Source organism: Corvus cornix, chromosome 1 (assembly GCF_000738735.6).
Source record: "Corvus cornix cornix isolate S_Up_H32 chromosome 1, ASM73873v5, whole genome shotgun sequence".
Classification (NCBI taxonomy): Eukaryota; Metazoa; Chordata; class Aves; order Passeriformes; family Corvidae; genus Corvus; species Corvus cornix.
Window position 1 is genome coordinate 57,101,609 of NC_046332.1, and position 60,948 is coordinate 57,162,556.

At 39.1% G+C, this 60,948-nt stretch overlaps 1 protein-coding gene across 4 annotated transcripts; it reads right to left on the minus strand.

Annotated features, from left to right (window-relative positions):
• Window positions 1-15,201: 15,201 nt before the first annotated feature.
• On the minus strand, window positions 15,202-60,095 carry AKAP11 (A-kinase anchoring protein 11). 4 transcript variants are annotated; one of them, XM_039568101.1, is made up of 12 exons: window positions 60,055-60,095; window positions 50,819-50,926; window positions 45,064-45,180; window positions 41,506-41,553; window positions 39,970-40,104; window positions 38,879-39,143; window positions 33,782-38,429; window positions 31,281-31,436; window positions 27,407-27,490; window positions 26,655-26,701; window positions 24,079-24,239; window positions 15,202-19,573 (listed from the first exon to the last, which is right to left on the minus strand). In XM_039568101.1, exons 2-12 carry the CDS (start codon window positions 50,876-50,878, stop codon window positions 19,427-19,429), a joined length of 5,868 nt encoding a protein of 1,955 aa, XP_039424035.1. In that variant the 5' UTR covers window positions 50,879-50,926; window positions 60,055-60,095; the 3' UTR covers window positions 15,202-19,426. The 4 variants fall into 4 exon arrangements, with proteins under 4 accessions (XP_039424035.1, XP_039424029.1, XP_039424042.1 ...); XM_039568095.1 differs by having other exon boundaries at window positions 27,407-27,520; XM_039568108.1 differs by lacking the exon at window positions 27,407-27,490.
• Between the last annotated feature and the right edge of the window lie 853 nt (window positions 60,096-60,948).

The window sequence follows — 60,948 nt, forward strand, 5'->3', positions numbered from 1 at the left end:
ACCAATGGAAGTATGGGAATGCATATGCGCCAAGGCTTCCATAGCCAGCACCTTCCACCTAATAAGCTGAGCAACCTCTTCATTATCTCCTTGTTTAGAGTCTAAAAATCATGTTACATTTAGCCCTGGGATTAACAGGTGCCTGGTTGCATCAGAGGTTAAATTTGTTGGAGTAAAAATACACTAATAAGTAACAGACATTCATTCTTCATGCCTCAAGGAAACAGGGTTTGTTCTTGTTTACAGAGCACCCTTATATAGCTGAAATAACTCACCCGAGCAGAGAGGAGATGACCTGCTGGCGACTGCCTGTCCCCCTGACAGAGAGCCAGGACTGACTGTGCAGCACAGGGCGGAAAACGTAACAGGAGACACGGGGAGGATGTCCTGTACCGCAGACAGGGCACAGGGCTTTTAGTGGTTAAGATGACAACAAATGCGCACCTCTGTCATCAATCCCTAGTAGAAAGCCATATCCATGGAGAAATTTAGAGAAACCAAAAAGGTCCTCAAAAACAAGTGAGGTTTTGTTTTTGAATAATGATAATGTACTGAGGAAAGCCATTATCCTATTTATGGTTTGTTGTTCAGACTCCCAGCCAACAGTGCACCATACTCCGTGAATATATACATTCTAATGATATGATGGGGCAGGACACAGATGTTACGGGTTTGTCACACAGTCCTGCCTGGTTTGGCTTAACCAGCATGTAATTGCCAAGCATAAGAAGCACTTGCAATTTATAATGATTGCCAGGCCAGTGTCTACTAATTGCTGTAACATGATTGCACATGACAACAAGAGAGAAGGGGGAATAAGAAGGAAGTTCAGGGGACCAGTCCAAAGAACAACAAAACTGATTTCAAAACAATTCATGTTGAAACTGTGTAGCAATTTTGTTATGGTGAAGCAGAACTCCAACTAATTTAATTGACTAAAAAATGAAAGGAGAGTCTGATCTCAAATACTGTCAAAGACCACTTGCTGCTCTTCTTTAGGGATGGCCAGGCAATAGAAAACCCAACAGATTAGGATTATGCATCACTTTGTCTCTTCTCAACAGAACCACTGGGGTGGAACTGTGTTTCCGAATCACCATTCTCATCCTCCTTTGCTTGAGTGTTTTTGTAGCCCAAGTCTTCCAAGATTTTAAAAATCTGGGCATTTTAAATATAGGTGCCTTCCCACTCATGCCCATCTAACATGTTACTTCCCAAGCAAAGCTTTTAAAGGTAAGAACTATTTGCAATTCCCTTTGACTTTGATTGCAGATTCATTTAAATTCTTGGTCTCTAGTCAATCCTTCAAATATCTGAGGCACTGAAAATGAGAGGCCATTGTTGTCAGATTAGTTTTTCATTAATAGTCTAGATCTACCCATCATGTCAAATTAGACAAATGTTCAGAAAAATTTGATTAGAAGGAAACTGAATTGTTGATCCAGCACAAATAGGGCTTTACTCGTATGTGGGGCTGGTTTTTCAAAGAGCATTGATTTTTGCAACATTTCAGTGTTAGATTTCTATATCTTCTGTACAATTTGGTGTCTTTAAGAGATAAATGAAGGAAGGCAAATGCCTGAACTGGGATCTGAGGTCCAGATGGGTCTTTGTCCTCACCGCACAAATCTAACCCCCTCTTTATAGCAGGTTTGCCCCGGAGACAACCTCTGAGGGATGTCTGAAACCATGAGAGAGCAAGCCAGCTCTTCAGCACTGTGGATAACTGGGGCTCACTTCCCAACTCTTTTTTATTTGGCAATGTAGACATACCCTTAGAATCCTTCCACTGTCTCTGCAACTGGACAAGTACATACAGAAGCCAATTCAAACTTGGGAGAGCTGCCTTATCTTCTTTTGGATATGCCTCTATCCCTCCGTTGGGTATAGTGAGAGCCAAGGCAATTTGGTGACTAAATCTTCTTGTAAATCTAGCCATTTACAAAAGAGATAAACAAACTGAGATTCTTGTGGGATTTTTTTTTTCTAAAATATTTGAAGATTATTGAGGAATACATTCAATCCAGGTAGCTGTGTGAAGATCCAGTGGGAGCTGCAGGTTGAGCTCTGGGTGGTAGGAGCTGGGGCAAGAGGCCATGGACTGCTGATCCCTTGCATAACAAAGGACACAGGGACCTGTGGCACCAGTCAGGTGACCAATCACTCAGACACGTGGCAGGAGACAAGGACTCAGCTGGAAGAACCCAGAATTTTGGGCACATCGACACTATGTGTATAAAAACACAGGGTTTCCTTTTCAAGGTCCCTCCTCAAAGGCATCTGCTTGAGTTGCTGCTGCACCATGATAAAATTTCTAAAAAGAACCAGAGGCTTGAGACTCTGCTGTGGGAAATATGGGTTAGAACTGTTGAGGAAACCTGGTCTGACTGTGTGAGTGGGGTGTATGGGGAGCCAAGGGGGTCATATCAGTCACTGGAGCCACCCACTGTGAAGGGGCTTCGGTCCCAGCAGTGGCAGCCTCTTGTCTTGGAATGTGACTGCCAGTGCCTTCCAGATGCTCAGTGGGAAGTTTCCTTAACAAAAAGCCATCACATGTTTATGAAGATGTTAAAAAGTCAAGTACATTTCAAGCACTTTGGAACACATTAGCTTATCTGAAATTTCATCCAGAAATACATTATTTGCTTTAATTATTATCTGTTTGTAATCAGAAAAAAAAAAAAAAAAGCAGCATTTTGTATAACAGAACTATATTGTGAGGAGGCAAAATGAACCTTTTCTCAACAATCTACATGCAGAAATGCTTTTATGCAAACAACTTCAATAATACCTATGAACATAGCTAATCAAAAAGAGGAATTTCTGTCTAATGAGAAAACTGAGTATGTCCAAATCTCATCACACTTCCTAATATGGGAAGAAACACGAATTCTGTATTTTAGGGAGGTTATAGCTCAGGCAACTATCTAGGCTATCAGGTCAGATCATACCTCCATGCTGTATGACAGCCACAGATATCTGTGATGCATCTCATACAGAAGACAAATAGTATGTCAAAAGCCTGGAATGGCAACTGGAAAGCTCTACTCTTTGAAAAAAAACAAGGCCCTAGAACCCAAAAAAGAATCCATTAGCACTTCAGAGGACATGGGTTAATATTAATACTAAATTAATCCTTTTTTTTTTTTTCATTTTGATTTTATCAAGCAACTCACCAAGCACCCTGGATCCTCCCAACTTGAAGCAACAAATGTTACATGTTGATGGAAACTTGTCAGAAAAAAAATGTTAAACCATCTTCCTGTGGTAAATTTTGATTTTTATGAGAACCACATTTTCCATTTTTAAGATAGAATTTCCAAGCAACTCTTAAGTATGGCTAAAAAACATATCCACAGCCATCAGGAATCACTGGTTAGCAAATGGAAAGAAAGCTCAGGTTCAAAATAAACAATGTGGGTCTGCAACCTTTTGTGGTTTCATTGTAGGTATCACGATAACCAGCCCTTTTACCCCTAACACCCAACAGCAAGAATTTGTTCACTGTCCCACATCTCACAAAGAAAACAAAAATGTAAGCCCTGAATGCTCAACCACCAGCAAGAAAATAAAAACAACACAAAACACATTCTTTGTACATCTCTCAGTTTTGACTGGTTAGGGTCCTGACTCATGAGTGTTGAAAGTTTGGGGTTGCCAAAACTGCTTTTGTTTGTCACTAATAATCACTCATCCCAAGGAACATGTGGTTTACTGTCTCATGCCAGGCCTCCAATGCTAGGGGCTGGGGTTCCTTGGTGAGACAGCCTCTCCCAGGTCCAAGACATGTTCTTCCGCATTATCGGAATATTTTATATTTTTAAGCATCAACTGTAAAACAAATAGGTCTTTTCCTTGATAGACATTATGATTTTTATTTTTTTTAAGATTAACTTTGTTAGCCACAGAACTTCTGCAATGTTTCAAGACCACTGATAACTGAGCAGGATGGAAAAGAACACAAGTACATGCAGCCTGCTGTTTGTTTTGTTTTAATTATTTTCTCTGCTATGGCTAGAGACTTCTGGAATTATCCTCTTGGTGGAAATAAAGTCAGGCAGTTGGGCTTTTCTATCAAAATACTTAGCTGAGTCATAAGGGTTGGGGAAAAAGTAACACAGGATGAGTTTAGAGTTGTATTGAGTTGTCTGGTAAACAAAGGTACATTCTTCAGAAGTGCCCAGGTAAATTGCATTTTCTAATGTGTTTTAATTCTCTACGGTCTTCCTGATAGAACAGTCTCAAGATTAGTAACTTGGTTTTCTGTATTGCCTCGTACAGGCAGATTCAGGCAGTGCACAAATACCACCTGACCCAGAGAAGGCAATGCAGAGTCCTTCTATGGCAGCCATTGTAGGAAGAAGTTCCCATAAGAAAATACTCCAGTCCACTTTCTGCTTGGCAGCATCTCTGCCCGAACAAACAAGTCCACTTCAAGCACTGACTACAACTGGTGTCCATTCCCTCCTCCCAGCTTCTTCCAGGAATATGGTAATCTCAGAACTACTCAAAAAACAGTCCTACAAGCAGGTAATATAGACAGAAATTTAGTACAAATATCTTATGGGACTGAGCAGTTAAGCCAAAGGGCCAGATGCCCAGAGTGGGACTCAACTCTGCTAAGAGCAAACAGCTACTATATAATCATCCCAATACAATAAAGAAAAATTTTACAGTGAGTGTAGTCACTCACTGGAACAACCTCCACAGGGGCATGGAGGTGTTCCCATCACTGGAGATTTTCCAGTTATGACTGGACAGAGTGCTAGATAACCTCATTAAGGCTCCCTTTCCCCCAAAATATTGAACCAGATGATCTTTCAAGTTCCCTTTCAACCTGGACTATTCTGTGATTCTGATACATATCAACACATTAACTAGTAATCCAAATTCCTTTACGGTTTTTAAGCTGGTGAAAGGACTAGAAAACAAGTTTTATGAGGAGTGACTGAGGGAGTTGGGGCTGTTTAGCCTGAAGAAAAGGAGGTTCAAGGGAGACCTTATCACTCTCTACAACCACCTGAAAGGAGGCCATATGAAGGTGGGAGTCAGTCTCTTCTTCCAGGTAACAAGCAACAGGACAAGAGTAAATGGCCCCAAGTTGTGCCTGGAAAGGTTTAGACAGGATATGAGGATAAGTTTCTTCACTGGAAGGATGGTCAAGCATTGCCCAGGGAAGTGGTGGAATCTCCATCCCCAGAAGCATTCAAAAATGTGTGGATCTGGCACTTAGGGACATCGTTTAGTGATGGACTTGACAGTAGTGGGTTAATGTTTGGACTCTGTGATCTTAGAGGTCTTTTTCAACCTTAACAATTCTATGATTTTCTGCTTCTGTAATTGTTAAAAGAAATAGAGACATTTACTCTGTTTTCAAATGTCTACATGAAATGAGACAAATCATGCTACAGAAGGAGGTTTTGTTTCCTGTGAGTCCTACAGGGAACTTAGAGCAGCTGATTCCCACATAAGTGCAGTCCCCCAGCAAGATGAATCACCTTATGTGCATACATTTCTCATAAACGACATTTCAGCTCTGATATGAAGCAGGAGTCTTCTATTACATTGCCGGTTTTATGGTTGCGGTCTCAGCTATACCCCAAATCTCTGCTGCAATGCCAGACTGGAGAGGGAAGGGAGCTAGTATCATTCTGCTCAAGCAATGTCTGAAGGATATGGACTCACAGGAAATCCCTAGACAACTGGGACACCTCTTGTTGTTCATATACTTGCTCAGTAGGAACATTGCTCCCAGAAAGGATACACCTGCTACTGTGCCTGTCTCTTCTGAGGGGGGTTTAAACCACCAAGGCACTTGCACTCCAAGAGCTGCTCATCACTGCTACACTCAACAGCAAAATTTTACTTTACAGTTCTAACCAAGCCTTGCTGCAAAATACCCTGTGAATGTCAGAGAGAACAATAGAAATAAGAGGAGCATTCTGACTGTAATGCTATAAATTGGCTTCTTCCCTAAATACAGGAGATGTCTTGTCCTCTCTTCTAGGCCTACTTACGCATTTTACGCATCTCATTTAAGCTGCTTTGGAGAAAAGGCATAAAGAGTTGTATTAGAGCTGCCAAAAGGGGGTCTCAGGCCCATTCCTGCTATTAAGCCTTAAATGCTTTGGAAAATGTCTTTCCATGTCCTCCTTAGCATACAAATCTTGGCCTGACTATTCATTGGCTGGAGCTTTATGCTGTCGGCCATGCCAAAAGGAATGGAGATGTCATTAGAAAATAAAGCTATCTAGCAGCAGATCAGGTATTTCATCCTCTCAGCCCTTCAGAAGTTCGCTGCAGAGGTTTGCAGTGGGCACACATCTGAACAGGACTCATGGTATGTCCTCAGCCTGTCCATCAATGGTGTCAAGCTGACTTCATACTTGAGGACAGACAAACCAACAGAGGTAGTCAGCAGTGGGCTTTGGGCTGAGAGACATCTGTATTCCTCTAATGGGCTGATAAGATCATTTTCAGCACGAAGCAGTACGTGCTACTATATTGTCAAATACTGATTTTTATACACAGGCCAAGGACATTGTCCTGCATGTTTCTGGGAAGTAAATGTTAAGTGCTGTAAAATTAGCCCCTAACAGAAGAAATAGATTTTGTCTACATAAATACACTGCTTTTAAATTCCAACAGTAATTTTTCGGTCTCATAAAATAAATCTAATGACACCACTGTGTATTTATTTCTGACTCTGAAACCTCAAAAAAGCCAATAACCCAGTAAGGAGTCCTATCTATTTATTCTCCTCTTGATTCTTAGGCATTAGGGTATCAAAGTGGCAATTTTCCAAACAGGCATTCATTTTGACAAATGCATTTTACTGACCCCTTTTATAGAGGCCAGACCCTGGAGGATATGTAGAAGTTTCTGAAGAAAATTACCTCACTGTTAAGAGTAAGGATGCCGGATGTCTCCATCTCAGCCATCCATAAGTCATCTTGATTAGTCAGATGCACTGGCTTTTTTAAAAGCTCAAGGTAAGAATAGCCATAGGAATAACAAGCTTCATTCTGTGTTTCTAGCAACAGTCAATAGCAAAGGTGTCATCTTCCCATATGACTCTTTTACTTCCAAAAATCTTCCTGTATTTACATAATGCCATCAGTCTTAAAAGATTTTCCAATAACTATGAATTACAGTTTAAATAATTGCCTAACTGGAAATTAGGACCAGGATTTTCAGCATTAAAATCCTTAGACTGCAGCCATCTGTGATGTCTACACAAATGAATCTCTCCAAGTAACTCAAAAGCTTTGTGAAACTGCAAACTTGAGAACAGTTTATCATCCTTCTCTCTCCATCTAAAAAATCCTGCCAAAAGCTGGGATTGGTGACACTGCACACATTCTGTGAAGAGCTAAAAACTGCGGACTGCTGAGCTTCCAACAGCAGAGTCCATATCCTAGAGGTAGATACGCAGAACTGTGTTTATACCATGTACACAACTTCAGCTGGGCTTAAACCTGGGTATTCCACATTCATAGCAGTTCAGGTGTTCAGCTAAATGTGAGCCTCTGCTTATAGCCAGTTTGAGGAACAAGCAGACAGGCATAATGTAGACAATGCCAAATTTGATGACTACGAGTAAGCACACCCATCTTTGAAAATCTGTAACTACTATTGGACTTCACTCAGCCTGTAGTTTTACCTCTGTCTGGACTTTTATTTCTAGTTCTGCAAAGTGTGATGTTTTCTTCTTTGGTTGCACGCTGGCTGGAGGTGCACATACACAAGATAAGAGATCCATGCCTTTCTCCATAGATTTATTATCGAGTACTCACCTTAGAGCAAAGTTGTCTGGTTTAATTTTTCGCATTAAAACTCCAACACATTATGTTGCCTATTTTTGTTGCTACTTAGAATTCCCCAGCTCCAACACCTCTTTGTTTTTCCAGTAATCTCTGCCTTTTCGCTGACCCATATACCCACAGTTCAGTAACTGAGCCATATTGGGTGCACCACTGGTCCCTGTGGGTAACCTCATTCACCTCTTGGCCAACTGCTCTTCTCACTCTCTTGCAACACTTATCAAATGGGAAAATCCCCTTTGCAGAAACCCACCTCTGTCATCTTCACAGCTGGGTAAATCTGCATTTTCTTTGACTCCAGCACTGAAATCACAAAACCGTAACAAATTTCCTATAATCTGGAATTGCCACTCCTACTATGGTGAGGAGAAAGGTGACAGGGTTTTAAAGCAAAGCAAAGATTTTTTTAAAGTTAATTCAGTTAAATTTATGAGCCAGGTTTTACTGTAATTTCCAGAGCAAAGTTATTAAAAGGAGATGCAGAAAAATGTAAAGAACTAAAAATGGGCCAACATCCTCTAAATGGTCCCAGAACATTAATTATGGGATATTGCTGATGCTGAGTCTCTCTGACAGTGGTTTTGGTCAAGTGAGGGTGGGAGGCAGGTGGAAGATGTGGAAGATCACTTAAGGCTACTGAAAATAAAGATGCATCTATCTCACAGATACAGTTCACATGTAAGGACCTGATAGGACAGATTTATTTCATAAGATGCCAAAACCCACAACAGTACCTTAAGCTTCCAGGGCTTGTATGCTCATCCTTAGTGTAAGAGAATGAGCATTTTAAACTTTTTCTTTTTACCTACTAAGAGAATATATCTCCAAAAAAAAAAAAAAAACCCAAGATCTGAGTATAGACAATTTTCTATAGCATTTAAAAGTCTTATTATTGTGTCATTCTTTTCCTTAAAAGGCTGTTGAAACTGTCAGTGATTAGTACAAAGATTAAAGCTGAGCAGAAGAACTGGTATAAAACTATGTGTAAGCTAGAGAGGTACAGAAGAAGGGAGTAATATAAAACAGCAATAAAAACTGGACCGGATACACTCACTCATCACTAGACATGTTACATGATTAATCCCTTGTCCTCATTGTAACAACGAAGCCAGGAAATCCACAAAACCTCAGTATGTATGTAATAGTGCATTTCTAGCTAACAAATTACAGCTATCAAGCTACAGAGAGAAGCATGCACTACATTTACTATAATTTAACATACTGGCCTTGCCTGGAAACCCGTCAAGGTTTGCTACCATACAAGCCCATAGCATCAAAGCCCTGTATTTCTGTGAGGGTGAAAATTCAAGTATTTAGCATTTACATGAGATTCAGCCAGAAAGACCACAACTGGGGCAATTTGTGTAAAGTAGTGCATTGTGAAGGTGCTTCTGACAGTCCAGCCTGGCCAAAACATCCATCGCTAACCATAAACAGAGCAAACATTCTAAACAGGTTGTGGTGGCATTACCTGGAGTCAGAGCACAAGCCTGGCTGCATTTTATGTTAAACCACTGCTGCCACTTGGAAGGTATGGCTGACATCTGACTGCGGGCCGCCCATGAGGTTCACCAAACCACCAGCAGGAGAGTGGTTATGCTGCTTTCTTCAAAACATTTTTGTGGCTCTCTTGAGAACGCGGTGTTTGTCAGGTGAGTAGCACAACCAGGATGGTTTTATTGCCTTGTTGCCATTACATGTGCTTCAGTACCCTCCCAGAGACCTCTCTTCTGCTCAGCTGTAACTAGAGTGTATGAAGAACTATTCTCTGGAAGGGCTGCAGGCATCAGAACACATTTTAAGGCTAACAAGGAGTATTTTCAGTCTGAACTCCCATACACCAAGAGGAAATACCCAGTTACTTATGTAACTCTAAAGTACTTTTTATTTCTTTCAAACATAATTCAAAGAACATTTTTACCTTTTAAGCTGCAATTTTCAATCATGTCAGTCCATGACTAGTACTTTCTCAATGGGAGAAGACTGCAATTCTGAAATGGTGACTTTAGATCTTCTCAAGGGGTAGTTAATTAGCTGTTGAATTAGCTCTCTGCACCTAAATTAATACATGACCACCTAACATGCCTGTTAACATCCATCTGCCATACATAATCCTCTGCTACTGACCTCTTTCCCTGGAGCCTCATCAATCAAATTCAGCTTGGCAGGAGACTTCTTGTTCATGTAGAGGAGAAAGGGAGACAATTCCCACCATCTCCCTGTGCAAAGGGCAGGAAGCATCAGTCAGCTTCAGAAAATGAGAAACAAAGAAGAGTAAGACAGGAGACCTACCCAAAAGAACCTCCAGAATCCCCATGTCAGAGTTGAGCAGAGAATTTCCTTATTCCAGGCAATCACAGTGTTACAAACATCATGCATCTTAATGCAGTCTTTGCTGTTGTGGCTTTTATTACAAAGTCATGCCCTTGGAAAAACAAAACAAAGAGGGATAATATCATGTGGAACATTAGATCCTTGCATTTCTAGTGTTATCTTTGGGAATTCCTAGACTTTCACATAGCCATCGGTTTGCTACTGCCTTGAAGGTGAGTCATCATCTAGAACAGGGAGAGACGTTTCATCCTTTTGACTCCCCATGGAAAGGTCAAAAAAACAGTCAGGTACTTAGAATGATAAGATGGTTTGGGTTTCAAGGGACCTTAAAACTCATGCAGTTTCAACCCCTCTGCCGTGGGTAGAAACACCTTCCACTAGACCAGGTTGCTCAGCTTGGCCTTGAACAATTCCAGGGATGGGGCATCCACAAATTCTCTGGGCAACCTGTTCCACTGTCACAGTGAAAAATTTCTTCTGAATATCTGATTCAATCTCTCCTCTTTTCAGTTTAAAGCCATTCCCCTTTTTCCTATCACTACGTGTCCTTGTAAAAAGCCCCCCTCCCAGCTCTCTTATTTAGGAAGGTGCTGTAAGGCCTCCCCAGAGCCTCCTCTTCTCCAGGCTGAACAGCTACAGCTCTCTCAGTCTGTCTTCACAGGAGAGGTGCTCCAGCCATCTGATCATGTTAGTGGCCCCCTCTGCACCTACTCCAGCAGGTCCATGGTCTTATGTTGGCGGCCCCAGAGCTGAACTTACAAAGTGATTAACTTCCAAATTATGAGGATTTTTCTACATGCAACCAGTTTGGGACAGTCCCTGCGTGATTTCCAGATTTGCCTGAAAAGGCCCACAGTTTTCAAGCTTTATTACATGAATGTATCTGAAATTGTAAAATATTTGTTTGATCATATTTGGGAGAGTAATAATAACGGTAACTACTGTGGGATTTGGCAAATACAAGGAGTCATTGTTAATGTCCAAAACTCTTCAGAAGAGCCCAGGATCATTGTTCTGTTTTACAGACTGACTCCTTCGAACAGACTTCACCTTCTTTGAGGGTATCAAACCTTCTTCAGGGTCAATGACATGTCTGCAGCACAGGACTTGAGGTTGGTAGACCTTTTAGGAGCAGAGAGTAGTATTGAAATCAAGTCAGGGAAGCAAAATTCCATGGACTAGGTGCCAAGGATGCTATGTGGGGTCAATACAATCCACAGCCCCTGCTAAAAGTTACTGGACTGAGAAGGTGGACTAGTTAAAACATCCCACCCAGTAAGGACACTACAACCAAAAAGAAAGAAAACCTTTGGAACCATTGCTCCTCTCAACATCGCAAGACTGTAGAAACTCCACATTTAAAAACAGATATTGAATTTAGGACACAAATGTGTTTGAACATTTGAGTTGCAAAGAAAAGACGGTAGGAAATTAATTTCAGTTCAAATTAAGTGAGCTCCAGGGTCAAGACTGTGTTATGACCACAGTTCATTATCTTTCATTTTCTCCTTTTTAATTAGATACAATTTCATGAGCTTTAGCTTTACTGCACTTCCAATCTAATTACTGAAAAATGTTTACTTTTTAAGAAAGAAAATTGAAAATGAACAACGGAAACAACTAACCTTCTCATTGCTGCCATGCATTCAGATTAATGGTTATTTCCCTAATTAATCTAAATCACTCATCCAGTGTAATTTGGATGGCAGCAGGAAGGATGATTTTTTCGTGTACTTAAATTTTTTCTTAACAGTGGTGGCAAGATAATACATGAGAAAAAGTCTGTCAAATTTTAAACACGCAGACTACAAGCTGGGCATATTCCATAAGCCATGCCATTGCAACACTTGCAGAGGATGAAAAAAATCTCACAATATAATTTTGAACAAAAATTACCAAATTCACTGAAACCATCTCTAGGAACCTTTGAAAAGCACTTCGATCATACTGATGAGGACTCCTTGGGGAATTTCCAACACCCACCTCTTTATTTTCTCAGGCAGTCAAAGGAAAAGAGGTTTTGTTGAAGATGCCAGCATATACTAGGCTTGTCAAGATGTTTCAGGCTTAACCTTTTGAAGACTCTGATTACCCTGAAGATACAATATTCACATCATGGTTTACAGCAATAAATTAAGACGCAAGTCAAATTCTGAACCTCCTAAGCTAAAAGAATGAAAAACGTGTATGATCTGTTGCCACAGAAATATTAAGCATCTCACTGTCCTGCAGCAGCTAGCTTGGATGCTCTCCTATTCCCAGTGCCTTTTAACTCCAATGGATTTAGCTGTGAACTCTAACTCTCTGCATAACATAATGTAAAGAGTTCAACAGGACACCTCAGTATTGTCATTTCTCTTAACATAATTTCTCTGCTTTTACAACTTGGTTTCCACTGAGCCATATTTTTATTTCCCACAGAAACATCATGCATCTCCTCTGAACTACAACTTCCAGCAGAAGCAGATGGTTCTTTGCTGTATTTCTGTCCATATTGTTAGCATTTTTGTAGCATTATGTCTGATTTTGTGTGGTTAATCAATCCAGTTGCAGCATCTGTTCACAGCAGCATATTACGGGGCAATAATACGAAAACACACCTTCCTAGGTCTTGACTATTTGCTGTTAAAGGTTACTATCTATCTAAATTGAGACCTGATGCAACTGGGTGAGACAACTGGGGTTTTGCCAGCTTTCAAATGGACTGAGTTCTTCCCTGTGTCTGAAGCCAACCAGCAGCATGCTGCACATACAGCAGCATGAATTATGGAGTATGTCAGAGTTACATTATACTTCAGTATCAGCTTAAAAGTTACTTTTAGATCAGCATAAAATTCAAGGGTTTTGCAAGCAGTAAATTGGGTTCCAAACCAAAGCAACCACAGATTACTTTCCTACAGGAGTGAAAAACTCAGCCAAAAGCAAGTTTAGCTCTTCTTCACTGCTTGATGATTTCTGGTAGGCAAGCCTTATTCCACAGCCTCACAGCTAAGACTCCCCTTGCTGGTTTTTAACCACTTCCACCAGACAAGAATGAGAAAGCCAGAAGTCACATCAGGACAACAGAGCAGAGTCAAAAGAGAAGCTGAAGATGACAGCTGCACTACAAGGCTTGACAAAGGACAGGAAAAAGGTAGAAACCAGCAACAGCCACAAGGAAAGTGTAGGAAGAGCCTCTGATTCAACTTAGAAGTCAAATGAGGTGGCGGCTGTACAAAATAAGGGATTGGCATTAAGTGGGCTACAGGGCAAATAGCAGAAGAGTACCACATTATCACACCCTTTCTTTTCTCAATATTCATCTTATTCCTGGTTGAAGCACTGGAATTTCAAAAAACTAAGTCAAATGAGTTGCACAAGTGCTCTCTTTTGCCTTTTCTTAATTAAAAACACACAAACCACCCCAAGTAAATGTATGCAAAGCTCCCTCACAGTCCCACAAGCAGAAGCAATTTTCCGAGGGATAAAGGCAATGCAGACTCTATGTTCTGACTACATAAAGGTCCTGATTTCAATTTTTGTAATTTCTGTGGAAAGGTGTTGTGTGGTCATGGACTAGACAGCCAGTACCCTGACCACGGACATGCCCTCATGCTTGTCACTGTTGGTTCCCTTGCCCCAAGCAGTCACACGCTTCATGGTTTGCCTCAACAGCAGTGGAAGGAAACAGCATTTGATTAATATGGTGCTCAATAACCAGTAAGGTCAGTGATCTGGGTACATTTCTGCAGCCTTGGCATGACTCACTTTCCGTAGCCACCTTCCAATTGGAGGCTCAAAGCAATAGCCAGCATGGAATTCAGTCACACCGGAAGCTCAGGTTAGGGACTGAGAGAAAGGTCTGACCAACAGCAGCAAGAGATGGAGTAGCACACATGTTGGGCGAAGACTATGGACTAGCTGGAGACTTAACTCTCAATTTAATACACCAAGGTTAAACAAAGTGCATGGATAGTGTTTTGTGGTTGAATAAAGCCAGCCAGAACCAGACTGCTGAATGAAAGAAAAATAAAGTCCGAGGCAGGAACAAAAAAACTCAGATTTATCTTCCACATGAATGTCTTCTTTCCCTTCATGAAAACCTTTTCTTTGTTTCCAACTCACTACTTGTCTTTTTTTTGGACATACAATATTTGAAGAGTAAGTTATTTACTTGCTTCAGTTAACATATATTTTCCATGTAATTGACCATGAGGCATTACCCAAACAAAAAATCTTTGAAACAGACACGGTAATGAAACAAAGGAATGCTCCTTTTGGAAGCAATCTCAAAATACTAAAGAAACCTCCTTTAAACAACCATTGCAAAAATAATCAAGGAGAGTTACTCATGCTCACTGGTTTTAAAGTAACTTTAGCAAAAATTTCCTAATCCTTGAAATGAAACCCAGCTGCAATTAGTAGATTCACAGCTTATACAGCAAAAGACATTAGGACAGCTATGTGCAACAGCAGTACCTCTAAATCTTAGAAATGGTACATCGTTTCTGCTCAGCATTACTATTTTGCAGTACTTGACAATAAGCTGGTTGGTGAATTTCACAGGACACCAAAACACTTGAGGATTTTGAAGAAGCCTGTGAAATGTCCTGTTTCATACATTTTCATGAGCATTCTTGGATTTGTCCAGAAGACTAAAGCTGAGTTCTAAGCTAGTTTCCCAAATACTAGACAAAGTGCCAAAGTCCAACCTCAGTCCACACGGAAATATCAAGGCATATTACTAACCCAGCTTCCAGGCAAGATGAAGCTGACTGGTTCTTGCATCCCACCTGTGCTGTGAGTAGAGTCCATGTGAAACTTTACTGCATGTCAGTGGAACTGCAGGTTTACCTTTCAACCCAAAGACAGTAAAGCAGCATCCTCACACCTTGCAGGACTCCAATTTAACTCTGTAGGAAGTATGCCATCTACTGATGCACTGTTTACTATACCCTTCCTCAAGTTCCTTCACACAGCCGCTGACAAGAACCAGTCTTAGCTGTGTTTGCTGAAAAGGAAAATAATATTCCATGAATTTACAAGAAATAACAGCACTCTCGAAGCCAGTGAAATGTGTTTTATTTTAAGCCACTGCTAAAACAAGGACAAATTTAGTGCAACCTGGAGTTCGTAATCTGAAAACTGAATATAGTTAAATTACTAAAATGGCAAAACTTGTCACCATGAACAGTACAAGACCTTCATATTCACTGAGTACAGTTACATAAACATTTAGTTATTCAAACTGCTTTTGGTATACAATTGCATCACTAACTGGGCTGTGAATTACTGTAACACTGCACAAATAAGCAGCAGTTCCAGCAAATTATAATAAATTTTAGTATTAAATACTATTCAGACATTAGAATAAAGGCCCTCTAGAACTACAACACCAGCTATACAACAGGAATGTACAAAGATGGTACAAAATAAAGTGACTACAGTGGCTGGGCTCTGTACCTGCCTCTTCAGAGCTCAAGTACAGTAAACGCTTGACAGTGGTGGCTCTTGATGAAAAGCCAGAATTCTTACAATAAAAATCATTCCTGAATCTTGTATTTCTCTTTGCAAATCAACTGTCTAGAACTACAGGGGTTTGCGCTGGTGTTTACTACTCACTGTGCTCCCATCTCCATCAATATGTTGCTCTTCATAGAAAAGGTCCCAGACAAAGTTACATTAGAAAATGTAACATTTAAAATATGACACCATTTTTGAGAGACCTAATTTGTCTCGGAATGTGGGTTGCCGGGTTTTGGGGTTTTGGTTGGCTTTTTTCTAAAAAGCTTATGCAATCTTTGAAAACTCAAGAACAAATATACTGCAGAAATTGCATTCATGTCTATCGCCTGGGCCACCTTTTCACATCCTTGTTTTGAGACAGAAAATCCTCCTTGATTTTAGAGTATGGGTTTGAGTTTGGTTTGGTTTTTATTTTAAGGCTTTATGCATACTTTATATTATTTATGCACCCGTTCTGAATGTTTAAACTAGTTTTAAATATGGCCAGTTCTAACTCTTGCTTTATAGAGGGTCTATTTCTCAAAAGTGCTTTTTCTACAGAATCTTACAAAACATCACAACGCTTCAATTTTTTAGAACACCAAATGTATTTATGAAGTGTTTGGGTGATTTCTGAAACAATAACATCCTAGGATATATTTTTCTCTACATAAAAATTAAATTCTTTTCAGGGTTTCCCATCCAGAAAAAATGCAAGGTGAAACAAACTCCACCTTATTATGTTTATTTATAAAGCAGAGTTGTCTGCTTTAAAGGGACCAGAATGTGGCCCTTCGTGTTTTTACAGTTTTCACTTACATTTCTGTATTTGTGGTCAGGAGTTTTAAACAAACTCAGTACAAGTGTAATTTAAGACTTGCATTAGCAAAGAACAGTTTTTTCACTAATATGGCAGACAGTACCAGTTAGATATAGTCAGAGTAAGGTTTTCAAAGATTATTCCAACTATTAAATTGTAACAATTTTGCCAGGCTAGTTTAATGCTTTCCTAATTCCATACAGAAAGAGAAAAGTCAAGTCATTCAGAACAAATTTAAAACAATTTGTGTAGAAAACTGGTTTGATTTTGTTGCTTGTTTTCAGTAAAAATGAAGTATTTTATAACACTTTTCTCACAAAAATTTTGAAACTATGCTACTTTCCTCAAAGGCTAATAAAACAATCTCTTCCTTAATATAACACCAATCAATAGCTACACAACATATTTGATCCAGTCTGAAAACAAGATTCCGTTTATAAAAATAATTTTCAGTGCAACTCTTATCTACCTAAATTTCTGAATAATTGTAAGCTTTGTGAATGGTGCAATCTTCTGCCTTTCTCCACAAAAGTAAATGAAAAGAAAAAGCACTTCACCAACTTTATAAAATCCAACATTCTGAATAAATCAGTTAAAAAATGGCTGTTCCTGCGGTGGTTTTTGCTAGTTATGTTGTAGGTTTTTTTAAATGTACAGTTTTGTACATTTACAATACCTTCAATATCTTTCTCAATGTACAGAAACACTTTACTATACTCTATCCTCATGCCCTGACATTCCTCTTGGTAAGCAAAATTTAGTCATGAGGCTCTGCTTTTAGCATTTTATTTCTTTGACATTTCAATTTTATAGGTAAATTTGTCCAAGTATATTTTTGCTGTGTTAAGGGGAAGGTGCTACACCCAGAGAACTGTTTCAAATTTTTGCCTAAAACAATGTTGAAAATCAACCTTAAAAAAAAAAAAAAAAAAAAGAAAAAGGAGGAATATGGGGATTGGGAGAGGAAAAAAAAATCCAGACAGTTTTAATACAATTCTTTAAAAATATTTGCTACTAGGCCCGTCTTCCAAATACAGGTATTAAGATAACTTCCCCTGACATGCTTTGGGCTCTGGAGAAAAATCATTCCTGATGCCTGGACTATATTACCTATAACGATACAAAAAACCTTGAAAAGACTTTTGGTCTTTTTGTCACATACATAGATTTTTCAATCAGTGAAATGATACATGAAGTGAGGAAATAAACGGAGCATAACAGAATTTTAATTTAGTGGTGGAAGTCTGCACTAGGAGTTCACATTGGTGAGATCTCATACACAGATAAACATACATATCTCTGTGTGTATTCACATGTGTGAACACATGTACGTGCACATATAAAAACATGAAAAATCTTTGGCTCTGTGAGAGAGGTGAACTTTGTGAGATCCAAGGCAGAAATCCAGATGACAAAAGAGGACTAAAACCAACCAGGTCTCTGCAAAAAGGCCAGTGGAATGCTTTCCTGAAACACAAAGACACTGCAAGAACAGCGCTCTTGAGTTTACCACTGTGACACTTCATAGTAATTCCTGGGATAGGGGAAATCAGAACTGTATATATGCCATTAAAACTCAGGAATAGATCTGGAGACCATATATCTCCTTGTTTGGGATCACAAACTTGTACACCATATCAACAGTATATTTTTCTCTGAAAAAGCTATTAAGATTTTTTTGTTCATCCAAAATCAGTAATGCTCTATGACTATTTGCCAAGTTTTAGGTGTCAACCTGGTAATGACCAGCACGTGCCTTTTTCTCTCAAAGGATATATAAATAACAAATCCCAAAAACCACTTTGAAACCACAGGGTCAGTAAAGGTCCAGATTTCCCTTCAGACAGAAAGGCAAATCAGCAGCATTGGTGAGAAACCTGACAAGACTGCTAAAAATATTCAATTAAAAGTGCCTTTAAAAAAATTCAGTGAAGGTATTTAACAAAAATGAAAAATCAATTTGCAAGAAATTTCCCCTTTACATTTTTATTAGCTTTCTTTGCTAAACACATGCTTGATGAGGAACAAAGTTGTCTATATTACTGAAAAGAAAATTCATGTGTGGCTGCTTTGAAATAAAGAATTAAAACTAGTCAAAAAGATGGCAAAAATCCTCAGAAACTTCTCTCTTCTACTTTTAATGCATCTGTGTGAGAGACTGATGTACAAATTCTTTGACATGGAACTAGTGTCATAGAAGTATCTGCATACAAAAAGCCTCAGTAAAAAATGTAGCCATTTAAATTTGATTGGCAAGCTTCGGGAAACCTTACTGAAGAATTACATACGAAATTATGCTCAACTTCCCACTCTGCCCTTCTACCAGAAGTTACCAGGTCTACAGGAGTCAACAAAGGGGAACATGCATTTGCACCTCAGCAATTTCAGAGCAGACTCTCCCATCTTCACATAAAGTTAAAACTGATAAAGGTGGCTATGAAGACTGTATTAAGTGGGTAGGTCACCATTTTCTTCCTGGCAATGCTGTTCTTGGGCACATAATACCTGGCCAAGATGGATAATTTTTTCCATTATCTGCAGCAAGGTACTCCAGAGCAGATTCTTGCTGAAATCAGTGCTCTTAGTCCTGCTGTGAATGTAGCACACATAGGAGTGGGAGAAAAAGCTATCCTAGCACAATGGGAATCCTGAATATCATATCTGAGACTGTCTCCTGTGGACTACTATCATAGACAAGGGCTGCTCATAAATATCTCAGTGGTATGAACACAGCAGTAAATACAAGTTATGCGTGGGTGGACAACACCGATTATGGACTGAATAAACATACCATGTGCACAGTATCACGAAGCACAGCACAGCTATTTTGACTTTCACCTCAAAGTCTTTTAATGCTGACTATTACTTAGACATTCACTAGTTGAATTTTACTTTACACATCTGTGTTCTTTCTGTCTCCTTTCAGAAGAGGAATGAAGTGAAGAGTGTTGCATCTTTGGATTTTTCAGACATTTTCCAGAAGCCAATTGACCAAAGATTTACTTAGAGCTTGATCTCCATCAGATGCTTTCTCTATCATTTCACAATATTTCAGCACTGCTTGCAAGAGATCTCCAACTTTCCAGTCTCTTTCTCTCAGTCTTCTGGAAAGCTAAGGGGGAGACAGGAGAACACAAAACAAAATATTTTGACTGGGACATCCTGATTAAGTACAGAAGTTATTCTCAAAACATTAGGTCATAAGAGATCAGTTGTAATGAGTTAATCATTATTCCCACATCTATAAAAACAAAAACTTCCTCAAGAATCAAGCACTTTACTTTAGGGCAGTCTTTACAAAACTTTCTTCTGGAGGGAGCACCATTTTCAAATTACGTGGTGCCACAGGTATGAGGGCTGTGGTTCATCAAGATTGCAGAAAACAGGAAATTCTGAACACAAGATTAAGACATTTGCCACCCCTCCCATGCCAATAATGCATGTATAAAAAGACAAAACTCTGTCTTAATAAAAGGATGTGGATTTTCCTTTCACAACATATAGTGTGGTTGGGGTGGGACAGACACTACCCTCAATGAAAACAGTGTCTTCAGAGTTGGGAAATTATAACATCTTGGGGAAGAGGAAAAGGTGATGATTAAGTTAAACTACCACTCAGGAGCAGAGATCAGTGTAGCTGAAAACATTTCTTTTCCACCAGGATCCAAATAAAAAAATCTTCCACTGCTGATGTGTCAAGCTCAGCTATATGTGTAAGAAAGCCTACCCTAAGGGAAGAATGAATTTGACAGCTTGCCCAGGAGTAAAAAACCTAACAACTTTGAGTTTGAATAAATAAATAAATAAATAAGCATCTAAAACACCCACACAAACAAACCTTATTCTCTGTAGTTTTCTGGACACCTGTCAATGCTGCATTTAGTAAACACAGTTTAGACACCCTCCTTATTCTTTGGAGCTGTAGATTTTTATTCCCTTTTATAGTCCCTACCAAGACATTCCATATATTAAAAAAGTCATGCACAGTGTTCAGGGAAATATTTTTCACAGCTACAAAATTAAAAATTCATATCGTTTCTACTATGAGATCTGTCAGATTGCAATACAAAGTTTTATAAAAAATAAAAAGGAAGACAATCTTTCCCTGCTTCTTTACCTAGCTGATGTTCCAACTGCAGCACGGCGGGTGATAGAACTGACAGAAAGAACATGGGCATAAAAACATGTATCAAACAATTAACTTCTTGAGAAAACCATTAATTTGAACAAGCAAAAAAAATCCTCTCTAATCCTGAGTACAATTTATTCTGAACACTGGAAACTTTTCTCAGTGGAAAAAAAAAACAACCATCTTTTCTATATAAGAGGGGACCAAAATCTGTAGCTATTTCTGTGAATTTTAAAGCAGAGCACAGGAAGTAGGAGTTTTATAGTCTACAACATGCAATTTTGTAAATGATGTTTGTTGGTTTATAAAAGAATGGTCATTTTTCTTTCCTCTGCCAGAGGAAAGTGTGGCTAATGTCCAAATACCTACTTCAGCAAATACAGTATAAAACTGTCCAAAGAAGTTTTCCACCACGGTAAAACTACAGAGCTGGCACCTAAAGTTTAATTTTAGGTTTAATCTCACTATTTCTTTAGATGACCAATCCGTTTCTTACTGCCAGACAAGTGAAATACTAGCATTTATTCAAAATAGGAATCTTAAAACAGCTAGGTAAGGTCTGATTAAAAACCGAATACATAAGATCTTTTAATCCAGGCACTTGCATATCCACATGGTCAGGCATCTCAAAGAAGTCAAGAATGACCTATTCTAATTTACTGGTTTCTTGTTATCCCTCCTAACAAATATATTTTGTTTCAAACACAGGTATTTAACTTCTTTCTGCCTTGCTGAGGATAACATGTACCCTTAAGTAAGAGCATACCCAGCTGCAGCAAGTAATAAATACCCTGCCCTGATACATGCTAGCAGTACTTTTGCCTTTTATGCAGCCACATCCCATGGGTGCCTCACTACCCTGCTGCGATCAGCTAACACAAGCCTTTCCTCCCTTCCAGAACTCACCACCTGCTCATATAGGAACCATCTGTTTGCGATGTGCCCTGACCCCGGGCCGGTTCCCCAGGAAGCCGAGGTAACGCCCGAGGGTACCCAAGAGATGCCCCAAACCCGCGGCTGCCGAGGGACCAGGACACCGCCGATGGTTTCCTGCTGGGCTGCAGCGCCCTCTGGAGGGGCTCGCGCAGCTTTACAAGAGACAGACCCGGGCACCGCTAGTTCCAATTTAATTCGGTCTGGGTCAGAGATCATTCCAATTGGAAGTGCAACGGAATAAAAAGCAGGTAATCATTCTCTGCCTCCGGGGAGGGAAACAAAATTTCAATTTATTTTAACATAACTGCATCTGCAGAACTAAAAATAATCTATAAAACTAAGTGAAACAATTAACTACTGTAGCATTTTCAGGACCGCCTGACTACTGCCTGCCTAAAGGTCTTACCTTCAGGTGTAAACTCACTATCAATTTATGACTGAAGCGTCAAGTAGAAAAATATTACCATTTTTAAGGAGGGCACACATAACAGACACTGCTATTTTCCAGAGTGCTCTTTGCGGTATGTCCTCTTATTAAGGTAGCTGGAGTCATGCTCAGATACCCAGCCAGCTAGTAACATCTTTCCTGTGTGTCCTGCAGCATTGGCTCAAACCTCAGCACCACAACTTTGCAGTCTCTTAACTCAGAGCTGGCTGAAAGAACGAGACACTAAAGCAAAAATTAAAAAAAGAGGCACCTGCCATTGTTTTCTCTTACATATGATATTGCAATGGAAGATACCGCTGTCTCACATACACAAAAAATAAATTATTATCAACACTTGTGGGTCCTACCACTATCCTACCTGAGTATTTGCAGTAAGCACGAAACAGATGAACAGATCTTCAAAAGAAAGCAAAAAACCTCATGAAGTCAGAATTACTGAATTACCTAATTACCTAACCCCAACTCATTCACATGAAAAAACCTTCAGAGAATGCTCAGCCAAGCATGAGAGAACAGAAAAAGCGATTTATTTTCTTCTTTGTGTTAAGGCACTTATAATCTGTAACCAAGAAAAAACATACGAATATAAGGATTAAAACCAACAATTTCAAATAGCACAGAAGTATTCTCAAACTGCCTTCCAGCTTACAAAAGCACAAAGTCCACTCTGTCAGAGCTAATGTACAACAAAACATATTCCTGAAATAATTCTAAATCAAACATACCAAGCTCCAGAAAAAGAGAAGAGGACACATATTTCTATATGCCCAAAACACATTTCCAAACTTTCTGGGAGCTTTCAAATAAGAATGCAAAACTTCCTACTCTCGAAATCAAATACACATTCCACAGTTAGGCAGAAAACCACCCCAAAGTTATCATTCTCTTTGAGTGGTAGGAAGGGAGGAGCCTCTCTTAGGAAAATTCACAGCAGGTACAATCTGGACTGGCCTCCAGGTACCTTTCAGATTCTTACCGCAAGTCTCCAGTAACTAAGCACCATAGGTGCACACATCCATCCAACTCTGGGAGTCTGTTTTGTCATACTGACCTTTACCTCCCAGTAACTCCCCTTTTCTCCTGAAATTATGATGCAAGCTTTGGAAAGCCCCAAGCTGAAGAGTCAATATTAAATTTCAGAACTGAGAGCAAGCTTTTTCTTCCTAAATATACTGGTAAGTACATTAAGTCGTTTTTGCCAAGATCTTAATTGTTAAAATCATAATAATGGCATCACATTAATGCTTTTTCACATTACCAGGTCACAAAATATAAATATTTGATAATTATCATTCCTATGAGCCTCATCATTAGACACAATGCCTATATATCTATTAAGGTAGCCTTTCAATAACCAGGTAATGATAAAGTAATTTCTTGGTTGATTAAAAAAATACAGCTTTAATGTAAGAAGTTCCAGATTATCATGTGTAGTTTGGTGTGCAGCCATGAAATAGTTTTTATGATTTTATAGGAATAAAAAGTTTCTCTTACATGTTTCTGATGGAAATACTCAGGATAGCATGCATACCAAAATACTGAGCCTTTCCAAAGAGATACAAATTGCTAAAGCCCAGTGCTTTGTAAGTTTGATCTATAAAACCAAAATAAAGGCACCTAAGAATAAAACAATCTTATTGAGACTGCTTTTTAATAGCTTTGGTTTCACTTGCTGATGGAATAAAGACATAATATTTACTTATAAACTAAACTTCTTTCTAACAACAAAATGTGAAAAAAAAACCCCCTAGACAGAACATGTTAAGTTAGAAAAAAATTGCATGACCAAGTTCTCAGAAAGATTCAATTTATAGAGAATTAAATACTTAGTAAAAAATGCTTGAAAAAATATAATTTTCACCAAGAAAAAAATGTTGTAATTGCGTCCTTTTTGGAGTAAAAGAAATGAAACAAACAGCTTTGATGAATACTGGTTTATGTATAGTATTAAACAGGCTGTTCCACTTTGACCTCTCAGGATTTAGATGATGATTTTCCTCAGCACTGAACAGCAAATAAAGTAATAGCAGCTGGTACATCACAGCAAATGGAAGTCAAAGAAATCCTTCCCCTTTCCCACCATCCATCAAACCCAAGTACTTACAAAGACAAATTCCCTTGCAGCAGTGTCACGAAAGTGAAGATCAGACACCTCTGTTTCAGAAGCTGCCAACCACTGGAGTGCTGCTCTGAGCTGGGGGTCCACTAGATTTGGTTCCAGATCAATATTCATTATTGATAAAGTCTTTCGGATTTGCTCCAAACCTAACATTAAATATAAAATCGTCAAATCTATAGCTTCAAATTGTTTCAAAATAATCTCTGTAGTTCCCTGTTCATAGACTATGTTATCTTAGAAAAACTCAATTTAGTATACACAGATAATATGAAAGGAAAAAATTACACTGGTCTCAAGTGTTTCAGCACTTTCCTATTAGGAAGGGCCGTCTATCCCATTTACAACAGTGTGCAAACATAGCTGAGTATTAAAAGATACCTAAACTACATTGTATATTCCAAATGACAAGGAATTTAGCACAGACTTTCATAAACTGAACAGCAATGGCTCTCACATGGTCCATCAGTTACTTCTGTTTCCAGCTGCTATTTTTTGCTATGCCTTCATCTAGTGATTTTAAAAAGTGTGTATTTCTGAATTCTTTCCTGCCTCTTGAACTTCTCCAAAATATATTGCTGGTTTTACCAAGGCATATCCAGTTTTTCAACACTTCTTTTAAGAGAAGTTCCAAAAATTAGTATTGGAAGAGCAGCTGTGTTAATAACACTTAGGAACTACAGTATTATCACCTTCTGTTCCCAAGCTGAGTTTCTGTATCCAGCTACCACGGTGATCCTTTGTCACACTCCCAGAAACAACTAGGAACATACACAGTGCTCTCCAAGTTGAAGTCACTACTTCCAGACTACTGAACTTGACTCTAGAAACATGGAATGTATTTGCAACAAAAACATATATCCATGTTGAGTTTACCTCAATCTCACTACTCCTCCAACTAAGATTATGAAAACCGAGGTACATAAGGTATTCATTCCTAACTGGCAAAGTCAAGCAAGTTGAAACAGATTCCCCCAGGAAGTAAAAGAAAGAGAAAATTAACTAGTAAAACTGTCCAACAAAACTGTGCTTTTAATGGATAACTGAGTATTTGTCTAGGAGCCCCAAAATTTAACTTACTAATAGGGGAAAGAACAATTTTTAAAAAATTATGACAGTGGGTGGAAAGTATTGTGGTAACATTGCTGGGAAATTTTGGTACATTTTTTTAGTCTTATAAAATAGATGTACATTTGACAATAAGGCTTTGATTCAAATTCTTTGGTGAACAAGGCACAGTCAGCTTAGAAAAAGCCAGACACTTTCAGGTATGACATGAACAGAACTTCCAAATGTGCAAGACCAGGTACAAAGGTTTTCTACCTAGCAACAGTCCTACAATGACAAACAGAAAGAGCCTTTTCAAAACAATAGTGAGAAGGTGAGGAACTTATACAGGAAAAATTTCACTAGAAAATCCTTAATACAGTATAAAGCAGCCTGTTGCACTACAGACAGCAGGTGACATCTAAACTGTGTAAAGAAAAAATCCAATCACTATTCTAGTTGAGCAATTTGAATATTTTAGATGCCAGAACTTTTTTAAGTTGAGACCAAAAGAAAGCAATGACATACTGATAAAGCAGATGAAACCTACAGAGCAGAAAATATTTTAATTGTAATTATTCTGAGGAAAAAATACTCAATAATTTAGTTTTCTTTTCTTATATCCTTACAGTCACATCTGATTTAATAAAATTAAGAGATGTTGGTCATTTACATACATTTTCCAGGAGTTTAAAAGGAGAGGAAAAAAACCCAAACAAACCAAAAAACCCTAAACCCACACTTTTTCTGCTTACATCAAAACTACTTGAAGATGCGCAACAAGGCTGAATAACCTCTGTAAGGAAGTAGCAGAGGTTTCTGGAAATGCTTACTTATCTTCAAAATATACCCAACACAAAGAAGAGCTCTGTTACAACTTGTTCTAACGTTAGCTCATCTTAAAACCATCTTCACGCACTGTGTATTCAGGCTTTTTTCAGTTAACAACCTCTGGCACATCAATCAGACTGGAACCAAAGCACAGAAAACTTCTACAAACCACAAAGTCGTACCAAGGTTCTGGACAGACCACATGTCACACTTCACTAAGAAGAAAGAGAATAGCAAATGCATCGAATCCAAGATTTTTATTGTTTTTCATTACTCTCTCCCACGATCAATGTGTCCAGTTTGAGTAACTTCTTCAGCATGTTGAACGCAGCCTCGCGGATGCATTGCCATGGCTCCTTATCAAATATTGTTAAAAAAAGTTAAGCTGTGCATATAAATTCCCACTTTCAACAAGCTGATCAAAGTTCCCTACCTTATATTCATTAATGCATATGAGCATCAGTAACTAGCACTTCCCAAAGGCTGTAAATTTCAGTGCATTAAGAGGATTATGTAGGGCATTAATCTAAGTATACATTCTGACACTTGACTAACATTCATTATGATGAATAGGGATAATAGAGTTGTCATCTTGTTTTGCAGACTACAAAGGCAAAGAATTAACAAAATAACTAATGGAGCGTGCAGAGGACAAGAACAGAAGTATATGCTGGAACTGACATTACCTTCTACAGGATCCTTGGAATCTTCATCTTTATCTTCTGTTCCATCACTGTATTTTAATTAAGAAAACAAAAATATGAATCCAATATATGTACTAAAGGTAGTAAATCCTAAGACTGTAATGAAGGTTAAACAACAGGAAGATCATAAAAGAATTAAGGAGTGATCATGAAAAGCAGCTTTGCTTCTCACACCATTTCATGTTGTAAACAGACTTATCATCAACTTCACAAGATTTGCTCTTAGGAAAAGAAGGGAGAAGAGAGAAACAAGAGAAAGGTGTTAAAGGTGTTACTTATTGATTTTAATAGTTTTGCTTCACATGTGAAAAGGTTGAGCCATCTTATGTCCCAGATATGAACAGCTATAGGTAAGCCATAAGTGGTCTATAAAAACTAATTATTAAGCAATTTTGAAAGTTTACACAAGCTAAGGGAAAAAACCAAGAAATCCTGTAGGAAGCAAGCTCTAGTTTGCATGAAAAAAGTAAATCTAAAGACTTGTAAAACTGCAGGCAAAAACATGCAAAAAAGGGACCTTTTTGCAAGCAAAACACATTCATCAGTTCTAGCACAGCAAAATTTAATCATTCAGCGTGGATTAATTAATGAAAAAATCATATTGTGATTAAGTGAGAAGAGTGTGAATAATGTATCAGCATAAAAAATGCACTGTATTTTTATTTTCAAAAATGATGATTTCATGCATTAATTATGAGGAACCCATCTGGTTTATATTTCTCAACTCAACCAACCTGTCTGATGTTGGAAAGGATAAATTCTCCTCATACATATCCCCTTCTAAACCAAGACTGCTCCAGCTACTGCTGTTACCATTACTGCCAGGAGAAGAAGAAAAGACAGCTGAACTAGAAAAGAACAATAGCTCAAACTAGAACCTTCATTTTCCTTACAACTTTTTTGTCAAGACATTTAATGCAAGAGCACTGAAACTTTCTAGATAGGTTTGCTGGAACAAACATGACTCCCAGTGCTATCCAGAGCAGCAATGTGCACAATAATACAAAACTAGCAGGTTTCAGCACACAGGTTAAACTATTAATTTGTACTCATTAATTTTCCAGATCAATGCTAGCAGGAATTCTGTCCTCAGGTCTAAGCACATTGCTCATTATTTACAAAAGCTCAACAATTTCAAAAGGATTACTCATAGGAATATGGATTACATCTGTATTATTTACTTAAGGAACAGCTAAGAGTTAATAAAATTATGTATTGTGAAGACAACTTCACATACCAAATCCTTTCATCTCATGCCAAAAAATCCAGTAACAATCTCCAACAGCCTGATGAGAAGGAATTCCTACAGTAAATATATATTTTTTTTAAATTTTGAATATTGTTTTGCAAGTTGATCTTTTTAAAAAAAAGGAGGTTGAAAGCAATACTGAAAGGATTATTTTACTCCCCATTACAAAAATACTGCATTTATTCTATGACTACATTCAACCCAATGCAAAGAACTGGAAAAACTGAGCATGATCCTACACTCGTTAATTTTAGTCATTATAAATAACAGTTTGTTAAGCCTGTCAATACGTACAAGACTGAGCAACTCATGTGATCAAATCTCTGTTCTTCAACTTCATACCTCCCCCAGAGCATGTCTGGAAGCCTTCCAAGAACAGGACTTCCAAATATCTAGCATTCTCCAAGAAAGTACACTGTCTGCTAGAGATGGCACGAGAAGCCATGGAATAACTGCAGAGAACAACTGCTGCAAGAAAATGTTTTCTTCACCTAAGTTTTATGTGACTGTTAAAGCTCTTTTCCGCTCATACCACACAAGGCAAACAGCAAAATGGTGGAAGAAAATATTTCAAGAGGCAGACACTAATCTCTTCCAAGTGTTTGCCAGTAACATTATCACCTATCAGCATCCCTTGCTCTCCAGAATGCCTGCTTGGATCCTAATTTCAAAACAGTGAAGTAACAGCAGGTTAGCAATCCTGCAATATAAACACACCCAAATAACATGAAAAAAAGTCTAAGAAGATGCAAGTGCTTCACTCAGTACACTGTTGCTTATTTAGACTACATGTCCAAAGAAAATTCAGAGTTCTCTTGTTACACAAACAAGAAAAAAGAAAATCAAAGAGCAGAAGCTTTGAAGAAACCAACTTGCAGAAAATGAAAATCTGGTCTAAACATTTCTCAAGCTACTGTGTGAGACTTTCACACTCAATATGAAGTATCGAATTTGGCTTAAAATGGTTAAATTACAGGTATAAAAAAATTTAATATAGCCTACTGATATCAATACTTTGCACTCACACAGCCACTTTCACTGAAAGTTACAGATGCAGAACATAAATAGAAGTAAAAGCTGCCCTGGTTCTCAGACTAAAAGATAAAGAATTTGCAATCTAACAGAGTAACCTCTGCACACTACTGTTCTGATTAGGTAAGAGACTTAATACACTTTACAGAGATCAGTCTTGGTCTGAAATAATCATATATATTGAACCATATGATTACAATGAGGTATGAGAAAGGGATGAGACCTTTTTGTAATTAACAGTCTTTAAAATAAACTCCTGTAACCACAAAACAAGCAATGAGCATACAAAGGCATTATAATGCCTCTGTAATGGTTCATGCAGCTCTTCAATGAGCCAGCAGAAGAATAACAAGAAAAGCAAGAGGCTTCTGCTCTGACTTATAACCCAAACTGGATGGTGGATGAAAAGCCTATGTCCACACCTATGCTTACACCTACACAAGAGAGAAAGCTTAAGACCTTTTTAATTCTAAATTTAAGTCACTAGATTTAGGCATGAAAAGCAGAAGACACAAGCACTTTCCTACATAACTAACTACCAAGTTCTCTAAATAACTTTCATCTTGATGGAGCTGCCCACAGGAAGCAGTGAATTAATTTCTTGTTTTGCTTTGCTTGTGCATGGCTTTTGCTTTACCTGTTAAACTGTCTTTATCTCAAACCATGAGTGTTCTCACTTTTCCAATTCTCTTCCACATCACACCTTGGGAGGAGTGACTGACTGGCTGGGTGGGGCTTAGTTGTCAGCTGGGGTTAAACCAAACCAGGGCGTTATTACCGAATATCGTCTTGTTACAGATCTCCCCCTGGGTATCATTTTTTACTCAGGGCAAATCCTGAGATCCTTCCTTCCACCTGATAAACCTCAGCAACACAAATGAACACAGGTGGTGTTACCAATTTTACCACAATTAGTTCTTTAAAACCACCTGATCAATTTGCACATGCCTGTTTCCTCCACCAATACCCTGCTATCCAAATTATGGCCTCCCTTCTATGAGTAACATGTTAATTCCGGTCACTCCTCCTCTAATGAGCCACAGATTTTCTTCCACGTTATATAAATTACCTTCTTTCATTTACATCTGTTTTGGGAATGATAAACAAATAATAAATAAACACAACATAGGCACTACTGGTCCAGAAATTTTTTTATACTTTTTCCCATTATCAACTAACCTATATTTTATTGTGTATTTGTGACTGCCAATATAGAGAATATTCTTCCTTATACTTGGATTTTCATCATCATTTTCACTTGTTCAAGAGATAATGTTTTACTAAAATAACTCTAAGTTAATGTATTCTTTTACAAAATTATTAAGCTGTATGAGTGATAAATTATAGTAGTGGTTAGATTAAATTATTTAGTTAAGCAAAACATGACAAATATTGCAGACATTTATTTGAGTAGTTTCACATTGGAACCAAATAACCTATTTGTACATTACTTAAGCAAGCATGTCTCCCATACTTTCTTTAATCTCAGCAATGCTGGAAGTACAAAGTAAAGAAAAAATCTGTCTCCCATTTCTGCTATTCTTCAACAGAAATGCTGAAATTTGTTATATCAATCATAAAAAACTAAGTTTACTCGTTCCTCATACATTCCTTATATAGAAGCTTGGGCCACAGCTCTGAATACAATTCTCCCTGGAAACAGGCAGAGACATTGCAGATTTTAGAATTTCCATTCTAATCTTCATTAGTTATCAATCGGCCAGTGAGAAGCTCTGCAGAAAACACTACTACCCTGAACAGGTTAAGTTCCAATATTACACACCCGCAAGACCATGGTTAGCAGTATATAAATACTCCACCAATGTCAGTGAGAGCAGCTTATAAATTCCAGTCTCCAAAAAGACAAAAATAGCTGTAAAAGCTCATCATGCAAATCAAGCTACTATTACTTCTTTTCAAAAATAATCTACATAAAACACTTTCTCAAGGATTAAGTTTTAATATTTTAGAGCACAACTTATAAACTGTACTCTCAAGCTGTATCTTACACCAGGTGGTTGTTTTTAAAATGCTTACACCTTTTGCTAATACTTAAAGTTTATATGCACAATTTTACTTGATGTGACTCCCTGGCATCAATGACAATGCACACTCCACATATTTTACAGAGTAGGAACATTCATGGCCAACAGCGTTCTGTAAGATAACAAAATCATAATATCAGAGCCATTTTTAACAAAAAAAGTCATTGTGCGTTGAAGAAAAAAATAATCTCTTCTCCCCCAAACCCTAGGAGAAATACACTTGATGATAAGTTATTTGATGCCAAAGTAACTGTTTAACTATACTAACATCTTTACAATTACCTGTCACTTAGGTGAAGAAAACTGCTGCTCTCATCAGGATGTTCATCTTCAAAACTTAGATTGGACCAACTCCCAGTGCTATCATCACCAATACTAAGACTCATCTGCTGGCTAACAACTGATTCAACAGAGCGAAATCCTTCTCTTCCAACAGAGCTAAACAAAAATTTAAGACAAAAACATCACTGCATTTCATGCTGATCAGTGTTAGTTCATTCACAGCAATTTAACACCATTCCAAAGACAATAAATTCCATTGGAAAAGAAAAGGTGGGGAATCCCTTAATCTGTGCCCTATTCTTAACACAAGAAATAGTGCAACCAAATGAAACTGCAACAACAACAGGCTTAGGTCAGGGATTGCTATTTGGAATTCTTTCACCAGAAGTCGAAGGGAGTGGTACAAAGAATTCTCTCATTTGGAATATTTTTTGCTATACAGCACAGAAGGCATCGTAGCCTTGCAGACTGTGTATTGAGGTACACTTTTCAAGCAGAAGACTTACCATTTCTGAACTTGCTCACCATAGGACAGTTTGGCTATTTTCCCTGGCCTGCCTTCAGTGCAAGCAGCTAAGTGGTCTGCTACTACAGGCAAAGTGCTTAAGTATAAACTGGTGTCTAAAATATTAGGATTCCATTTTTTAAAAAAAGCTTTCTGCATGAAAAGATCTGGTTTTCTCCTTCAAGAAAGTGTAGCAATGCATGACTTGTACAGAATTTTTCCCCTCAGGAAGTAAGTTTGATTTTTTATCCAAAAACCAATCAAGCAACCATATCCCATAATAGTGAATCTTTAGAAGACCCTCATAAAAATTCATTTAAAGAAGTGTGAACTCCTTATTTAAAAAAAAAAAAACCAAAAAAAAAAAACCAAAAACAACTTACAAGATGGGAACATGCAGTTATGAACTAACTTTCATGTGCACACTGTGATTATCTATATATACATGAAGCGGTAGGAAGTTCAAGAAAAACTATCATCCTACTCACACATAGCAAGCAGCCACAGTAACATTCACTATTTAAAAAGACAACCTTAACTACATCATTCCTAACACTTTGCTCCAGTGAGCATGAATTTGTACAAATATGTAGCTGAACTGGAACCCATCAGGGTAATAAAAAAGGTCATTTTCCTCATTTTTATTTAGTTATACCACCACCAGTTCTCTACTTTACATAAGGCAGTTTCTCAAGAAACACATGCATTACATATCACACACTAGATGACAATATAAGAAACATTTATAAATTCTGTCACAGCAAAATTCTAATATCATCTTCTTGCCACAAACTTAATAATAAACAGCATCTCTTTGAACCCTGCACTTTGTCATTGGCATATTCTAACTAGAATTTTTAAACAAAGTGTCATCTTTGATACCATAGGTATAGAAAAACATCACCACATGACTACTTTCTTTTTTTTGTCACACATTGAGTAAGGACTCAACCCTGCTGTGCAAAGACCAACAACGTATTACCCAATAGCACTTTTATGCTGTTAGTATGTATGTGTTTCATATCAAACCTTGAAAAATTTAGTTCAATCCCACTGTGGCCTTTAGCCACTCAACATATAAAAATCAATATTATTGTTCATCATGGTGCCCCTCTAAACACCACGGAAAGAAGCCAGTGTGAGGAATTCCCCTCAAAAAAAAAAAAAAAAAAAAACCACCAACCAAAAAAACCACCCAAAACAACCAACCAAAAAAAAAAAAATAAGGAATATAAGTATTACTTCAAAATTAAAAAAACAAAATGGAAAGGATTGCTCTTGAACCTGAAGAGATTTCACTCTGATCAAAGCACACTCTGTTTTAGAAAACAGTAGTTTGCTACAAATGTATTGTAGCAAGTATTTCCTATTTATAAGCCTACTAAAGTATGTCACCCTTTGCTAAATACACGAGAATTTCAAAGTCAATTATTCCTTCGTTATTGTACTACTATTCTATAAACTAAAGTGTGGTTTAGTTAGGTTTTTTTTTCTTAAAGCAACAGGTTATTTTTTTTTCTTTTTTTTTCAGTAGTAAAGACAATATCACAACACAGCCATAATAAAAAATGAAGTTTTCATGCTACAAAGCAATGGCTCATGTGGCCAGCATCAGATGTTGAAGAGGAAGTACCAATAGGGAACAAATCTGGATTTTGTCACCGCTCATAGATCAACAAAACCTGTAAGGACTAGTATTCACTACTGTAGGTACTATTTTCAAGTTGAAAGAGTAAGTTCCACTTATTCACCTTCTGGAACATATGTGTGCTGATATACATAGTATCCTCAGTTTCAAGCTCACACAGGTGGAAAAAAGCTTTTTCCCCCTAGTTCTGAGTAATTTAAATAAAAACAGAAGAATAAAAAGAAAATATTCAGAACATAAAGTGTATCTTTCTAAAAAAATATAATAAAATTCCTTCTGAGCATATATTTGTATTACCAATCCTTTTTCTGGTACAAAATGCAACAAAGAAGAGAAAATTAATATTACCTTGTGGTAACTGCCTGACCAATATTAGTCATAGCTGATGTCATTATTTCAGTAGTAAGGCTTCCAGCAAAACTGACTCCATCTTGTCCAATACCACTGTCAGCTGTCAGACTTGTGTAACTCAGCTCTCTTTCTGCTTTCTCTACAGCTGCAATAGCCCCCTTGTCAGAAAACACTGTCCTCTGTTCTACGTCAACGTGAATTTTGGGAATATCGAGCTGAAACACTCTTGAATTTTGACAGGCATCACCCAATCCAGTATGAAGAAGATGCCGCACTGGAACGCAGGATTCTTGTGCAGGTAGATGATGGGATATACTTTCTGTACAGTACCGATGTTCCTTCATACTGCAGCATCTACAGACAGTTCCAGAAAAAGGAGACAGTTTCTCAGTATATGAGAGCTTATCCCCATTTTTTCTGTTATCAGCCACATGGAGAACAGCTGACTCTAAACTCATTTCTAGAGTATCATCTGCTACTTTCCTAGCATATTGTTCTATAGCTTGAATTATGCCTTCACTGTAGCCATTTTCATTTATATTACCTGTACTATGATAGAGTTTATGATCTGGGGAGAAAGGAAGAAATGTCCTAGAAAACCTTCTTTTAATGAGATTCCCTGTGACTTCATCAAATTCATTCTTTTTATATAGACAGGAATCTGTTAGAGACTTTGGCAAACACGCTCCTGACATTTTCAGTTTCTTCCTGACATCACAAGTGATACTGTGAGCAAGGGATTCGGAAAAATATAACAACTCTGAACATTCCATTCTCTGTGCGCTCCTCTCGAACGTTTGGCCTTCACAGCGATGAATGCTGCTTTCCACTTGCTGTACTGCATCTTTATTCTCTGCTTTGATCAGCTCCAGCTTACCATTTACCTGTGCATTTTGCCCAGGAAATGTCTTTCTGCTGTATCTGAATTTGGTTTTTCTAGCAGCTTGCTGCAAGCCCGATTTGATAGACCTGTAAGCAAGTCTGCTGGCGTACTGATCCACCAACAGCTCAGCGTTACCTCCTTCTCTTTTCAGAACCCGGATAACATGATCTGCGTATTCGTCAGTCACACTTTCACAGCTCGGGTACTTGGAAGTCAAACCTGTCGTGCCTGAACCTTGTGGTAAAGAAAGCACAGATGAATCTCTCTCCCCAGGCCACTGGTCCCGCATTGGGCCACACCATTCTTTTGAACTGCCATCTTTATCACCTTTTCTCAAATAAAAGCAATCCACCTGGCAGTTAACGCGCTTCAACCTCAACAGCTTACAATGCCTTGATTTCACTACTTTCTTGGCCTCATTGATGACTTTTCCCGCCATATCACCTGCATAATTCCACAAGGAATTGCATGTCTCTTCTGGGATATTTACAAATGCAGTACATCCGCATATTTTCTTTTGCATACCTAACTGAGTCTGCCTACCAGCTTCTCTTTCGTTTGTTTTACCACCTAAATGGGAAGCAGCCATTTCAGTCGCTACTGAAATTATGTGGCTAGCTAGGCAATCTGCATAATGAATTGTTTTTGCTGAATGCTCCTCTTTCTCAACAGGCATTTCAGAATGATCTTCATCTTCACTACTTTCCACTTCTTCAGAAAGCGACCGCATGAGTTTCAGCATAAATTCCTCATTTTCCAAAGAGTCGTGTTCAGTTCCAGACAAATCAGTAATGGATGGATTGTAGGGTGTAGAAGGTGGTGTTGCAGGTGCAAATTCCTTTGCTAATTCTCCCTTGAGTTTCTTGGACAGCTTTCTTAGGTTTGTTTCAGAACTACCTAGACATGGTACTAAAGGAGTCGGTGGGGGTGTATCGGGCATTAGACAAGTATTTCCAAGTTTCAGGCTTGATTTTTCTTCCATCTGCAAAGCACCTTCACTGCCAAACATCTCAGAAGAAAAGCTATTTGCATGCAGAAAACAATCAGTCTGCCTGTAATTCAAAGCTTCTGCTGATAGTTTCTGGGTATCACTTTTTCTGGAAGGCTTGTTTAAGCATGTTATTGAACAGCTTCCTGTGTCAGTACAGTCCTCTAGAACATGCTTAGCAAAAGTCACAGTGGAACAAGGCGGTGGTGATTTTGAAGAAAACTTGTTTCTTTTTTGTCCCTGCCAACAATCTTTAGATTCTAAAAAACTCTGAACAGAATGAGTTGGAGTAAGAAATTTACATGGATTATTTGAAGGCAACTGTTGTTGTTCCACAATTATAGAAACATTACTTTGTTTCTCAGCCTCTTGCTTCTTTATCACACATTGTTCTTTTTGATTGGTATCTCTGTAAGTCTGTGAGCTCACATTACATGTTAAATTCTCACTGGTGTTGCATAACAGAGTTTTACTTTCTTCCACAGATTGTTTTATGACATACTTTGCCAAATGGTCTGCAAACATGCTCTTGGGGGAGTCTTCACCAATACCTTGCACATACGTTTTTTTATCTATAACTTTTCTTGTTAAAAAATCTGAATACTCTTCTACTGCTTTTGTTACTCTAGATGAGGTTATGGCTTCATAAGCTTCATTTACAATCATATCTACCATAGTTCCAGAAAAAGTATTAATGCCTTTTGACCCACTTGTTAATTCTGAATTATTGTTCATTCCAGATCTGTTATTTGTTAGTTTGGTATCATTCTGGTTACAAAAGAGTGATGGAGTACTTTCAGTACTTTGACTGCGATCTGAAGTTAGATAAATATTTCTGAAAGAAGCTACTTCCTCCTCTCTCTTTCTGCTTGTGAAAAATGGATGAGTGGAGTCTTTCGATACTTTCATACTGTCATCAGCATTTGGAACAGTGGATGCTTTTGCTTTGTAAGCATCAGAGGAAACCTGTTGCTGACAAAGAGCTCTTCCAGCTAAAGGCACAGGTATTGAACTCACAACACCAGAGGTACAAAATAGAGCTTGCTGTACTGTATATTCCTCCTTGGAGTCTTGGATTGGCTTTAGTGCTACTCTATCATTAAAATTAGGAGAAACTGTGGAAGTCTGTGTTGACTCTAACATACTTTCTGCACTTACATATTTGATATTGTCCATGGAAACACTAATGGCTGCTTGTGTTGTGAAGGTCACATCAACCTGAGATAGTTCGATAAACGCCTCCTGAATGACAGATTCAGACAAATCTCGGGCATAGGATCTTACCACTTTGTTCTCATAATCAAGTGATGAGGGCTGTGCAGTAGGTGTTGATGGATATGAAAACTGGCATACTTCCATGATTCCTTCAAACACAAGTTCTTCAGCAAGGTCAGCTGCAAACCGTGCAACGGTATTGGTAAATATTTGTTTCTTTACCTGACGCAATTCTTTCAAAGCACCAGTTATAGCTTCGCTCACCAAAAAGTTTGCTATGCCATTAATGGCACGCTCCTTCAGCGAGATTGCTCTACGTCTTCCAATCTCATAAAAAGCCATTTGAAAGACTGAAGAAGTCAACCTAGCAGCCAAATGGCAAAGTGCATTTGTGCATGAAGAAACACCTTTCTGGAGGTCTTTAAATGCACTGCCAAAACTTTTTTCAACCAATTCAGTTGCAAATTTTTGAATGCTATCTCTGATCATTAGTGACTTATGTTTAGATTTTGCTTGCTTCTCTGGTCCCTTACCAGTTTTCATTTTGAGATCTGCAGCCTGCCTCTTCTTCTCTTTCAAAGTAACCCTTTTGTGCTTCGAATCAGTCTCTACACACACTTGCTCTGGTGAGGACTCAGAAAATAAAACAGAACCCAGTATTTCAAATGAAACGCTGTCAGCGTATGCTGAGTAACTGCTATAAGCTGCATCACGGTGACTTGGACCTGTCCCATCTCCACCAAGATTAATTCGACACAAACATTCAGAAGAACTGCAGCTCCCTAGTGGGCTGAAGGCCGATGTTCTAATAGGGCTGAAGAAGCTTCCATTCTCTTCCCCTGATGTTTTAACTGGGCGAGGGGAATCTGGGACCTCAAAGATGCTGCTGTACGGTGATTCTGGCTTACGAGGAGTTGGTTTCTTTACATTGGCTGGGAGAGTGGGACGATCAAACTTGAATTTCTGAGGATTCATTGTAATGCTTGCAGAAGACAATTTTTCATGTGCAGTCCTCCTTTTCTGGGCAGGATTCCCTAGGATGGGATTCCTAGTAATTTTACAAGAGTTTTCCAAGGTTTGTTCCAGCTCATCAAACTGATCAAAACTATCAAAAAATTCACTTACTTCTGAGTCTGAATCCTCTATACCATCTTTTACTACTGGAATTTTTGGCAGCTGAAGTTTTGCCTTCAAACTTTTTTGATATCCTTCTTCATCTAAGAAGATGATGGGGCTTGGGCTGGAGCAATCTGACTCAGAGGATTCAGCTGGAGAGGAAGAAAACAATGTTTTACGTAAAAAATTAACACCTTGTTCAGAAGGATTATATGGCTTATAGAAACTCCTTTGTATCCAAGGATCAGAAATTGAGGTTGTAACTGAATTCTTTACTGAGGACAGCTCCTTAAGTCCAAAAATATCAATCAAAGTAGATCTGGCAGATGACTTTTGATGTGCAGAACCCACAAGAATCTTTGAGTCAACAGCTTCTACACTTTGAGCAGGGATGGTCTGTGAAGCAGCATCTCGATGGTTTTGAGAAGTAAAGCTGCATGTACCTGAAGGAAAAAAAAAAAGGTAAAAAGAGATTGCTTCAAAACCAAGAATTTCCACAGAACTACAGCAAACTGGACAGATTTTAATGGCAACTACTGGGTTTACTATTGTTGCAAAATGCTAGCTTATCTTTCATGATTAAAGCAATCTTCCATTTTCTTTAAATCCTATTATACAAATTTAATCACTGACAAATTAATGTATTTTTTAGCACACAAAGTAGAACAAGATTTTATTTGATATCCATTTGACACTGAGATAAGAATCTTTGGTTTATGAGTTGGTAAACTGTAGTGAAAAGAGCAAAAAATTAATTTTTCAATCGCATAATATCCCTTTACAAAGCATGATTAATGTAAAAAAAATTACAATTTATTTACATGTACTTTCTTATTAAATCCCAACAGCCTAAATTTCAAATACCAATTTCTAAAAGCGTGCAAGAACTTACCAGCACTTTGTATCTTTGAAGATTCATCTTCATCTAAGTGTTCAAAAGCAGTGACAAAATCATCCTCAATTGAAGAAACTGACTGATTGGTGTCATCATCTTCTCCATGGGTTGTCTCTGTTTGATGTTTTTGTGAAGAGTTTATTTCCACAGCATACCTTATGCCTGTGGTATACTTGCTTAGCAAGGTAAATATATAGTCAACTTTGATTCTTGGGAATGAAGGAGACAGTCTCATCACACAAAACACTTCAGGGAGCTGATTCTTGAAAAAGAGAACAACAAGAAAACAAACACAGCAATCTTCAAGGGATCCCTTCAATGCATTTTTATGAAGAGTAAATAATTTAAAAATATATTCAATACATGAAAATAAATTCAACAGTTTGTGTAAAGTGATAGCCAGAATGACTTACTCATTTTTGTAACTTCTGCATTCTGAATAAATCATTACAATAATGTAACACAACCATGATAACATGTAGCCAAGAATCTATTAAAGAATGCATGTTAAAAATTTGTGGAGGAACACAGTATTTCAGAGCAGGTTTATGCTGTATAATACTTCAGTTTATAGGGTATCTGTTTCTTCGAGGTACCTTTTATCTTATATGCAATGTGTGTAATTGGAAAGAATACAAGTAGCATGGTAATAATGGGAACAATATAAAAATAAAAATAATGGAAATTACATCATTAACAGCATTTATAATTTCTTTTTTAAGAAAAGCGATCACTGAGTTTTACAAACACCAGACACACCCTTAATTTCTGGCACCCCTGTTTCAACAAAAAAAGTCTGCTGAAGATGAAAGCTATCTGAGCAGAGATAGTTACAGTGACAAATTTCATATTCTTTCCAAATTGCCCGTGAAAGGGACTGTAGCCTAGCAGAAGCATGGGATCAGCACCATAATTAAATATTTATTAATTATTTTCTGTAAACAATACAGCACAGTTTATTTTCATGAAACAACAGAAATTGGCTAAGATGGCCCAAAACCAAAAGCAAGCCAGGGTGTAATAAGACTAAGCTCTTTAGGAGGCAAAATGTAATGCTTCTGACATGCAAGGAGACACACAAATTTTACCTCATGTTTCATGATGGAAGGTTTTGCCAAGGTTTTCTTTATGTCTTTTAGAAATACAGCATCATTTTCTTTTAGTTTGCGCAACTGGAGCGATTTCAGAACATCTGGAAGCTCGACAGAAACAGCTGACAACTCCTGATTTAAATTTAAATAAAAAAACATTGAGAATATAAAGTCAAAGAAATAGCATGCAAATGACAATGGTTTTGATCTCATACCTCCCCTAAATCCTAACAGCTGCTAATTCTGGTGAAGTTTTTCTTTTCTTTCCTCTATTTCTTGCTCTATCCCCCACGTACTCTCTCAAACTGTGATGTAAAGCTTGTGTAAACAAGATTTAATTCAGTCCATACTTGGAAGAATGCTTAAAAGTCATAAAGCAGAATCTTGTATGCGCTGAAAAGCAGCTGCACATCCTACAAAATACCCAACTACACTGACCTCAGCTAATGATGGTTCTCAATGGACCTCCACATGCTCCTTGTGTGCTTTATTGGAACAGTGTTCTATCTCCCTATTACAAAAGCATGGTCTTTAACATGACCTTGGACAACCTTTAGATCTATCTAATACAGAAGAGGCCTATGAAAGATTTACGCTTTTTTTTCCCAACCCTCCAAACACTACTGATCCTTATGGGTCAAAGCAAAACTCCTTAAACCTGTTCTGTCCAACTTTCTCTAAATTCCATCTAATTCTAAACAATCAAACAGTTCTTACCCATACTTGAAAAAATGTCTAGTATTACAATTTGATGAATTAGCAACATTGATCTAATATGGAACACAAGTGGATTCAGAGTTTCTGTTTTACATTTTAAAACATCAGCAAACTATTACAAGCAATCTCTATCTACTAAGATCTGGGCAGAGTAGAAACATGGAATTTTACTGTGAACATGTAAGTTATGAATTATACTGATATGTAAATTGCACAGGAAGACTAAACCCTTAACTTATTAAAATGGCACATCATAACCCTCCCAGCTTGCTATGCTCCACCTTTTAAAATAATATTTCCTTATCTAAATCTCCAGAATAACATCTTAAGGCATAACCATAATACTGACTCCTAAACCCTCACAGCTAGTGGTCAGTTCAGTAAAGTTTTAGTTTCACATATGAAACTGCACCGTATTAATAAGCACAACTCAACTAAGGATAACACAGCAAAATTCTGATACACTCAAGTGTTTAACAACAACACCCAAACAAAAAAAAAGCACCCACAAAAACCACAATCAACCAAGCCTCTTCCCACCCAAACACCACCCCCCCCCCAAACCAATCATCCCCCTCCACTGCATTTGTTCCAGACCATCCTAACACAAAGACTGACCCAGGTAATACTGTAAATACATATAAAACACTGATTATCATACTAAAATAATTATTTTCAAACTTTCAATGACATTTGAAACTTAGGCTTTTAAATACTCAAGATACATCTATTTCATTTCTTGAACACCAAATTTCCCCCATTTAAAAAACTAGGTGTTAGAAGAAATTTTCCAATATAAATAGATATATATTGTACCTGCAAGCAAGCAGTACCCATCTCTTCTGCAAAACATATAAATGTAATCTGTAAAATAAATACATTAATATAGTCAAGTACAGTAAAGATTTGTTTCCTGCAGATATTTAAGAGTTAAAAATTCAGCAGACTTTAACTTAAAGCTTTATTCTACTGCCACAAAAACCATACCTTAGGGTAGCACAGCTAGCTCAAACAGTAGCACACGGTCATACATAAAGAATGGTAATGCTATACTATTTGACTTGAGAAAGGTCAGATCAGACCGAAGAGCATATACAACATTTAAAAACCACTACACAGGAATTATTCTAGTGGCTGGTATATACAGAGCAACACATACAAGCCTCATTACATCTGTTAAAATAAAGACGATTTTGCAAAGATCAGTGCTCATCTGTCCTTGCTTCAGGCTGGGCACATATAAAACAGTTCCAGTCTGAAATCTGTCCGTGCTGGTAAACTGTTATACATTTGGATATACTGAATAAAGCATAGTGCCAACACATTACGCAATTTGCCATGTAAATTGATTAGCCTAAGGCCAAAACACAACGGATTACTTAAGCCACATGTTTGCATACCAGCGCCAAGTAAACAAACCCTAACATAAAAGAATTAAAATATCCAACCTAGCAAAAAAAAAAGTCTTGCCAGGCTCAGGAACCTTGAGCATGCCAGAAATATCAGTTTTACCTCAGGTTCTTGTGCCTGTGGACAAGGGAGATATTTTATCACACACTGTCCCTCTCTTCTGTCTACAGGTGTTTCGTACCATTCAACATGAACAGCCCAAGAAAGTCAGTCACTACTCAAACTTTGTTTCAAACATCAGACTTCCTTAGTTCTCATTTATTATTTCCCTAACAACAAATCAACAGGCCATCTGCATACTGAAAAATAAAAAAAAATCCCAAGGCATTTATTTTCAAAACATTCAAAACAAGGGTGTCAGAAAATAAACTTTGCTTCCTTTTTGTAGATATGGAATAAAGCACACAGACTAAATACTTCTACCAATGTTTGAAATTCAGTTTTACATGGCTTGGGTTCCATTTTTTCAGAGCACTATGCAACATACTGATTTCTAAGGCATAACTCAAATTTGTAGCAACTACTCCAGTTACTCCAAAGAACATCACTATGTTTATATTGATATATTATTAACTGCTTCAGCTACTTGCTTGTACATACACAGATTCTCTGTAACTAAAGAGCTAGAAAAAAGAAATGGCCGGAATTCTATTTTGAACTGTACTTGTGCTTTGAATATGTTCTTTCGAAGTGTGACCAAAAAAGAAACCCCAAGCTTTATTTTCAACTGAAATCATACTATGAAAAATTCTGACTTGTTTATTTCAGGGGGTCTCAGAAAAAGATCTCATGCTTCCAGTAAATACTTTCCTGCTTACATCCACTTATCCTTATGTCATGTATGATAAGATCATAAATGAAACAATGCTCCTCAGTAGCATTCCAAAGAGCTCCAGACAAATTACACCTCTCCAGTACCATATTCACTGTGTTAACTGTGACACAATCCTGTTTGAGCAATGTTACTCTTCAACTCTTAAACCTTCTCTTCAACTCCTAAACCTTCTCTTCAACTCCTACACAATTCATCTGCACAATATCTGCAGGACACTACATTTTATTATCTGTACAATACCTACAATATGAACTGAATTCCTCCACAGAAGGGGCAAAATACCAAACAATTTAAACTACCTGGGAAAAAAACTAGGTCTCTTAAAGAACATTTTGAGAGGCTCTAGAATTTGTTGCTGTTTGGGGTTTTTTGGCAGTTTAGCTTTGGTTTTTTAATGGGTGGGGTTTTTTTGTCTTCCTACATTCCCCTTCCTCTTCCTCAAAATAATGATTCCAACCCTTATCTTCTCCCATGGGATAACTCATTGCGCAAGACAGGGCAGTGAGCAGGAGTCATAGCTTCACACAAATGAAGGGCAATATTACACTGTGAGGTCAGCAGACAGCTGTCAAAAAGACCACACCACTACTGAGTCTGTATATTTTTGCCTCGATGACAAGGCTAATCTGGATCTCTTTATTGTGGTCAAACTCCAGTTTTCACAGAAAAAAAATCACCTTTTAATACCTTGAACATGTTTGAAGTTAGCATTTCAGTTCAAAAGTTGCTGGGGAGTAGGCCAAGGAAATAAAAAGGTCATCAGTAACACAAGCCCTTTCTTTCAACTAAAAATAAGCGCATGAGACACTGTATTCAAAGGCTATCTTAAACCATGGATACAAAGGAAATGGTACAGGCAAACCTAAAGTCTGGTTTTCTCAAGTCTGAGTTTTTTTAACATCATTCTCCATATAAGTATCTTTTCCTGTATTTTCATAAGAAAAAAATACCTGTTCTGTGACAGGATATTGACCCTCTTACATTTCAACCAGAAGCTCTTAATTGCTTGATCTAATAAGGTAACTAAATATAGTCAGCTCTCTTTCTCCACAGAGACCATCACTGCAGGCATATAAAACACGTTCCCAGCTATTTGTCAGGTATTTGCTACAAGACAAAAACACCTTCATAGTTTCTAAAGCATGGTCTGCCTGATCAAATAAAGACAAGGCTTTGCTCACACCTCCACTGCATAGCTCTTCCTTCTTACGTTAATCTGTCACAGCTTTCATCTTTCACAAATTCAGCTTCTTGCCTGCTCCCCAAATGTTTTAGAGTCACAACCTCTGACTGTACCCATTCAGTTACAAAACCTCTGGTGCTATCCAGGCAATCCTAACTCATCTCTGCTGGTCACACAATCTGCCTCTTGCTACTGCTTATGCAATTATCAGTCTCCCCTAACCACTTCCTCAATTGTCATTGCTTCAATTCTCCCTATCTCAGCTCCTCTGCATGGCCTTTTCAGGTCATCCTCTCCTTGTCTAAGCTCCTCGTCAGGCCTGTCAACTACTCATTAGAAGTCTTGTAAAACCCATAATACAAGTTACCTGGTACACACTGCTTTTATTTTTTTTCTTTTCCCTTTGGAGATGTTGTTGTTAGCCTTGTAACTCAAACAGTTCTAGTAATTCCTCCTTATAGCTTGACATTTACCTGGATAGTCCCACATTCTGTCAGGTCTACTTCTCTTCTTTCCAGACCCTGTCCAGCTTTCAGCCCATCCATAATCACATAAAACAAGTCTAGATCTGCAATTCTGAGGCTTCAGCTTTTATCTTCAGATCTGAATCAAAGTGTTCTGCTATTTTGTGAGGATACCAATCCCTACAACCTTGATCACAGCAGTGCTCACAAATGCAGTACACCCAAGTCATCTATTTTACACACCTTGGTTTTCTAGTTTCACAAATCCTCCAAAGCAGAGAAATGTCACCTTGAAATGTCACAGCTCTTTTTAAGGCTTCAGTGACTAAATTCAAGAATGACAATAGGGGGCACAGATTTTAAGTCCAGTAACTTGCAGCATTGTTCCTATTTACTATCCTGCAGCTTTCCATACTGTGTCACGAGAAATTGTTTTCTATCATAGCCACAAAATATATGTAAGTGGGGATATTACAGCAAACCTCAATAAAATTATCTTGTTCTTCCTGATTTAAGCATTCTTCTGCTGATACATTGCATAACTCTTTCCTGCTGTGTAGCAGTGACTTCATAGAGTGCAGGATACTTTCACCAAAACTCTGAAAAAAAATTTAAGAAAAAAAAGCATTTTTAGTTTCAGAGACATAGTCCATCCATCTATTCTCTGCTCCCCACAAGTTTTGCTACTCTGATTATTACTTCAAATTACTTTTTACACAAATCACCAGGTTTGAAGTTTAAATTTCCTTCAGGACATGAAGCTGAAGCAGGTACATTTTTTTCAAGCAATACTTTTATTCAAAAATAGTTTGACATTCTGTATTTAAAACAAAAAGAAAAGATGAGAACACACAGACTTGGAAAAAAAGAACAGATGAATCCAAGAAGAAATCCAAACCCCATCTACTCCTTGCATTGTAGCCTGTATAAGGAAAAGCCCTCAGCTTTTCTTTAAATAGGATGAAAAGCAATTTTAGCCAAGAAAAGTAATGGAGGTGGCTTCAAAAGTCAGAGGGGAAGAAAAAAAACAAACAAGCAAAAATCCCCAAGAAAATCCACATACACTCTTTCCCATTCTATGAAGTATATAAAACAACTGAAACTTAATCCCATGTAAATATTTCTTGTAATTACACTTATGGTGACATGCAAGCACCCAGGGATGGCTAAAAAAGGCTGAAGAATCCAAGACTTTCTCCCAGTGTAACAAAGCGTAGCAGAACAAAAGAATCACCATTATGAAGGCAAATAAGACTACAGAACAACAAAAACTGGCTCACCCAGCTTGTAAAAAAGACAATATTCTCTCAATTGTTTTAGGAAGTCGGCAATCTTTTCTTTTTTTAATTTAAAATTTTCATCTTCTCTAGCAAATTGTAAGGTTAAGAACACAAATAAGAACATCATACAGTTAAAAATTATTAATCCAGTTAATTATTCTCTATAAGACTGCCCTGTTAAAAATGACATGAGGAATCAGTGTGTCCAACTTATGACAAAGTATTTCAAATTTGCATAGTTTCTCAAACAATAGCAGAAGTGCTAGATAGCCAAATTTAGACAGAGAATGTTTTGCATTTCTGGTACTCCCACAACAAAAACAATCCCTTTATAGTAAAAGGTGATCTTACTTACTACGGTTAAACCTCAAGAAAGATTTTATTTTTTCTCTGTATAAAAAGCAGTATCAAATACTACTATGTTGAAAGCCAAATTATTAGAGCAGGGCCAGTGTCACCGTGGTTGCGCTCATGGCAACACAAAACTAGGAAAGCACTTCTAGAATCAACAGACGAAAGCAAAACAGAACTTCAGGATCTTCGAAATTGCCAAAATACATTTCAGACTGCTAGCCAACAAGGCTCAGACTGCCATACTGACAGCCAAGGTCAAGTGACACTAAAGAAGTCAAAACAGTAACTTTTATAGAAAACTAACAGCTTAACTATTTTAAAAAGTATGTTAGGCAGCTGTTGGGTCATTTGAAATGAATTAATGAAGCATTCACCCAATTTCCACTTTTATCTATTCCCTCACCCCCCCTTGTTTAGTTGCAATTTGCTTCCACAGTTTAGTATGACATCTTTGTACTTTCCAAAATATGCTGTCAGTGCCTTTCTCTGATTCTCTGGATTTTCCAAATTTACAAGTGTATGCAATACCAATTATTGCTCAAAGACTGTTCCCCAGTAATTCCTTCATTCATCTTGTACAAAAGTTAATTTGTGAAGCCAAGCAAACATGTTGAAATGTCTCATTTTCAGCTTCTACAATAATTTAATCAGTCACAACATTCAAAATAGTAATTAGGGAAAGAAAAGAAGTCATATGACATGACCTGCTAATTTTCTGCAAGCCAACAGTGCTCCAGTTTGAGAAGGGATCATTGTTATTCTCTAGTTGGCTTTTCTAAAGCTACAAACTATTACACACACCTTATTTATAAACAAGTACCTTTCCCTAGCTTAACACCTGAAAGGCAGAATTGGTAAGTAAGAACCAGAGCATGGTATGAGGAACTACTGAGGTAAAGGACAATTCAACATTTTGGAGAATTTTAAGTTGAAGTTGGAGAAGAAGAAAGATGAAACAAGTGGAAACATCTCCCTAAGGTCTGGAAGGACCAGCATACAAGACTATATGCAGGTCTGGTAGCCCATGGTGGCACTATGCAACTGAAGAGATAAAATATCCATAGTTAAAATGAGGAGGAATGAAATGACATTTGTTTTTCAGATCATATTAATGAATATAAAAAAGCTCTGAATGTGAAAATAATAATGATATGGAAATTAACAGGCACACTACATACACAGAAAAAAAATCCCATCTATCTGGACTTCTGTGGATCACTTAAATATATGAAGAGCTAACAAAAACAGATAGAGACAATTAACTAAAAGAGTTGGTTTTGGAAATGAAGACTTTGCCTGGATGGAGATAGTAAGGGGGGGGTTTTGAGAATAGTTGATATAGGTCAGTAAGCAACTTCTTCAAAATTTATCTTGAGACTGATACCAAGCATCATCATCATTAATAAATTTAATGAGGAAAGAAATATAAGATGAAGACTATTGACAATTTGAAGTAAGCAGGTGTCATCAGCTAAGACAAAGAATAGCAAATCATACAGGAAGAACTTGCTAAGCACGAGTGTTTTAAAAAACAACCACAAGGAACACAAATTTATGTCCTTAAAAACCAAAAGCAAGCTTTAAAATTGAATTGCAAATTCACAAGCCGGGAAATAAAAGACCTGAGCTGACTTCTTGATCATGGCATAGCAACGAATGAATAGTCAATATGATACTGCACTGAAAATAGCAAACATGCATCCTTTAGTGAAAGAACTGACATCAGAGTCACTCAGAAGGACATCCTGTGTAATTGCACATACAGTATTACCCACATATAAAAAGAAGATTAACTCACAACAAGCACAGAAAGTAGGACTATGAAGGATAATCACTGGAATGAAGAGGCTTTCATACAAAAGCAGACTAAAACCTCAGTTTACAGTTTCCAAAAACCAAGGCTAACAGAGGACAGATCACCAATTGTCAAAAAATAAGAAGGGTGAACATCAGCAAAAGAAATCATTTAAGTAGAAGAATAAGGATATTGAGGAACAAACAGGTACAAATTTGCTGTGAGTAGCTTCTGCATGAAATTCTTAAGTCTTAGTTATTAGTGCAGTGTGGCTTAAAAAGATAAAACCAGCAGTAGGTTTGGGGGAGGTGTTTTAAACCCCTCATTAACTGAGAGGCTATAATTAGTAACTTCTTCATATTCTTATCCTTAGCAAAATTGTGCTTGTGACAGCAGAGGACTGGAGTCAATTTCAGAGAAATCCTCCTATGCAACAGACAATGATGCGAGTTCTCTCACAATCCCGAACTAGGAGATGCAAGTACATTAAAAACTAAAATCTAACAAGTTCCCAAGACTATCAGCTCAGTTTAGGTAAGGACAAGGGGTCATCTTCAACAAAAGGATGTAACTTGTTTTTATAAACAGTACAACTACTTCCAATGTACATCAACATATGGGCAAAAGACACCCAAGCAATCTATAAAGCGCTACTTGGTAGGCCTGTAGGACTTGGTACTCCTTCCTCACAGAAATTCAAAAGTCGTGTCTTGCAAGAAACCCCATTTCATTCACAAGCACAGACTTCAAATTTGCTAAGTTGTGCCAGGGGAAAACCACAAATATTGTCAGGCTGCTCAGACATGAACAGTGGAAACCCTTGTCACACCTCTAGCTCAGCTGAGCAATTCAAAGATCTGCATTGTCTCTTCATTCCAGCAAACCAGGAAGTCATTATCTAAGGATCCATCACAGTACATTGGAGGACGTATTTGGTCTCATGAAATGTTTTAAAAAACAACGGTTTTCTAATATTTCAAACAACCTGCAAGATGCCACAGTATCTAGAGAAACAAAGTGCAGTGCTGGACAGTCATGCTTACTCTGCTCTTAAGTCACAAAGCAGCTCTTCTTGATTTCACCAACTGCAAGATTAAAATGGATTGAATATTTTAAGGTAATTTTGTAAAAATAGAAACTCAGGCTTTAAATATGCATGCTGTAACTGTGCACTGACTTTCAAGAGCTACTACTGCAACAATTCCTGTTAGCTGTGACAAAGTATTATGAAAAGGACAGGAATCAGACTGCAATCTTCTGTAAATCAACAGAAAGTGAAACACAATACAATTCTGACCACCCTACTGCCTGGTTCTATGAGAATGAAAGTTCCACCTCATAACCTAAGTAGACTCCTCACAGGTAAACATTCAGAGGAGACAGCCACAGATCAAAACAATGAAGTCTGGCTGTAGAAAAATGCAGAATTCTGCAAGAAGGGTTAAATTCATGTTTCTAGAACCACAGAGTTCAGAATGCTTAATAGCAATTAATGGAGCAGTTCACAGAGGTAATATTTTAAGCAACTATTAGAATCAATGAGGAATCACTGGTCACTGTCATTATTAGAAAGTTGTTTCTGTAAGGTCTAAAAACCTGGTGGAGCGGGGGGGTGTTTGTTTTGTTTAGTAAATTGAAACAGAAAAACAAATAAAGGGCAGATTTTAAAAGTCCTTTAAAAGTAAGTTTATGTTCATGTTAAGGATGCAAAATTACTTGACTGTAGTGGAAGATCTCTATCTGAGCTGGAAAGTAAAAATACAAGGTTTTATACCATGTGTCTTAAAGTGAAGAATTATCATCCATAATTACAAACTGCTTAATATATGGCAGGTAACACTCCATGTTAGGACCTGGAACAACTGACTGCCTGCCTGGCTGTCTCATAACACTTTCCTCTGCCTTCAAACATGGCATGTACCATAGACACTGTTTCCTTAAAACAACAAAATCTGCTTATGAAACAAAATAATGCAATTTTCACATGATAAGATGCTTCCTTGATCAGTTTCTCCTCTTACTGTTGCAGCAACTTGCAAATAAGGAAGTTATTAATAATCAAGAAAGACCTAGAAAATTACTCATCTGTGTTCAACTACCTAGAGAAACATGGTTAGATATATAAATTTGTTCCTTCAGGATAAACTGCAACTTTAATTTCATTAAGTGCTTATAGAAGTTGCAAGAAAATTTTAGGAACAGTATTTATGTTCTCCAAGTTAAATTCACAAAATTTAAAAGGATACATAAACTTAATTTAATATTAGAAATCCCCACTAATATCCTTCATAAGTGGTAGACATATTTTCTTTTTCACAAAGGCACTTCCTAAATGTTCATGTAAACACAACGGTAAACCAGACAAGACATCAAGATCTAAAAATAAAGATATTACAAGTAAGCCCTTACACAGGCTTCACAGAATTCAATGAAGGCTATATCATCATATATTCATTTATTACATAAAACAAACTCAAAAAATCTGCTCTAAAATAAAAGATATACTCCAATAAACAAGGCAAATTCTAGGAAATTCACACATCACGATTTTATCACATCACCCTGAAAGACAAAAGCGTGCACCCTTTCCTTAAATTATGCTGCCTCCCAGTTCAATTACACTAAATATGCCGAAGTGTAAAGCAAAAGCAATTTCTTTGCCTCCTTGAAATGGCAGACAGCCAAAATTAAAACTTAGTAAAAAAAATCCCCACACTCAAAAAACCTAAATAAACCAGTTTACTTGGTTCATTACTAGATCGAAAAGCTCTGAAATACTTTTTTTTTTATTTAAATGCAGATAATTACCTTTTCAACAGATATTCTGGACTTCATGCGATTGCCCTGAGCCCTGGCATACATATCCATGATCTTACCAATCTTGGTATTCAATGAAAGACGTCAGTTCAAAAATACCTACAAAAAACATTTACATTTGATTATTTTATGTTTATCCATTTAGTTTGCATCCACCCTGAAAATGCAAGTAGACAAAACAAGAACCAATAAAAACAATTAAAAAGCAGTTTAAAACCGGGAAATATTAAACAGCACACCATCCATACTGACAGCTGTCTTTAAAAAAGTACTGCCTTAATGACCTTCAGAACCAGGCATGAAATGCAGAACACAGACACCTTGCAGTAAGTTTCATCATTTTAGTTTAACTAGAATTTCAAGGCTGCATTGGGGGTGGGGAGGAACATTACATTAAATATTGTTTCACTATCACTTACACTCTGGAAAGTTTTTCAGCAGGCTCCTGTACTGTAAAATGCACTGCAACCACCCTTTAACTATCTTGGGAGGCAAATGTACAACTCACCCACACAACCAACTGGCCTGGTCATGCCTGTCACCCTGAGGTACTACAGGCTAACATGGATCCTCACTCTTGTCCTCTGGTTCTGCTCTGGGCAGCCCAGTCTCTGCTGGCAAAACACAGCAAGACCACATGCATTTACCAGCACTTGCAACCAAGTAGGTCACAAGAGTTTCTGCTCGAGTCAGCTGCTCTTATTTATCCTAAGCCTAATTCTAACGACAACAAGATAAAAAAACAGCTATAAGGGTATCTTTTTCAAGTTTCCCTCTTTAACCACCAGCAATGGATCCAGTGTGTTTCATTCTTGTCTGCATCCTCCCAAACAGGCAATAAATATAGAGTGCTAATAAATACAGAAAGTATGCGGTGGGCTTTTAAGTTCTATAGAAGTTTTAATACTTCATCTTTTCCCATGGTCACACCATTTAATCAGGAAAAAGAGCTCCTAGACTATACGAAATAAACCAGGCAAGGAGCAAGTGCATGTAAAAATTACTGCAAAGATAAAGAAAATAAACACCACGACATCAGAGTATGGGTCTTTTCCACAAAACTGACCAGACTGGTCTTGTCGATCTCATCTCAAGCACATATTTAACCTTTATATGGGAAACAAATATTTTTATGGGTTTGGTATTCAGTATAAGTAATTTAAATAAGAAGATTAGTAGTGTCATCAAGTAACTGTATTTTTCATCTTCCTCCACCCCAGCACCTCTAAAAGTAAAACCTTTTCAAGAATACAATAGCAAGAGATTATTATTAGGTACATCTATTCACATTTCAGTTTGACTTCTGCTTTCCTTCACAAAGATGAACTTGCTAGAATCTTAGAGAAGTTGTTACACTTGGGCAAATAAACTGCAACCTTTTCATCTCTAGAGCACAGTTTCTCTCAACTGGATGTCTGAAGTTCGGAAAATTAAGACAATTAATTACATGAAGTAGCCAGGCGCATGTTCCACAGGTTATATATATTATATATAAATATAATAAATACAAATAAAAATTCATTTCACAGTAAACTATGGCTAGAAGACTAAACACAACAATGCTTCTGCACTGCGTTTAAAAGAAAAAAAATCCACAAAACAGTATCAGGCAATAAAATGAAATCCACTTCACTTGTCCCTGCTGCTCTATCTTAAATGGCTAATCCACTAAAAATACAAACCGTACTGGGGAAATACTCTTAGACACTCCTTGTCCTAAGAAAAGCCATCTATAGGAAAAGTTGGGTTTTCACACATGATCAGGTACTTCAGCTCTACATTTTTGGACGGATCCCTCCTTGCAGCAATTTTAACAAAGCCCAACACACCACACTATGGAGATGACCTTTTAACCCTGTTGGGCGCTGCAGTGTTTACTCAGGTACAATAGGTAACAGTTTTACCATAAACTGCCTTCAGGTTAAGTGTTTTCCTATGTCATCTGCTACTAAACGCTGGAGACCTGAACATCAACCTGCAGGATCCCCTACCTATGAAACCAACAGACTTGTAAATCACAGTATGAAGACTCTGAAAGACACTGCACAGAAACCATGCAGGTTTATCGACATAACACCATAACCATTTTGTTTTGTCTGCATCCTGTCCTTCAGCACTTGAATTATAGAGGTCCTAATATATACCTACGTTATACTACCTACAGCATCTCTGCTCTCCATCATGCATTTCAGAGAAATCTGAAGGGTCCCACTTGTCCAACACTGCAGCAAAACCTGAAGGTTTTCTTTTTAATATATAAAATTATTATCCGTTTTCAATACAACAATGGTCCAATCATCTGAGAAGTACACAAACATTAAAACTAACTGAAAAGGAAGTGAAAGCACTGACAACAAAACAGCCTGGAAGTACCTCATTTGTATAAATAAAACCTACTGTTTAAAATTGCTTTTACTTCTGGATATTGAATTTGACTACTAAATCTAATTTCCTCCTATTGTTAACTCAAAAAAGGGAATAAATGGCAGAAGTATCAGATGTAAGAGGAACAGGACTTTCCTGTCTTGAACAACTATCATCAGACACCCAAAAAAAGGAAAAAATTGATCACACAACTAATTAATGAACACCCACACCATCTTTACCCTTTTAGCAAGTTGGATCACCTTAAATGCACACAGCATGGACAACACACAGGAGGAGTTGGAAGCCTCTGTGCTGCTAGAAAGCTACAACTTAGTTGCCATTACTAAAACTTGGAGGGAAAAATCCCACAGTTGGAGTGTGACAGTGGACGGCTACAGGCTGTTAAGAAACGACAGACTGGGAAGGAGTGGCAGAATGTTGCCCTCTACAACAAGAAATGGATAGATTGTGAAGAGCTGTCTCTGAAGAACAGCCATCAACAGGCTGAAAGCACCGTGGCAAAAAGAACAAAACAAGGTATCAAGAGAACCTTGTGGTTGATCCAGGGAAGCCTACTGAGGAAGCTTTCTTGCTCCAGCTACAGGAAGCATCACACTCACAGGCTCTTGTCCTGCTGGGGGACTTCAACCAACCCAAAATGTATTCAAAAAGTAGCACAGCAAGCTATTTCAGAAGAAGACTCCTGGAATGCATAGAGGATAGCTTAAGACATAGACAATCCTGACCAGAGGGGATGCAACACTGGATCTGCTGATCACCAACCTAAGTGAGCTAATCACTGACGACAGGACTGGTGAAAGCCTGGGCCATAGGAGTCATGCATTCATGGTGTTTGCAGCCCTGAGGGACACGGAACAGGCAAAAAATAAGTTCTGGATCCTCAACTTTGGAATAGCATACTTCTAGCTGTTTAAGGAGCTAAATCCATAGGACCCCTTGGGAAACTGCCCTCAGAGACGTGGGAGCAGGACAGAGCTGGCAGATCTTTAAGGATGCTTTCCATAAAGCATAAGAGCTACCAATCCCTGGGTGTAAGAAATGAGGAAAGGAAGGCACAGGACAGGCATTGCTGAGTTGAGACCAAACTAAGACCAGCTGAGGTCAAACTAAAGGGCAAGTAGGAGATGAACAGGCAGCAGAAGCAGGGACAGATATTCTGGGAGGACACTGCCCAGTTTTGCAGGGATGAGGTCAGAAGGCCAAGGTGAAGATGAAGCTGAACTTGGCAAGGGATGCAAAGAATAAGATGGGCTTCTACAGGTATGTCAGAGAGAAATGGAAGGTCAAAGAAAATGCACTCCCACTGACAAACACAATTGGCAAACCGGTAACAAAAGATGAGATGGCTGAGATACTCAACAACTTTTTTGCCTCAGTCTTCATTGGCAACCTTTCTTCCCACACCTCTCCAGTGGATGGACTGGGGGAGCAAAGAGAAGATCAGGTCTGCAACCACCTGAGGAATCTGAATGTACATAAGTCTAAAGGACCTGTTGAGACACATCCCAGAGTCCTGAAATAACTGGCTGATGTAGTTATCAAGTCACTCCATCATATCTGAAAAGTCATGGCAATCAGGTGACTGGAAAATGGGAAACGTTTTACCCACCATAACAAAGGGTAGAAAGGCTGAACTACTGACCAGTCGGTCTAACCTCTGTGCCTGAGAAGATCATGGCACAGACGCTCCTAGAAGCTGTGCTAAGACACATAGAAACAGGGAGGTCATTCAGGACAGCCAGCACAGTGTCACCAAGGGCAAGTCCTGCCTAACCAGCCCAGTGGCCTTCTGTGATGGGGTGACTACATCAGTGGACAAGGAAAGAGCTACAGATGTCATCTATCTGAACATCCGCAAGGCTTTCGACACAACCCCCTAAAACATCCTTCTCTCCAAATTGGAGAGATATGGATTTGATGGGTGGAATGTTCAGTGGATAAGCAGCTGGTTGGATGGACCCATCCAGAAGAGAGCAGGCAACAGCTCAATGTCCAGATGAACACTGGTGACAAGTGGTGTCCCTCAGCAGTTCACAGTGGGACCAGTGTTACCTAGTATCTTCATTAATGACATAGACCAAGTTAATCGAGTGCACCCTCAGCAAACTTGCAGACAACACCAAGGTGAGTGATGTTGATGCCTTGAGAGGCCACCTAAAAACATAGACTAGACAGGAGTAAGGGAATAAAGGTAGGTATTTATTCGAAGGGCCTTCAAAGGTACACCCTTGGGAGCCAGAGGCTACTGCCAAGATGGACCCCAATGTGGACGACAGGTCACGAGTTCTTCACACTTTTATAGGTTCTGTTCATTTGCATATCAGGGTTAATTCTCCAGTTAAAGCTTCAGTTAATGATGTAGCTTCCCCAAGCTTGCCCCTCCCTTTAGAGGCTTTTGGTTTATACTTTTTGGGCCTATGACAGTCTGAGTGTCCTTGGAGAGCAGGCCTGGAGAGGCTTTGTTATGTCTACCTAGCATGAGAGAGCAGAAGTTAACAGGCTACAAGAAATTCTAGAGTTACACACCAGGCAGTACAGGATTTGAAAAATATGAAAGTTAAAACCCAAGGCATCAGTGTGGTTGATGTGCCTAAGGGATGGGATACTTTCCAGAAGGACCTGGATAAGCTCAAGCAGTGGACTCATATGAAGCTCATGAGGTTCAACAAGACCATATGCAAGGTCCTGCATCTGGGTTGGGAAAATTCCCACTATCAATACAAGCTGTAGGATGAACTGATTAAGAGCAGCCCTGAGAAGACTGACTTGGGGGTGGTGGTGGACAAGAAAGTGGACATGACCCAGCAACGTGCGACTGCAACCCAAAAAGCCAACCATGTCCTAGGCTGCATCAAAAGCAGCATAGCCAGCAGGGTGATTCTCTGCTCTGGTGAGAGCCCACCTGCAGTGCGGCATCCAGCTCTGGGGTCCTCCACACAGGAAAGACATGGACCTGCTGGAGCAGGTCCAAAGGAGGGTCACAAAAATGATCAGAGGGATGGGGCATCTCTGCTATGAAGACAGCCTGGGAGAGTGGGAGTTGTTCAGCCTGGAGAAGGCTCTGGGAAGACCCTACAGAAGCCTTTCAATATTTAAATGGGGCTTATAAGAATGACAGGGACAAACTTTTTAGCAGCACCTGTTGTATTAGAATAAGGGGGAATGGCTTTAAACTAGAAGAGGGTAGGTTTAGATTAGATATAAAAAATCTTCTACAATGAGGGTGGTGAGGCACTGACACAGGCTGTCCAGAGGTTGTAGGTGCCCCATCCCTGGAAACATTCAAGGTCAGGCTGGACAGAGCTCTGAGAAACCTGATCTAGTTGTAGATGTCCTTGCTCACTGCAGGGTAGTTGGACTAGATGGCCTTTAAAGGTCCCTTCTAGCCCACCCAAAGCATTCTATGAATTTATAAACCCATTTTTCCAGCGATTTGCTGAGGAACACTCTTCTCATCAGAGCATGTAATAAGCATTTAGCTAGCTTTTCCATATACATGTATCCTTGTTTGAATATATGTAAGGAGCAAAATCAATAATCAACTTAAGGGAATCCAATAGGAAATTTGCCATGGATTTAATCTCTTTGTGTAAATCTATCCCATGCCTAAATTCACTCTAAGTCAGTCTATATTGACAAACCTTAGCTGGCAGAAAAGAAGAAATTTTATTTTTTTTTCTGTAAATGTGGTGAGTAAATCTCTTCAATTGTTATAGGGGCGTATGTGGACATCTGCACACCTATGTTAAACACATATAGGTTATGAGAAATTTGAACTATACAGGCACTAAATTTAAAATATATGTAGTATGTTCTTATTAAAATTAAACTTCAAATAAAAGATTCTAGGCCACGACAATAGTATATCTATATTATGTTTTAAAAAGGAAGTCTTTTAGTAGTACTAGAGCAAAAATAGACATCTTTCTTTTAAAGAAAAAGTACGGGTTTTTTGTCTTCAACACACTGACCTGAAGCAGCCCAGAGAACTGCGATGATGATTTGCAAAAGCCAGGCTTAATCAAACACTGAGCTTTGAATGATTCATTCCAAATATTAAATTTAAAAACAACACTTTTTAGAATCATAAAATCATCAAGGTTGGAAGAGGCTTACAAGATTATCTAGTTCAACCATCCATTTTCTCTGGTCCACTCACTGCAGGCATGGCAGAAGAGACTGGCCCTCACTCACTACACCTTCCTTTCAGGTGGTTATAGAGAGCAATGAGGTCTCCCCTGAGCCTCCTCTTCTCCAGGCTAAACACCCTCAGCTACTCCTCATAAGATGTATTCTACACCTTCCATGAGCCTTGTTGCCCTTCTTTAGACATGCTCCACTGTCTCAATGTCCTTTTGGAAGTGACAACTCTGACACAATCATGTAACTGTGTAGGTTTCATGTACAGAAGTGAGGGGCTCAGAACTGGACACAGGATTTGAGGTGTGGCCTCACCAGTGCCGAGTACAGGGGACAGTCACTGGCCTGGTCCTGCTGGCCACACTATTGCTGATACAGGCCAGGCTGCCATTGGCCTTCTTGGCCACCTGGGCACAGCTGGCTCATGTTCAGTCACTGTCAACCAGAACCCTCAAGTACCTTTCTATTGAGCAGCTTTACAGCCAGTCTTCCCCCAGCCTGTAGCGCTGCAGCAGTTGTTGTGACTCAAGTGCAAGACCTGGCACTTGGCTTTGTTGAACCTCATACCACTGGCCTCAGCCCACTGATCCAGACTGTCCAGGTCTCCACGTGCCCTCCTACTCTCAATCAGATCAACACTCCCATCCAGTTCGGTGCTGTCTGCAAATTTACTGAGGGTGCACTCAATCCCCATGTCCAGATCATCAATAAAGATGTTAAACAGGACTTGTCCCAGAACTGACCCCTGGGGACACCACTAGTCACTGGCCTCCAGCATGGTTTACCTCCATTCACCACCACTCTCTGGGCCCAGCCATCAAGCTTGTTTTTTATCCACTGAAGAGTACTCCCATTCAAGCCGTGAGCAGCCAGTTTTTCTAGGAGGATGCTGTGGGAGACGGTGTCAAACGCTTTACTGAAGTCAAGACAGACATCATCCACAGGCTTTCCCTCATCTACTAAGCGGGTCACTTTGTCATAGAAGGATATCAGGTTGGTCAAGCAGAACCTTCCTTTCATAAATCCATATTGGTTGGGCCTGATTCCCTGGTTGTCCTGCATGTGTATTCATAACCTTACCAAACAATTGCTATTGAAAACCAAATTAAGCAAGTCTATGCTGACAATCAGGCGGAATAGTCTAACAGATCCTTCTCTATTTCTCATTTCTAATGATTTATCAGTTTCAGTGATCAGGTTGCCAGTCTTCAAAAAGTCCAGTTATGAAATACAAGTTGTCTTAACTATAGCCAGACCCACACTAAGAAGAGAGCAAAATACATCATTTATGGTGAGCATTAATGACAGGCTGGGTCCTCTTTTAATTGTTTGGTTTTAATTCTCTTACATAGTATTTTTGTCACATAGAAGCAGCAATTTCAAAAGAATCCTTCGTTTTCTTTTCCTAGATCATCACTAGAAAGTCATCACTCACAGCTTCCCCCCAGTCCTGGGTCTGGATTCTCAAACACTTCCCGGGAAAAAAATGTTATGTACTAGGGATATCCATTAGCCTAGATTTTGTGGCTTATGCAATAAACTTTAAGTTTCTGTACTTCATTCTGTTGTGTACATAACAGTACTACACCAAGTAAGGTGGGAATATTATTTTCTAATAAAAGTAAGTGACTATGCTGCAGCATTTTCTCAAGCAAACTTATTCCCACCTAGAGAAAATTTCACCAGAGAATACCTTGTTTAGTTCTCAAGGATTAATTAAATATTGGTGGTATCTATTACCAAAGTCTAACTGTACGAATCTGAAATAATCTTACAAACACGAAGCAACGTAAGACTCTTCCCAAGCGTAAAATGGATAAATTTCGAGCATTGTTACCATTTATTTCAGTATCACTGATCTTTTCCAGATACAATGTAAATGGGATTTTTTCCTCCCTATCTCACTCCAGCAGTACATCACTAAATACAGTTCGGATCTACAGCTCACCCTTTCTTTTTCCTTTTGCATATTGGATTTCTTTTTTGAAAACCAGAGAAAAGTACTTCAGTTGTTATAAGAAAGCCAAAGAAAGCCCCTCAAAAGAGCCAAGAAAGCAAAGGAGGAACGCTCCTTATTCCTCCTCCCTTGAGGGAGAAAAGGAACTGGGAGGAGGACGTGCGGCGGGAGGGAGGGAGGGCGAGGAGACACTTTTACAGCGAAATGCTGAGAATAGGCTGAACTTACTTAACCCGTGCGCATCGACCACAACCCAAACAACGTAGGAAGGAACGCGAACTCACGGAGCCTCCGTGCACCGACCACGACAGCACCAGCACCGGTCAGTCAGTCCCCAACCGAGACTGCAGACGGACAGCCCTGGCCCACGGGGGCACCGGGGGGACCTGCGATCGCGAACCCCGCACGCCCCGCGGCTCCCGGGCCCGAAGCGCTGCGCTCCCCCCTCCCCACCTCGTGTCACCCCCGCGCTGAGCTGCAGCGCGGCCCCGGCCTCGCCCCCGCCCCCCCAGGTGACCGGTGGGGCCCGCGGGAGCTGCGCTGCCCCAGGGGAACCTTCCCTGGGAAGGGCGGCGGAGGATGCGCTGCCCCGCGCCCTCCCGGGAGCCCCCGGGCCACCTGTGGCAGCGAGCCCCAGCTGACAGGCCGGCGGCGGCGCCCCGCCCTGCGCCCGAGCTCCCCGGCAGGGCGGCCCGTGGGGGAGCGGACGGAGGGGGTGGGAAGAAGAGCGAGCTATCCGTACCTGTGGCTGCGACCGCCGCCGCCGCCGCCTCCTCAGCGCCCGCCGCCCGCGGCCATGGCCCCGCAGCGGCGCGGCCCCGGAGCGCCCGACCGGACCCGCCGGACCCGCCGCCCCCGCCCCAGCGGGCCCCGCCCCCTCCGGGCCCGCCCCGCCCCGCCCCCGGCGCGCGCCCCCGCTCTCGCGACGCTTCCCGCCCTGCCCCGCCCCCGCAGCGGCCGCCGCCGCGCGCTCCCATTGGCGGGAAAGCGGCGGCCGCCCCGGAAGCAGCCACGGCAGCAGGGCGCGCGCAGGGTGGTGCGCGCTTCGCGCGCTTCGCTCGCCCCCGGCCCCGGCCCCGGCCCCGGCGCCTCCCCGCCGGGAGTGCCTTTGGGAAGTCCCCGGGAGCCGTGTGCCCGACAAGGGGGCTGGGCTGCTCGTGCCTGCTCCGTCGGGCTTGGGGGCTGCCGCTCGCTTGCTCGGGGTCGCCTCTCGTGGCCGACCGGCGGCCTCAGTACGGGACGTGGGTTGGAGGCTGCAGCCTGGTTTTAGTCAGACGAGGCGCAGACAAGACTGTAAGACCCTGCCTGAGAATCCCGTGCCCTCCCTCCCTTCACACTTAAATTCAGTGCTGCCGGGTTCCTCAGGACATCAGGTGTGCTTTTAGCCCAGCAGATACGCAACTGATTTTCACCTCCTCATGAGCTGTTCTGATGTGTGTGCAAGTGTAGGTGCTGTTGGGGCCTGGGATTTCTTTTCGTTCGGATGGAAGAGGCAATGTAGCTTCCCAGCATAACTCTGCTCCAGTAGCAGCTCGTCCAGGCACTAACCTGGCAGCAGGGACACAGCGAGGAGGTGTGTTGAACAACACACAATGGATCGTCTGAGCAGTATGGGCTGACAGCTCTGTCCCCCCAC

Excerpts from the sequence above, each read along its gene's own strand:
- AKAP11 (XM_039568095.1), bottom strand. The coding sequence starts at position 50,878 with ATGGATATGTATGCCAGGGCTCAGGGCAATCGCATGAAGTCCAGAATA. Across the intron at positions 41,554-45,063 it reads AACAAGATAATTTTATTGAG|ATTACATTTATATGTTTTGC; the intron begins GTTTGCTGTAAT and ends TTTATTTTACAG. Across the intron at positions 38,430-38,878 it reads TTCAAAGATACAAAGTGCTG|GTACATGCAGCTTTACTTCT; the intron begins GTAAGTTCTTGC and ends TTTTTCCTTCAG.